The following is a 72089-nucleotide window of genomic DNA, read 5'->3' on the forward strand; positions in this document are numbered from 1 at the left end:
CAAGAGTTTAGAGGTTTGATGATTTTTTGTGATGTTTCTTTGCTAAAGATACGAATATTTGTTAGAATTCGATCGAATGACTGTATCCAAAAGGTTGAAGAGGCTTCAGTGCTGTTATATTTTATGGTCCTTTGGGACTATGGAATCCATTCAACATATGTGTAATAATGTTTCACTTAAGCCGGTGCTAAGGGGCTTGACAGGTGTTCATTACCTCTGATGAACAGACACAATCAAACCTAGTCTGTAATTATGCATTTTATATATATTTATAAAAGTACGGGAAAACTTTTTACAGCCGCCACACGGCACTTAAGATTAAAACCTAGACTAGTTTTGTATTGATCAAGACCTGTCGGCCAATTTGTAGTCAAAGGAGTACAATTGCAGAGCTACTAACGATCGTAGGTCTGTCTCCTCACATAATTCACACAGTTTTAAGGCACGACTTGCAGTATCAGTTCAATATTTGCTAAAATAAGACGATTTTAGGCACTAAGCGTATAATATTCATTGTATTTGTATTTTAATAAGAGGATTTTCTTTGCCAAGACATAGGGTATATATTTGATGAAACTTGTCCGAGTATCTAAATGTGCCCTTACAATTGAACATGTTCCCTATATCTCGGCGATATATGACCATTTTGCGTCGATTCGCCGTAAAACCCAACTCACTTAAATGTATACAGGCTTTCAGATAGAATCTACAAAAATAGTTTGTAGACTACGTCAATACATGAATGGCTATTATATAGTGACCGAATCGAAACGATATGTTCATGTGACGAAAGTACAAGTCATAATCTAAGATGTTTGAAAAAATGAGCATGTTTGTGATAGTAGTGTCTGCATGAAATGAAATGTTACCTTCCATGCAACTCGTGTAGAAAAGCATTCAATACATTTGTATCGACAGTTATATATTTAGCCGAAATTCATTAGAAATGCAAGTTTGTAAAAATTTTCATACCTCCATTTTTACAACTAAGATAGATAGATTGAAACTAGATGAATTCCGAAGCTTCACACATGTTCGAAACTTGCATTTTGCTTCAGCCGTTTGAAATATCCTATTATTATCAAATGTAAATGTGGACCTAGAACGATTTTTACTGAAATCAAAAGAAATGCTCAGCTTGAGCTGCTTACAAACCAGATATATTCCCTATACTGTTTCTGGTCTTTATGACGATATACATCTTACTGACTTTGTATAACAGTGTTTCAAGCAGATTAATTAACCTAGCCCGTCCGCTTAGCTCAATAGGGACAGGCCAGATCAACGGATCAAAGGGTCGTAAGTTCGTAAATACTCCGTGACGATTTGAGAAAAGACATTGTGTTTGCAATCTCTGATTCATGTGGGGAAGTTGAAAGTTCTTGCGGAGAACAAGTTTGTACTGGTACAGAATCCATGAACACTGTTTAGGTTCACTGCCCGCCATTTGTTTTGATGTACGTTAGTTCGTGTATTGCTGTAGTAATTCATAAATTCTAGGATATTAAGATGACGAAGTTGTATTCAGCGCTTCCTAGCGGAACGCCAAAACGAACATTAAGTATCAACGTTCTTTACGTCGCTTGGTGAAGAATGACGTTTTCTTGCCTACCTAGCAGGGAAAGTATATATTTATCCGAGCACGCGCCGGGGATAGATATTCCTGTCTTTCCATAGGAAAAAGTCTTGTCTAAAATAGCGCGCACTAAGGTGACGTCACATAGTACTGGTACCATTGTGACGTCATAAACTTTATAAATAATGTCCGGATGTGCCCAAACCTATTTCGTCTCCACGATCTATTTTGAACATGATAGGCAAGAAAAATGATCTAACATGTCTGCCTGTGTAAGACAGCTGTTTTCCCAACCCTCGGAACAGCATGGATAACGCTCGGTTTTCCATTCCACACTGTCCCTCGGGTAGGGAAAACCCCGTCTTACACAGGCAGGCATGTAAGATCCTTATATTCTTGCCTACCCAGCGGGGAAAGTATACATTTATCCGAGCACGCGCCGGGGACAAGGTATCCTGTCCTAGGGAAAAACCTTGTCTAAAATAGCGTGCACTAAGGTGACGTCACATAGTACTGGTACCATTGTGACGTCATAATAATGTCAGGAAATATCCAAACCTGTTTGTCTCCAAGATCTATTTTGAACATGATAGGCAAGAAAAATGATCTCACATGTCTGCCTGTGTAAGACAGCTGTTTTCCCTACCCTCGGGACAGCATGGATAAAAACCTCGCTAACGCTCGGTTTTCCATTCCACACTGTCCCCCGGGTAGGGAAAACCCCGTCTTACACAGACAGGCATGTAAGATCCTTATACTCACATACATTTCATTCATCGATTGCAAAAGTTAAGAAGAAGCAAATTGCTTAAAAAGTATGACAATATAATATCCAAAATAAAATAACTGACGGGTAAGCTCTTTTAACCAGAATTGTATTTTAACCTTCGAAATTAAAATCACAAACAAGAAAATCTAAGATTTCATTACGACCTCAACGCTGAAAAGAAAAATAACGATTTTAGGTTTGGCTAAAGACCTTTTTATATATACCAAACCTGAACCAAGATTTATGTTCCTTTAATTGGGATATGCCTAGAGTGGCACGATAGTAAAAGTGTTTAATTGTCACTATTTTACATTTCTTATAATTTTATGAGAAACAGTTTACAATAAGTATAAAAGAATATTTGAGTGCAAAAGAACATTTAATTTGTTTATAAAAGATACTTGTTAGGTATGGTGCCCCAAAAAGTCGCTCCGCCGAACATCTCTCCGACATACGTCACTCAGCAGAACGTCGCCCCAGCCAACGTTTCCCTGCCAAACAACGTTGTCCTGCCAAACGTCGCCCCGCCTTTTTGCAGCCCGCCTATTGTAGACCCACCGAATGTCACCCTGTGGAATTTTTCTCCGCCGAACGTCGCCTAGCCAGACGTCGCCCTGCAAGACGCCTCCCGTCTTTCTTTAGGGGTCCGGGTTTTTCATGGCACTACCCATTTATCAAACTAAAAATATTTTTTAAAAATCTTCCGAAATAAGCAGAGCCACGGGATACCTAAGATAAATTCAAATGTGAAGTCAATGAAATTCCTTCAGTAATGGATGGCTTAGTTCAAGATATATAGCTAAATTTCTAAAACGCCACAAATACAGAAAGTCGTTTCACATAGACTTAAAATTCGTCATCATACCATTCCGTATGAGGCATGATAGGACAGAATGGAGAATAGTTTAATTTATACCGTGGCAGTTCTCATAAAATGATAAAATGAGCGACCGTCATGTCAGAGGACGATATGTGACGGGGCAACGTCCGGCTGCGGCTACGTTTGACTGGTTACGTTCATCGAGCGACGTTATCGGGGCGAGGTTCGTTGGGGCGCCATTCGGCAGGGCGACGTTCGGCTGGATGCCATAACAACGTTTGTTGTTGTGTCACTGCGGCAGAACGAAATAACGAAATGGCAGAAATCTGTCACAATAAAAATGTCTGCTGATTTACTAATATATCACTTAATTCTTCAGATAAACAAAATAAATCAACCACTAGACCCAAATTTCGTGTCTGAAAATATGAACACTAACTATTTATAGTATTTTATAAATATAAAATTTGGAAGTTTATGTGTATGAACAATACTATGCAACAGGCTTAATAGAAGTATTGCTCAATATAGTATAAATATTTACTACCACAAGAAAAACTGGAAGATTTATGATAATAAAATACTTAGGACTGTTTGACATTTAATTATTAATGTACATATATGGCTCTACATACACAATAACTCTTTCAAACAGATACAAAAATTTACAAATTACACAATATATTTCTCTAAGATACCTGACTAGTGGACCTGTACGAAATTTTACAGCTGTAAAAGACCTGTATTTTTGTTCAAAATAACAGTCATGCTTATTCCAAATTTACACCTGTAGCTTTATATAACAATATTGATTTTACAGCTGTAGATTTCAATTTACAGCTGTCAAACGACTGTAAAACAGTTCGAAATATGCAAATGAGCTACACCTGTAAAAAAAGTTACAGCTGTAAAAATGAAAAAAAAAGTTACAGCTGTAAAAATGCCCAGAAGTTACAGCTGTAGAAATATTATGTAGGTATTGAAAAAGAGGGCATTATTTTAAGGGATGAAAGTAGAGGTGCAAAAAGTTTTAGGATGAATTGCAATTCTCTAGATAAGGTAGCAATTACTATGAAAATGGCAAAATAAATGATCTAGTACGTAAAGTATATGTGGTATGATTACAGTATAGCAACAGCAAAATTCAAGAGTAGGATACAAAGTAAAACATATGCAGATCTTGTTTATAAAACGTTCTTTGTCCGTCATGAAAACATATGACAATCTTGTAATTATTTCTTTTAAACTTATCGGCTTCCGGTATAGAGTAAATAGTTAATGTATGTACTTATACATACTTATACATGTCCTTTTACTACTATAATAGATAATTAAACATCTGTACTAACTCTATACCGCTTTAAATTCCAAAATTTACAAAATGTGATGTCTGTGTGAATTTCAGTTATATCCCGCCAAAATGCATTAAAGATGGCTGACAACACTCTTGTTTCCCTCCAAAAATGTTACAGCTGTAATTTTGAGACATGGCCATTTTACAGCTGTAACTTTCAAGAGTAAATTTTTTACAGCTGTAAATTGAGACCTTCATATTTTACACCTGAAAATTTTAACTGTATTTCTGATCAGTTTTCCACTTACAGGTCTTTTACAGTTATAATTTCAAAATACAGGTCTTTTACAGACGTTTTACAGCTGTAAAACAGGTCCTTTTTTCGTACAGGGAAGCCAAAATAGATCCAGACAGCTTCTATGAACTGGTTACTTCCAAAATGATGATATGCTTTGTCTTTATTTAGAGAAATGTAGACCTGGGTCTGAAACGCGTATAGGTTATTAGGTTATTATTAATGATATCAGATATATTTCATTCATAACCTCATTCTGCAGGCCAAAAAGAAAAGACTTTGATAAGACGTCTGTTATCAGAACAAGATCATAGACATATAAGATCAGTTCATATAAATTATCTATCAGAACGTAGTAGATTCAGTCTTGGGAGTTAGTACATTGTGTAGCTCTCCAGTCTGATAAATCAAGCATGAATGAAACATTGCGAACATTGATAGTGTCATGTCTTATTTATTCAGCTCTTGCGGATTATACTGAAACGGACAATGGTTTATCTTTGGGAAGCAGACTTTCCGCGGACGTAAAAGAATACATTTCAATGCTTATGTCAGATATCACTGAAAAACATAATCGTGACATTCAAGACCTTAAGTCGATAATTAATTCGCAGGGAAACAAAATGATACATCTGGAATCCGAGAATCACGAGTATGCTTCTGTCATACGAGAACTTCAAAAGAGAATAGAAAATATAGAAATGGAAACTCGTGAATCTAAAGATACCAGGAACCATGATACGATAACTGATGTGCCTACAGGAAACAAAACACAACCTGACAGCGACACCGACACCGACAAGACAAGAAGCAATAATGGTGCAGGGCAAAATCCTCCTTCTCCACTGAATTCGAGAATTGGTAATGAATAAAAATGTGCCTGAAATCAAACAATATGCAGGGAATTAATATTTAATTTAGAAATGTTCTTTCAAAAGCCGTTTTTGAATGCATTGGCTTGTTATAAAGCAGTCTTGATCTTTTTCTCTACTTATGTTATTGTAAAAGTCTTTAATTAACAGTCTACTTGTACATCAGTAGCAATAATCATTGATTATATAAGTTACATGTTATTCTTATTCAGATCGAAAAAGAGCAGTTAACGTGGAAAACGAAGTCGCTTTCTTTGCGGCAATGACATCGCTTGCAACGCACTTAGGAACGAACCAAGATATCGTCTTCGACAATGCAATCACAAATGTTGGAAATGCCTATAACGCAAATCATGGCACGTTTATAGCACCTACAGCGGGTACATACGTATTTGCTGTTACGTTATTTCATCATTCGAGCATGGGAACTCCTGGATCTTGGGGAAGTGTTATGGTCAGTGGTCAGAGAGTTGCGATATTACACGTGAATCTGGAGCAGTCGTCACAGACTATTGTCGTCAGACTGAAAGCGGGAGATGATGTTTCTGTTCAAAATACGCACACAGACAGGGGTTTCTTTGGAGACTACTACAGCACATTCAGTGGCTTTCTTCTCTATCAAGATTTTTCTTCCGGTGCAATCGTTGGGTAGTGTTTTTGGGTAGTGTTATGACACATTCGTATTAGATGATATTCAATGTATCAGCTAACTTTGTACTGTGTTTAAATTAACTTTAAAGGAAGATTCATTAATATTAAATGAAATAAATTCTTGCAATATTTATACAGAATTTATTAAATAGCACAGAAAGAAGTTGTGTCCAGTGAAACAGGCCATACAATCAATTACTTGACAAAATGACTTCAAAATACAGCTGCATTAATATTTTTATGATTTAATTATTCCAAAATAAAGTGTTCATCACTGTCATTTTCCAAGAGCGATAAGTTAACGATGAGCAAAACTAAATCATTCTGCAATTAATTATTCAAAAGATACAATATCAAGTCATTTATAATCTTAATTGTGAGACAGTGTTTGTGTATTTCTTATTTCCTTAAACAAAGCAAATATCCAACTTAACGTTCTTATTGCGAAGTGTCTATTTCTAAGTGTATAAAAATTCTAAAATAACTAAGCTATTGAAACTCCAACGGTGTGCTATTATACATTATTGTCAATTATCACTCGCATGTAATAAGCCGTCTTCTTTTTGGTAGAGAACCACTAGTTGATGCTACATACTAAATATCAAAGCGAAAGGCTCTGTGGTATTGAACAAGAAGATTTTCAAAGTTATTCCGTATTTAAGTCTATATAAACAACCTGGCCGCAAGGGCGGGGCTTTGTTTAAACGATATTTAATAATTTTAACAATCTTGGTATAGGACCTCCAGATAGTGCTACATACCAAATAACAAATCTCTAGGACCATTTTTCTTTCAGTTGCAATGGCAACCAGAATTCTGTATGGAATTCATTTCTTTGATTGTTTTAAAGAAGACCATCCAAGGAACATCCTTGCGATGTGTTCAAATTGGTTTGATGGTTTAGGAGATGTTATTTAAAAGAAAATGTGGACGGACGGACCCCGGACGGAAACCGGACGATGAGCGATCACAATTGCTCACCCTGAGCACCCTGTGCTGAGGAGGTGAGCTAAAATGACTTCTCTAGTATGACAGAGAATATGATATCTATCTAAAATTTGTTCAAGCATCCAGTATAGATCCCATTTCATGTCATCGAAGAAAAGTTACCATTTGTAAATAATGTGGGCTTGGATGTAGTCGAAGGCCTCGAAGGACTTTCAGGGAAAGGATATCTACTGTGATCTAACAAATAGAACTTAGCTCGGATCCCAAAGGTTTCTGAAAATTAATCTATTTTGTTTTGCTGAGGATGTTATATACCTTGTCACCAGTCAAAGTTTAACTTATATTTGCTTGTCTCTGTCCCTGCTAGTGATAATTTCGTACAGGTTTGAAGACAATACCACTAAAAAGATATTTTTTTTAAAATAAGAATGATCACAATTTTAGCTTCCCTCTGTTATTTGTCTTATTCGTTGAAGCATACATAGACGGTAATTGTTTAACGCCATAGCTTATACTGTTTCTCTGTCCAAGATGAACACTAGATACCGGAATTTCGTCTATTTACGTTAGTTAGACGATGTACTAGTATATGTTATCTTTAAAAATGCACTAACTTACTCTGTTCATATCTTTGCGAAGGTCAAATTCTACTGTATCTATGGCCTGATTTGATAATAAACTAAATTAATGCCACATCAAATTGATAGTGTTTAGCATACCTACACTAATTTCTTTTATGTTTTTTAATTAAGCGTACTCTGATTATATGTTTTTGATGGTTTTAACGTCTCCTCGACAAGATTAAAGTTCATACGGTGACTTTCCAGCTTTTGGTGGTGGAGGATTCGAATCCATAGTGTTAGAGACAGTGAACTCCGTGGTTATAGTTGTCACCTACTCTGAACAGTCCCAAGTTTATATATAAAGATATATATTTATATAAAATATATTGCAAATATCACAGAGAAACGAACAAGCGTTTTGTAAATAAACAATATCTTTACAAGATAACGGATTGAATTTGTAATTACATAAACAGTGTGTTTTTTTTTCTATAATTCTAAATATAGTATATACCATTTATTAGTGTTTTGCTCACTCGTGTATCTAAATGCATATGTTACTGCATATTTTAAAGAGTTTAGATAAAAAAAAGAGTTCCTTGAAGCAGTTACAACATCAAAACTCCGTAATCCAAACCATAAATTAAGTTAACATCAAATATGTCGCCGTCCTCGATTACAGTTCAGATAGTGGACATCTTACAACCTTAAATCATTCAACCTGTTAACAGAACATAGTTAAAACTAAAATTCAAATTCATTTACAAAACAAAATGAAAGCTGTTTTGATACTTAGTTTTACAGTTTGTTGTATTATATTTCGTGGTGTTACATGTTACCAACACGATATATATGACTCGCATGAAAAGGAGAAAGCACCTACTAGTGATATAAAGGAATATATTAATAAGATTGTTTCAGAACTTGTTGAACAACATAGTAATGATATGAAAGCGCTAAAACACAAAGTTGACTCACAAGAAAATAAAATAAAAAATCTTGAAAAGGACGCATTAGTCCATAAGTCTGTCATTTCAGAATTAGAAAATAGGATAGAAACTCTGGAGGCCACGCGTATGGGAAATAATGGAAAGGAAAATAAACAAAACACGTCTGAACAACATACAAATTTTACGTCGAAAACGTTCAACAGTAAGTTTGAACCCGCATCAACACAAAACGTAAAACCTGGTAAGTAACTTTCTATTTGAGTCTTTATTAGTATTAGATATCTATGATTTCTGTCTATTTATTGATATAATCTGCTGATACATAAGCCTATGGAATTGTGATAGTCAAATTAAAACAATAAGTTCATTTTAACAAAGTGTATAAGGAACTGGTAAAGTCAAATTAAAATTATACCTTCTCTTCAAAACTGCAGTTGGCTGTATCACTGATACAGTATATCTGATACAGTATCAAATACGTATCTGTATCAGATCCCCTTTCTAAATTCCAGTTTGTTTAGTTCTGCCCATTGTTTTCTCGTTTAGGGCATACTCATTATTTTTACTGGGGACCATACGCCGCTTTTCCTGGAATTACACGCTAGTGTATCTTTGAAGGTTCTATGTACACCACTGTATGTATACATCTGCGGATGTTTGTACGAGGGATGATCAATATATAACGGGAAAATGCTTATAAATTTGTTTGTACTTATCATTTTCCAGAGATATTTTATACTGGGGTAAATACATATATTAGAAAAAAAACAAACACACGAAATAGTGTGAAAATATATTGATAAATTAACAATTGACAACAATTTTGCCAACCTATGAAACCCATAGGCGGGGCAACGTCATTTACGCGCTAATTGACGTACAACTGAGTTCAACGTTTTTAACTTAACTTCACTGTAGTAAATGTCACACATTTTTAAAAGCTTCTCGAAATACTCTCCTTTTACATTAATACATTTTGCCAACGGGTTAATTACCCAGGGTAGAAGTGAATTACGATAATCATCTTTAGGAATTGCGTTCAGCACATTCAACACTTTCTTACGAAGTTCTGAAAATGACTAATTCATTTTTACACCCCGCAATTCACGTTTCAGTGTCGGAAACAGGTAAAAGTCATTTGGCGACAAATCCGGTGAATAAGGAGGATAATCTTGCAGATTAATTATTCTATGTGACTTGTGGTCGCTTTCGGTGTGGGGTGGCGCATTGTCATGATGCAGGATGAAATGGTCCAACATTTCCGGGCGTTTCCGAATCCAGCGTGTTGCAATTTTCTCATATTTAACTTTTTCTTCAAGATTGTATGGACAATTTCATATGACAAGTTCAGTTTATTACACAGTTCTCTGACAGTTAACCTCCTATCACTGTTTATGAGATCTTTCACCCTTGTAACGTTCTGACCGTGCGCCGACGTCATTTTCCGGCCACTCCTTGGTAAATCATACGCATTTTCCCAACCGTTGTTAAATCAGTCATACCATATATAAATTCTTGTTTTCGACATTGAACGATCACTAAAGGTACCCTGTATTTCTTGCACAACTTCATTTTTACTTTTACTCTTCAAAACTAAAAATGACGACTCGTGCGTGACGTCATCGTCCGACTGGATAGTCTTAAGTGACCATAACTGTTAATTTTCACCAATGTACCGTTGCTAGAATTAAAACTGTAACGGTTTGAACTTACGTGAAAATGGTGAAAAGTATTCAAAATGCCCCGCCTATGCACATTGAGCGTTACCTTAGCAACTGTAGATTTTAGCATTATATTAGTATAAACATGAATATTTAGCGATACATTGCTTATATATGTACCTACTTCTGGCTTAAGTGTGAGAAAGATCGATATGATTATAAAAAAGTTATGAGCATTTTCCCGTTATATGTTGATCATCCCTCGTACTTTTGGCATGTGTAAATGCTGAGTTCTGCTCAACCTGGTATTAGAGGGCATGTACGGTAGCATGCATTTCCACTACCGTCCATGAACAGGCTCAATCAAACCGAGCCTGCAACATGTTCGTGTTTGTCGTGTTGAGCGACCTGTGGAGTTTCCACTTTTTCTATTTTACAGTATTTTGCTATTAATATGAAATTTTTGTTCTTAAATTATATGTGTATTATTCTCAATCTACAGGAAAGAGGTTTTAAAACAAGCTTTTAGCTTACTCCTCAATTAATATATATTTGTATGGAATCATATTTGCAAATAAATATTGTTAAAACCAAACCAAACATTGGGTACGAGGTAGGAGATTGATAGTCTATTACAATACAATTGCGCGTTTGAATAACTAAAGTATGGTGACCTCGTTGTGCGCCCGCATGTTTTTAAAGTACGTAAATTATTGTCCCTCAGTGAAAACAAAATTACTTATATTTATCGATTAGGTATTTACGGCTTAGGTATTTACGGCTTGTGGTTTTAACAGTAACTCTGAATTGCTCTTTAGAAGAAGCTGTTTTCCTATCTCTGTAAGAGTGACAAATTCATACGCTTGAGATACTTCGAGAGTCATGTGATGGATAAAAAACGTTCAGAAGAAATTAAATTTCACATTTAAATTTCAGAAATCCGCCGTCGTGTACGTAGAGCTAACGTTGAATCTCCCACTGCATTCTCTGCAAGTATCACATCTGATCAAGAACACCTTGGTCAAGGGCAAGATATAACTTTCGATCACGTGATAACTAATGTTGGTGGTGCTTACAACAATCACCACGGTTCATTCATAGCTCCGGTCTCGGGAACCTATGTCTTTTATTTTTCACTACACAGTCCGGGTGCAAGGGCAGATTTAATGGTAAATGGTACAGCTATCGCCAATTTATACATTGGAAATGACCAGGCCTCCCAACAGGTGATTGTTACACTGAAAGCGGGGGATGATGTCTCCGTTCAAAACATTCAGTCGGATAAACTTTACTGGGGAAGCGGTTACAGCACATTTAGCGGCTTTCTGCTATATGAAGGGATGGACGTTAACCAGATTGTTGGATAACACATTTGCTGTAGCCAAGCATAAACGTTACAGTCAAAATACTTACGTAAAATTTATTTTTTTGATCTTTCTAATACGGAAATGTTACATTTCTAGAACTCACTTTTGGTGAACAATTTGTTATATAACCTTTAATGCCATATTGAACAAATTGAAAATGACAGGACATCAAAAATGTGTATTTCTAATCTTGCTACCCGGATTTCTGCTTAGAAGATTTTGGGAATTAATTAGTTTCATAGAGAATAATTTCATTAATATACTTAGGGAACCATTCGATCTTAAAAAAAGGTTAACTTTGTTTAAAATAGCAGCTAAACAGGATGTATCCTGAAATATGATTCAGCTAGTTAAAGAAGAGGTTCTTTTCATACTTTTTAACTTAGTTACACGTTAACGGATAATGCACGTATACCATGTGATCATATTCCATCACTGACATAAGAGGAAAATGAAAGTGTTTTAAGTAAAAACATCTCCAATTCGTTTCAGAATATTGAGAGAAAAATTATCGAACTTGCACGATCAAGTTTAAAGGATTCAGATACTTTACACTGCCGAAAGAAACTTTTGAATATGGTATCTAATTCTACAACGATTCCTCAACGAATTCACAAGAGTTAACTTTTCATGTAGACGGAGTAAACTCTTTGTTCAGCATATCTCTCAATAATAAATATGGTTCATCACGCTTCATTTGCTGGATCTTTAATTTCCTCTGCTTCTTTTCCCCATTTCATTTTATTCACAATTGGAATAATGAAGGCGAGAACACCAGCCAGATATGCAAGTCCGCCAAGAAGATGAAAAGTAGCAACATATGAACCAGTGACGTCACGCAGGAGACCTGGAAATATAAATCACCTATGATTAATGGCTGTCGTCTAATGGTTTGAAGCCAATCTGAGGAATTCAGAGATCGAGAGTCCAAACCTCCGCTTTTCAAACTGCAACTGCTATCATTCTTGCATATAAGACTTTATATATTGGTCCTGTGCTGGTGTGTTAAACATTGCACATTCAAGAACAATGAGAAGCCTGAACACTTTGAGCATTTCCTGTTTCTTTCATTATTAACAATGTTAAAGCTACTTTGATAATGTGTCTTCCGGTCTGTTTCGTCATGCCTTTAATAGTGTTGCCCTTATTGCTCTTGTTGCTCTGCTTTCTAAGTATTATTATTGTAAGTTTTTTCTTTTATGATTATCTACACGAGAATTAGTACGCATTACATATTGTGCATTTAACATTGTATGTGTTAGGGGTACATTAGCAGTGCCTAAATTTCATTAACAAAATTCTGTAGTTTTGGAACATAGTGGGAATAAAGAGTGAGGATTAGTTTAAAGACTGGGCATAAGTCTTTGTTTTGTCCTCTTAAATATATGTGCGTTTTATGTTGTCTATGTATTTTAGTGCAATTTATATATTTTTGTTCATTTACACAGTTATAGAGTAACAATTTGACTGGGCTGCGTTCTTGGCGTAATAGGAACTTTTGACTTAAAGTTCTCAGATTTCATTCAAAATTTGGCCTGATTGAAATTAAGAATTCTAATATGCTTTTCTCTGTTAAAACACTCTTACGCTAGAATGTCATCACGTTAACATGCGTTGACGTCAATGTTTTTGTTGCGACCAAGAAAGAGTGCTACTATATTTTATCTTCTGTTTTAGATTCAGGGCATATTAGAATTGAAATAATTCATAGCAAAAGAGTGTTTTAACACTATTTATACACTCGGGTGGCAATACATCATACAAATAATTTCACTCGGGCTGCGCCCTCGTGAAATTATTACGCCCGACGTATAACCGCCCATCGTGCATAAACTGTGTTAAAACACTCTTTTGCTATAAATTATTTCTTAACTGATTATTCGAACGGAACATTGTCTCATAACATTAAACTGTATCTATGAAGTCTTCTTTCGGCAGTCATAGTCAGTTTATACAAATGCACTTAAATACCTAAATACCACTTTCAAGATCCACAGTATAAAAAAAAAATCAGGTGCAAAATTAGGAACACGGGTGCACAAATAAAGCATTATCGTATGTTAACATTACTGGGGATAATCTGTTTCAAGAAATTTGAACATCACCAGATCATAGAAAGAATGTGTTATTTGACATGAAAATTAAGTAACATATACATGTAAATTAAGCAACGTGTATATAAAACATGTATATTATTCTACAGTTCTACAAAACAATTGTAAATTACTGATATATGTCATGTATTACGGAGAAGGACTGCCTGGAAAGTCCACATCCCGGACAGTTCAACGCCTTTAAAAACTCACCATTTTCAGAAGACTGTTACATATCGTCGTTTTGATGTTTCACATACTTAGGCTGATTTCAGCAATCTTGAATATTTTTATCGTTTCTTTTTGTTTAAAAATGCCAGTATAATTACGTTCATTTCTATTCAATAGTTGTTTCCCTTAGATTTATCAGTCAAAAATTGCAAAAGGCGGACTCGCAGATGAAATATTTAAATAAACGAAACACTTATTTTCCGATTAAGGACTCGGACATTACTGCAAATTCATAAAATTGTACATGTTTTGCAGTTAGTTCTAGTGCTACAGTATCTTATTAAAAATAAGCATGCATATAAATGCAGACGACATTACACTTCTGCTCGAAGCTCAATAGATACCTGCAACTGGGAAGAAGACTGCTATTGATGTCCCATGTACAAGAGTACCAAAGCCTAGGGAGCTCTTAAACTTCTCTGGTCCTATTACCTCCATCAGCAGTACCGCATACACGGACATATATTGTCCACAACATGCACCTGTATATGAATTATGAAAATACGAACTTGCATTTAGGCGTGTGAACATTTACTTTGTACAATATGTTAACTTTATGAAACAATACCACGAAGTTTCTTTATAAAATAATACTTAATGATTCGCTTTGTTTTATTTTTCTGTTGGGTTAAAGGTGATAGTTATAGGTCATACGGCGACCCTCCAGTTTTTCGTGGTGAAGGAAGACCCCACGTGCCCCTCCGGGAGTTATTTCATCACGAAGGGGGACCTTGGTAAAACAATCGACCTTCCGTAAGCCAGATATACGTAATAGAGTCACTGCAAGTATGTGACCTATAACATGTATGATAAAAATACCTTCGACACTGTATATTCAGAATCAACTAAAAACGAAATAAAAATGGTATCTATATGCAGGAAGTCGTCAGTGTGTTGGTTAAAATGCACTTCGAATGTTAAAATCGTAAATGAATGAAGTTGTCTTTATTTTAAAGACGGATGGTCTCCGTTCCAATGTGTTACTGAATATAGGCTTGGCTATTTGTACTTGAAAAAGAATTTTTAAGTTAATAATGGCACTGAGTTTAACATCTATTTGTACATACCTACCCGCTATTACCGTAAATATTATCATCGTTGGAAATGAATTTACAAAACGCATCAGGTGTGAAGCGGTTCCAAGAACGAATGTTGCGATGACTAATATTGTCGACCTTTTGATCCACTGTCTGTCTGCTACTACACCCATTGTAACCTTTGATACCAAATCAATGACAGCCATTAAGGAAATTAAAAGTCCAATCTTTTCATTACTGATTCCTATATCTTTTGCATGTGTTGGTATGTAGACTGGTACCAGCAATAAACCAGACATCATGAAAAAGGCCATTAATAGGTATGTAATAAAAACGGGATTTCGCAGTAATCCTAAATCAAAAACTGTGCATAACACTGAAAAAATGCACGATTTTATATTCGAACAACATTCTACCTCATTAACTTTGGTATCAATTGTATCTTTGTCACTTATCACAACATAATCCTTTGAACTCTCTTCCGTTGGTGGAATATTTAAATCAATAAATGAGCCACATATTCCTCCACTGTTTGTGTATAATGCTACTTGTGACCTAGATATAGCATCAATTACTCCTTTCAGAACATTTTTGATATGATTTATATTGCTTTGACTGTCATATTTCTCATATCTGTGTTTATCATCAGAGATAGTTCTCTTCAAATTGCCAAACGAGTGAGCCCGCACGCGAAAGAGCAAAGGTGACCCTTGAGATATTTGGTTAACCATACCCGGATCATATGATTGCATGCGGGTAAAGTTGGTTGTTTTCACATGAGAATGATTTAAAAGGTCCGATTGTGACTTGACGTCTGAATGGAAGACATCCGATTCAAGCTTAATTTCATCGAACGTTAACTTTGTAGAACCAATGTAATGTTTTTCAGTATTTTCTTTCAATAATAGCTTGCCATCTTCAGTAATGTTAGTGTCTTTGTCTTTTAAATGCGTTTTCTTCTTTGAATAACTTTCTATTGGTCTCATTAGTAAAGCAGAAACCCAAATATTCATAAGTAAACCAGATATAATTAATATCGCTCCTGTGTACTGGAATTCATCAAATAATTTAACAGTGACAGGAGCAAAGATGAGTCCGCCTACGGAGCCTCCTGCAGTGAAGATACTGTTTGCAAGACCTCTATGTTTATTAAAGTAAACGCCGATTATTGCAAGCATTGGTGGAACAATCATTGCCAGTCCGACACCTATAATGATAATAATTATTATATAATCGCAATAACAATAATAAAATAATTACAATAACAAAATTTATTGTAATAATAATTACAACAATAGTACTTTAAAGGCACTGGACTCCAGATCGTACCACAACAAAAAAAGAGAAAAAATTAGGTATCGGGAAATTAAAGCTATATTTCTTCAGAAAGCTTTGAAATTTAACTACCGAGAGACTGTTACGGAAACACGTGAGAATTAGCTTTTCTTCTATTTTTTACATTGAAAATCGAAAAGCGTTTGTAACGCTTCATTTGTGGTAAACGAAAAAAATGAGATGTAGTAGGACTCTCTCGGCGCCTGTATGGCGCCAGATAGTATGTTAAGGTGACGTCAGATTTCCGTGTTTTAACGGAAATTTGCACGGATTTTTCATAGTAATATATTATATGCATAGTAATATATTACCTGTCTTCTGCTTCTTCTGTTTTTAAACACTATGTCAGTAAAACAGTTATGGCGATATTTTTGCAAAATCATAAATATTGCTTTTATCGTTAGTTATCAAGGCATTGTCATTGTCAGTTATATTTGATATATATATACTATTACTTTTATACCACTGGCCGTTGTATGTATAATATGTTTACCTCCAAGTACGCCTTGAGCGAAATAAAACACTCTAATATCAGTAGCAAAGGCAGTTATAAGGTAGGCTGCAACCGTGAAGGTACCACCAGTGAACACAGAAACTCGACTGCTAAACTTCTTTAGACCAATGGTCATAACAAAGAGAGCTGCAAGATATGTACAGAATTAGTTCATTCTGTAAACGTGTAGAGTAACATACAGCCTTATAGATAGGAAAACAGATTTTGTTGTTCTAAAATTGAAACATATAATTATATATGATTCCAACCGACTGCAGTTTGCAGTTAAAATATATACAGGGAGATTAGAATTATTTTATTGCACTGCAACGCGCTCAGATTAAAGTTGATCACATTGACAATCCTTCTTTAGAACAAGTCTTCCATAATGTGTATATCTGACTTTTAGGAATAGAAAGAAATAACGACTTTTACCATATCTTCATAGGCATACCGGACTTTATATATTCATATTTACTGATAGAAATAAAAAAGTTATGCAGTGTTGATAAATACAGCCTATATTCTAAGCAATAATGCAGTAAATCATATACATATTATAAATCCTATGTATTGCTTGTGATAATTTGCACAAACACACTGAATAAGTAAAGTTGGTTCACATGAACTCTTTAAATTATACTCAAATTAGATAATTGTTGAAAGTCAAACCTGTAATGCTGAGCACGACATTTTGTATAAGACTCATCACTGCTGTCTCTGACGCATTTGATTTGAATCTCATCTGATATTGAAGGAAGAACACACCAAACGATCTTATCATACCACCATATACTATAATCTCTAACACACATGCTAAAATAGAAATCAAATAATATCACCAGACCACTATATTCTATAATCTCAAACAAACATGCTAAAATAGAAATCAAATAATCCAAACCAGACCATCAAATACTATAATCTCAAACACACATGCTGAAAAGAAATCAAATAATCTCATCATACCACCATATACTATAATCTCAAACACACATATACTATAATCTCAAACACACATGCTAAAAAGAAATCAAATAATCTCATCATACCACCATATACTATAATCTCAAACACACATACACTATAATCTCAAACACACATGCTAAAAAAGAAATAAGATAATCCCACCAGACCATCAAATACTATAATCTCAAACACACATGCTAAAAAGAAATCAAATAATCTCATCATACCACCATATACTATAATCTCAAACACACATATACTATAATCTCAAACACACATGCTAAAAAGAAATCAAATAATCTCATCATACCAACATATGATATAATCTCAAACACACATATACTATAATCTTAAACACACATGCTAAGAAAGAAATCAAATAATCTCACCAGACTACTATATTATACAACCCTCTCAAACACACGACATGACTAAAACACATCAACTGATCTAAATTGAACACCATGTATGTCCGACGCAAATCCCGACAAATATGACTATTTTAATGATTGCACAGTAAAAGAAAATGGTATATGCGTTACTCAACGAACAGTATAGGCGAAAAGGTACTAAATTCCTCCTCTACTATTTTCTATGTAAAAATAACAATAGATAATATGTTTTATCAGCATTCATAGTCTTTCATTTGTGAAACTACTCTTGTCTTGAAGGTTTGTCTTTAAGCAATACAAAAGAGAAAAAACACCAAAAAGATAATGTTTTGTTTTTGTTGGGTTTAACGTCACACCGACGCATATATTTGTTATTCGGCGGCTTTCCAACTTTGATGGTGGAGGAAGACCCCGGATACCCCTCCGTGCATTATTTCATCACGAGCGGGCACCTGGGTAGTGCCACTGACCTTAGGTAAGCCAGCTGAATGACTTCCTCACATGAAGGATCCAACGACCGAGTGAGGCTCGAACCTACATCAAAAGGGGCAAGTGATTCTTAGTCAGTGAACTTAACCACTCGACCATGGAGGCCCCCCGAAAACATAATGGGCTGAGATCATAATGCTATAAAACCATGGCTGGCCACATGACTGAGACAAGTGATGAAAACGCTATTATTGTTGTGGTAAGCATCAGGAAATACCTTCTACCAGCAGTTTCGACATAAACTTAAAAGCATATAACGTAGTTTAAAATCCTTCGCGGACATTCTTTTTTACAATCAAGCATCAATAAAGCTTATATCTGGCTTGAAAATGGCGTTTTGTAGGCGGGTAAATGACACTATGTATTGATATGGACTACTTTCGTGTGGACCACGGAGGCATATCTGGCAAATTTCTACCAGCGTATCTATATAAATATGTCAGAACACTTTTTCCAAAGTATTGATAAGCCTGCTTTATCTATTACTTTTATTTTATTCTTTTAGTGACCATATATCTTACCAGCGTTCCTGAATTCTGCACCATTACTTATCTTTTGTCTGCATAACCTCATGTAAAAAAGCAGACAGAGGAAGAATGACTTCATAGATGTTGCTATCTCTCAAATCGAACTTGTCCAGACATAGAGATCAACCCTGCCTACTAGAGTTAAACGATCGAGCTACTTGTGTACTGTCAGACCATTTTATGCTTTTTTATTAGCTCACCTGTCACATAGTGACCTTTTGTGATCGTGCGTGCGTCCGTCAACAATTTCTGGTCTGCATGATAGTGGTTTCATTTATGATTTTATTTTAACCAAACTTACACGCAACTTGTATCACCATAAGATCTCGGTTCCTTTTTTGAACTGGCCAGATCCCATTATGGGTTCCAGAGTTATGGCCCCTGAAAGGGCCAAAATTAGCTATTTCGACCTTGTCTACATAATAACAGCTTTATTTATGATTTGATTTTTACCAAACTTGCACACAACTTGTATCACCGTAAGATCTTGGTTCCTTTCTTGAACTGGCCAGATTCCATCATGGGTTCCAGAGTTATGGCCCCTGAAAGGGCCAGAATTAGCTATTTTGACCTTGTCTGCTCAATAGCAGCTTCATTTATGATTTGAATTTAGTCAAACTTGCATAAAACTTGTGTCACCATAAGATCTTGGTTCATTTCTTGAACTGGCCAAATCACATTATGGGTTCCAGAGTTATGGCCCCTGAAAGGGCCACAATTAGCTATTTTGACCTTGTCTGCATAATAGCAGCTTTATTTATAATTTGATTTTAACCAAACTTGCACACAACTTGTATCCCCACAAGATCTTTGTTCCTTTTTGAACTGGCCAGATTCCTTCTTGGGTTCCAGAGTTATAGACCCTTAAATGTCCAAAATTGGCTATTTTGGCTTTTGCAGCCATATAGAGACTTCATTTATGGTTTGGTTTGATACAAACTTTCAAAATATCTTCAACAACAATAAATCTTGGATTCCATGACGAACCTGTCAGATCCAATCGTAGGTTCCAGAGTTATTTTATATCTTATTACCTCCCCTGATTGTAATCAATATGGATTTATATCAGTAAGTACTTATAGGACTTATTTGAAATTTCATTATTGTCATTAGTTGGACTGAGACAATCAGGGTAGATAACTATGGACTGATGTTATGTCAAATTACCTCCCTTTATTTCAAATTAAAATGGGTATATCTCCGTAACTAATGAAGATACTGATCTGAAATTTCATTTATGTCAATAGATGGACTTGGACAATCAGTGAAGATACATATTGACTGAATTTATGACAGATTACCTCCTTTATTATTTATCTAAATGAATACACCTTAGCAGCTTCTAATGAGATTGGTTTGAAACAATCATATCATTTTGAGCAATAGTACTCAGGTGAGCGACACAGGACCATCATGGCCCTCTTGTTATTCAAATACCTTAGCACGCAGGGAAAATGGTAAACATATTCACAAATATTGATTTATGATGATTATACGATTGAACAAAGTACACCGCTAATCCAAAGTCTCATATATAATATTAGCTGAAGTTCTAATAAATACAATAAACTTGACCAAAGTTCTTTCTGTTACTAATACTATGGAGTTTTCAAAAAATGTTGTTATATTTACCACTATAAAATACAACAGTGTAAGGCGTGCATGAGATTTTGCGTCAGGTTTAACTTAAGTGTAGTATATTTTGTAGTTATTTATTATGCATCATCAACGTTTGCATGTCAACTAGTATAGGTATAGATATAGATCTTTACATAACGTTGTCATATATCAGTAGATTCATTAGAGACCGTTATAGATAGCGTTTATATACAGTCATAGTCAATGTTTCTTGCCAAACTGAACAGACACGGCTGAGATGAGTTAATGCCGAGTCCTATATAACATAATATTATGTTACACAAGTATCAATGTTCAGTCCGGTAAAAAGTGTGTATATAATTAAACTACTAACATCATAACATGATTATACGAGGAAAGTTCAACAACAAAAGTACGCAAACTAATTTAATAATAAAAAAAAACCTACAACATTTTCCGACGCAGAAGCAGAAGGGAAAAAAGGTTTTAAACAGATTAATTCAAAATAAAAACATGTCAACTACTTACGGATCATAATTCATACAGTTTGACTTTATAGTTTTAGACATTTTCATGTGACACCACAAAACAGTTATATTACCTGCAAGAACCACCCATGCCCATCCTCTGTCCACTGGTGCTCCATTTTGGGCGTCTTTGAATGCTCCGTCTATCTCCTCTTCTTCGATCCCAGAATCTCCATCAGCTGACGCCTGGTCGACTTCTTTTACCGTGTTAAAAGTTTCTCCATTAATTTCAGCCTTTGCGGTCGCCTTTAGTTCCGTCATTTTCTGTTATGACTTATGAAGTCAATTGTCAACATCTTTTTACAACAGAACGTTCATTTTTTTGTTTTAAACTCCCGTTTATATCGTATCCGTGAATGACGCAAGCTTGCGAAATTGAAATTATTGTTACAAGGTATGTCATCATAATTGCACTTGAATGTACATGTAATATATTTATAGTTTTCTAGCCACTTTAGATATTTTTGCAATAAATGAGAACTACATCTAATAAGGTCAAAATAGATAAGTCTACTGAGATAGACGTCAAACCTAGTTTATCTTGCAAAGACTGTGTTACAGTAGATTGAGGTAATGACCTCGGATTAAAACAAATACATTGTACAATGAAAACTCCTCGATATTATGATTTCGTAAACCAAAAATATCTGCAATTATCACAATGATGAAAAAAGGTCATACCGTATTTATACACTATCCTAACAAAAATGGTAAAATTATTTTAATATAAGCATACAGTAACTGTTCATAGGCTATAATATTGTGTGACAAAATCAAATTAAAGATTTCCCCTGTACTGAAAATAGTTGTTAACAAACCCAAACCTATTTACCTGTTTTAAATGTTAAACAAATTGTTTGTATCATACTAAAGTCAGGATTACAGCATGTAGTTAACGTTCTAAATAACTAAGTTGTCCCTTTCCCAATCATGTCCATAAGAGAGGTTTGGCAGTAACGATAGATAAAATATATCATTTGATTTAAACATATAGTAACGATTTAGATTTATCGGATATCACCTGCACACTAAATCACGTGATAATATTTGTTGTTACAATAGGTGACTTATAGGCCCATTGGGCCGGGTGTTAGAATATGTATTATGATATCAATGTATTTTGATTATGTAAAACACAATGTCACTTTAATAAACTACATTCTATTCTATTCTATTCTATTCTATAGTACGTTGAAAATGCTCATGTTCGATGCGACATGAGAATGCAGATATTTCGTGGCCCGTGCTGAAACAAACATAATGTCCCGTCAATATACGTCCGGAGGATATGGTACAGATATTTGATATATAGACGATTAAACTGGGTAACTGCTGCTGAGTAAACGATGACCTGCTATCACTGTGCTCTGTAATTATCAAGATTTTATTAAATCAGCACAGTAATCTTTTATTGTATCAGCACAGACCAGCGGACTCCTGTATATCATAGAATTGTACAATTTGTTTCTTTTCTGTGCTAAAATTGTAACTGGTATAAATGTTTGAAGTACTAGGCTGACTTTCCTGCCCTTGAATGTCTTTTAAAATCCAATCTGGAAATACGATACATAGATTGGGAGATACATATATAGAGTGACATATGAATAACTAGAAAAACCCGTAGTTGCTAATGCATGATACGCATATGTTAAGAACAATCTTTGAATATATTCCACATGCTCAACTGATATTCATTAAATGTTCTTACAGTGTTGCACTCGCCCAGGAAAAAAAAACCTCATCCTTGGAAATTCCTTTATGAACTATATGTTGAGAATACCTGTAATAGCGCTTCGATGAATTACATTTCCTCACAACATTGAGGTTGCATATGATTATATAAATGAAATACAATGAAATAAAGTATGAAATCGCAATTGTGCCTTATGTTTGTATACTCTGGAACCTGAAGTTTTGTTCGGCTAAGGTAATCCACTATGTACTAAAATTACTCTCTCACGTTGTGTGTCAGATTTGTTATATTGATTAAAGCGGTTACTGGTACTAAATATATCCGAAACATTGCGAGGTAACTTCACTTTGGTTTTACATTTTTCTCGGACTTTATCCCAGACTCCCTGTTAATAGTCTCGATCTTTAAATCATTTAAAAGAGCACAAGAGAGATTATAAAAGCTACGTTTGATTTCTGAATAACTGTGATTTTTCTTCTAAAAATGCACCAAAATAGTCATTACATATGGCCTCATCGATCCCAAATGAAAAATATCAGTTACTAACAAAGTCCGCTCTCTAAACTGGCCAGTTTCAGTTTCTGAGTTATTTTAAAAATAAAATTTGATCGTAGGATGATATTTGCGTAAAACTAGTGTTCAAAAACTTGTACACTTTTATTATGAATGAAGTCCGCGGTCTTCTTGAAAATATGTACTGTAGCGTATGCAAAGGGTAGTGCTAAAAGCTCTACATACGCACCTTAAATAATTTGATACGCGTTACATCTCCAAACAACAGGAAGTACTAACATATCAATTTATGACCAGGGCGCGGTGAACTAGTCTAAAGAAGGTTGTATTATTCCAGATGACAAACCAAATGTTTTTATTTCATATCGCATAAACATTCACAACGTTTCTCCCATGGTGCTAGAAATAAACTGTAACATAGTTGAAATATCGGTAATTGGTCAAGGTCGCACAGCTACAATATTTGTACAACTCGCACATTGTCAAAATAACTGTACTTTTACTCAGCTGGTCATTTAAACTTTTGGGGTTGAACTTATTCCAATATAAACTTTTGGTGTGGAATAAGTAGTATGTAAGGAAATGAAACAATAGTCAATAGTTTTAATATATGACCTCAACTACAACAATGGCAGCAGTTTTTGACCTTTTTTAATCTTGCAAAAAGATCAGTGACAACTTAATGACGTCAGTTCATGCTCCGGCAATCTTGCGTCTGACTGGTGGGTAACAATGCAAAAGTCTATCTGTTGTCATGGTACTGTCGTCCAACTGTTCAAAGAGTTTCCTTATTAGTATCTCAGCTGTATTACGAAAACTCGCAGATAGTATTTTTACTATAAATGCTTTGTCAAAAAGTACTAGCTTGTACAATTACATTTCTTGGATTGATTCCCAGGAGCACAGATAGAACACACAAATTGAATGTCAATTATTATTTTGTTTATTTGTAATAAAATAAAGTAAAATTGAAGTGTTCTTAAAAACACGTTCTATTAAATTTATTGGACTATTTATAACAATTATCGCATTTTTTTAAGTATATTTCCGCAAAGACGGACATTTAGAGAATATAGCGTTGTACTTCTTGAACGTTTTAACGGCTTCGTTAACAACGGTAGGATATTTTGCAGACGAAATATTATGCACTTGAACAATCCTGATGTGCAAGAATTATTTATGAATTAATACTTAATGTTGTATCAAAAAGAAATGAATATATTTAATGTAAAATTAGATAAACAATATCAACTATCATTATACGATTCCTATGAATTGCCGGTTCATAGTTTATGCTAGAGACCGCTCGATAGTTTAACACTAAAGTTTGCTTGGCTTAAAGTCAAAACTTAAAGAAACAAAAACAAAAATTTATTTTTGACATCATGTGATAAAACACTTTTTGAAGGTCAATATTCAGAAATACCTCAGGAAATTATTTTGACTGTTGACCGGTACGCTATCAATAATTTCACCTCAGGCAGTAGTTTTGACTTGTGGTCTTCAAGCCATTCAATAAAGTATTATGTACAATATACTATTTCAGACACACTGCATTTAGCAAAGTTGCTGTATGATGAGGTAACACGCGTTTTGACCAAAACTAGTAACGTGATGATTTTCATACATCTATATTCACAATTTGCACATAACAAAACATTTCAAATTACAAAAAAAACAAAAAAACAAAAACAAAAAAAAAAGAACAAACAAACAAAAAAACTGTCATGTTAGCCATAAACCTTACGATTTGAGAAAAGTGACGCTTTTGGGTAAATTTATCTTGAATATTGTAAATCAATCAACAAGCATAACCCACAAAATGATGTTCATTACCAACAATTTTAATATAAAGGCACATAAGTTCATCGTATGATGAAACTATGAAAATATGAATACAAAAATGAGCCGCGCCATGAGAAAACCAACATAGTGGCTTTGCGACCAGCATGGATCCAGACCAGCCTGCGCATCCGCGCCACTATGTTGGTTTTCTCATGGCATGGCTCAAATAAATTCCTGAACAATTTCAGATTGATTTGTTTGCAGAATTGTTGACACGGAACCTATTCACTGAAAAACAAATTCATTGAAATGAAAGAGTCAAAGTTAAATGGAAGGTTAAAAATTGTAATCAGTATAATGTAAACACAATGTAAATTGAAGTATTGAATATTCCAAAGCTAAAATACCAAAGAAAAGCAGGTATTAAAAAAGTTGCGCCATTACAGCAAAAAGTGACGTCAGATAAAAGCATATAGTCGGAACATTCAAGGCAATCTCGATGTCAGACAAAGATAGTATCAACTACATTTGTATGCTGTGTGGTATAATGGTTTAAAGAATCCATTATACCAAATAATTTTAGGCATTCCTTTCCGATAGCTCTTCGGTCAAGAATAAGGCACGTACTTTAAGAATATATTTCGCATTCCTTTGCACACTTAGCTTTCCAGTCTAGAAATTAGTCATGTGTAATAACTGACAGGTTACGTTCTTTCGCCAAGTTAATGCATTGTCCAGCAATGCATGTTTCAGAATTACTAATCGTTTTGACAACTTACTAACTGGATAAATGATAGGGTAATTATAAACACCCGGTCTTTTGATCACGCCGCATGACTCAAATCACGAATCATTTCTTTCATAAGCAGAAGTTTTGAGATAGAAGTTCAGTATCATTCTGGTACTCAGTTAGGTTAGATGCGTATGTTCGATACTCGCAAAATGAATTAGTTAGATTAGGACTGAGGCAATTAACGATGAAGTATTAATGTTAAAGTTTAGAGATTATTTGAAATAACAGAGTTTATATTAAAGAATTATGAAGAAAGACATTGATGTATATATTATCTTAGAACTTAGTACAACATTAAATAGTAGTTATAAAATAGTAGTTGTTGTTGCTGATATTTAGTAGCGTTAACCTTAGACCCTGTTACACCACAGCTGCAGCATTAAAGCAAAGTCCGACCTCGGGCAAAGCAGGCATCGAAAATGTTCAAGCATTAAAACAAATGTCGATGTCCGGCTAAGCAGGTATCAAAAATGGCGAATAAGTGTTTGAACGTTTATGGTACTGTCATTTAGCCTTTTTAACTGTATGGTGCCAAACTAGATCGAGATCCAACTGAAAAATACCAAATAATCTGCTTCAAGTTGAGCGAGTGTATTTGCTTTCTATGAATTTGCCTTTCCACCTTGTTCTATTCTTGACATTGCCTTTGAACTTCTTTTATAATATTCAGTTCAAGCATTTTGTAATGACGGTTTTGGTTGTAGAGTTTGTTCAATATTAGCATTTTGCCTTCGAGAAATCGAACGTTCTGCGATGGGAATATTGAATATATCAATGCGCCTCATTTCCACTGTGCTTTTCAAAAATCCGAAGCAAGGAAATTGTGACAGATATGTCAGACCCTGTAGACGACACTCCCTGAATTTCCAGACGTAAAGTAATGGATCTATAGCGCTGTTGATTATTATCAGGTAGCTTGTATATAAACGTTCATTGGGATTGAATTCGCATCTGCGGGTGATGGTTTCAATACCAATAGGTATATGCAACACGACAAAGAGTATGCAGAATACTGAAATAGTGCCTCTACTTCTGCTTAATTTTCTGATTGTATTTGAGACTCCTAGAGGAACTGGGCGGCTTTGCGAAAAACTGCGTTTAAAAATGAAGAGGGTTTTCAAACTACAGACAAGAGAGATGGTACTAAAAGTTGTGTGCAAAGATATTGCTCCCCAACATACGCGCATCGCTCGTTTTGGTTCCCGGTCGACAAATGATGTACAAATGAGTATTGTCGTATAACAAAATAATTCAACTGAAACAAATGCTTTGACATATGCTTTCTTGCAATATCTGCAATACTGAAATGGCGAGTCAATCGCCAGAAGTCTCTCAACGGAAAACCCCGTCACAGCAAACCACTGCCCCAAAACGCTGTACTGAGTTGCACGATAATAAAACCATCTAGGATAATCTAGCAAACTGTAGTGCGACGCATATGTAATAACGACACAAATGTCATAGAATATTATGTTGCTACACATATATCGAATATTTGATGCAATTCTCGGAGCTTTTATCATGATGCCAAATGAGATGACGCCGAAAGCGACAGTCATGCTGGAAATGATGATAAGAAGATAGGGGACGTCATCCCTCTCTTGCGATAGTGCTGCTGACGTCAGGGAAGTATTTGTTTTATTCATTCTTCAGAACCTGTTAGATTAATAACAAAATATTAGGTTTAGTCTTTGCCAAATACACACACAAGAGCACTGACTACCGGCGTCAACGCTCATCAGTAAGTGATTGACGTTAGGCAATATGCAAGGAAAGCGTTATGGTTCTTGGCCTTCACACTCAGCTACTGATGAAGAACAAATACAAGAAGGTTTAAAGCTATAACTGTTCAAGTTGTGAAGAAAAATGGACCCTAACAAAATATATCAATTTTTCATGTACCAAAACGCCATTGTTTGGATGAAATGTGCTTGTGAGAATTATTAGTATTTATATTCGTTTCAATACAACAACTTTCATAGTTAATTAGAAAAGTTGGACCTTAACAAAAATCTGAAAGAATGTAAACGTCGACACCGACACCGACACCGACACCGACGCCGACGGCAACATCAAGTGACGACAATACCTCTACGATTTTCTGAAGCATTCAAAACAAGAAATATCAGGTGTTTGGCGTACGTAAAATCAGAATTAAACAGAAAGTAAAACCACAGTATCTGTGAAATTAAGTTTACCTATAGACTGAAAAGATTTAGATTTACATCTATGGAGCAAAAGAATTAAAATTAACAGCACATTTAAATGAACAATAGGTATCATATCAGTGATAGTTGATAATTTTAGTTGATCCTGTTCCATTAACTATACTTGAGATTTGGTTACCACTTACTCATAAATACTCGATTGTCTCCGGCAAACGTAGGAACATTCCGTTTCTTGCAAACAAGTCGCGCGTCAGGACAATAATTTCGCTTACAACGATGAATTAAATAAAACTTTGAAATTAAAAAAAATAGTTTTTTTTTCAACACACACCCATTATTTGCCTCGATTGCTATACAACATAGGTCAAATGCCATGTTATACAGCTTACGCCGAAAAAGTTCAACATGTTGGTAGAAAGAAGAGTATACATTAAAGGGAATCGCAATGTTGTCCTAATATCAATTCCGTCTAACAGGATTTCTTAAGGAGGTAGGTTACCTTCATATTTGTATGTGCGCATGTCCAACCGGAAGCTAACGTGACGATTTACGACGACGTTTACGACAAATTAAATGTGTTTGTATCTTCATTCTCCTGAAAACAAATCATGAACCTGCCTCCGATCTGATACTTTATGGTTTAATTATGCAGAAATAATGAATCAATTGCCGCAGAAACGCTTCAAAGCAATGTTGCCTTAAAATGACGTCATTGACGTCATGACGTTACGTGTCAGTTACCGCGCAAAAGTAATAGCTTTTATCTTGAAAGTACGTAATTCTGTGCATTTTCTTTATTTTAACTATTTTCAAATAACCAATATTTGCTGAAATATTTGTTATGAATCTTTTGCTCTGAATAATCATCAATATTTTGCTTCTTTTATGTAGTTATATTGAAACGTTATGCGGATTGTAAGAATATGGATGATGGTAACCAATGTTATTTGGAATATAGTTGGATGAAAGGTTACTTGTAACGGCCATTATCAAATAAAAAATCTAGCAGTTTGATTTGTAATACCTATTTTTCAGGTTCCGTTGATAATTTGTTGCTGATATACTAAAACTAAGATATAAAATTGTTCAAATTTCAGTAGAAAAATGTGGTTTCTTGAATTTAATTGATGTTACCATGGAAACGAAGTCCGTGACCTATGTATCTAAATGTAAAATTCAAAAGCGTTGACACTGGTCTATTTAAGAAACACAGCTTCGGCTTTTTATTTTCATTTCAACAATATCCATGAGAATAATAGCAGCATGCTGAACGATTTTTCCATGAAAAATGCCAGACGAGGGGTACTGCCGTATGTATTCTAAGCTGTGAAATTTGTTTGAATCAATGCAAATAACAAGAAAATATAACTTACGTTAAAAATAATATGTTTTAAAGCTACATTAACTAGAAAGATAATCTTATTCAATATTTTTGTTAAGAAATTACGACAAAAAGCAAGATATAAGCTATTTTAAACATCTCTTTTGCCATGGTTACTGTAAACTTTAAGAAAAATAGGGTACCATGTAAAGTGCTTGGTATTTTGCTTATAATATTTCCCAAATATTCCATGTTGGTCATTAACAGAATGCCACTTAAGCCGTCGAAAACCCCTATTTTTATACATAGTTGTTTAAAAATGAGAGAAAATGCGTTACCATGGAAACACGAGCCCCGCGACATATACATTTAAAGCTTATATTAGAAAGCTAACGTGCATACTAGTAAAATTATCAATTATGCAGACTTCTATGTATATCAATGAAACTAAAATACACTGAAAAGTGTTAAATATCCGTATTTTCCTTCTTCTTTCAATATGAAATACCTTTAGAGGGTCATGTTCTTCAAACCTGGATAAAAATTGAATTTGAAGGGACAGAGACAAACAAAGTTAAAATTGTAGCAGGTAAAACTTCATATTACGCGAAATACAAACAAATGCTGTGGTTAAACTAACTTGAATTTACCCTTGTAACAAGGTAACCTACCTCCTTAAATCATTTAAAGAAATGGAAGAATTTTCAAGATCGGCTTAAAAAATAAGAAAGTTATGAGCATTTGAATATTTGATTTAAATGGCGGCCATTTTGTTTCCATGGCAACAGAAAACAAAATGGCGGGTTTATCAAATTTCTACGTACATATCTGAACTGTATTTACTTATTTATGTGAAATAATTTCTCTACATTATCCAGCTATAAGGAAAGAAATTACCATGTTTTACATCTTACACTCAAGAAACGTAAGAAAATAATCTATGTAAAAGGTCATTTGCTAAATAAAGAATTCAGCAGTGTGTAAATGACGTCATAAACTCACTAAAATGTCTGCCTCCATAGTCAGCCATTTTCTTAAATTTCAAACTGCCATATCTTTTTCAATAGTGGTCCGATTTTAAAAATTCTTTAAGTGTTATGAAAGGCATGAAGGTGGGTTTCATAAAAATAATTTATCTGCAGGCTTTCCTTGCCCTTTAACATATTTGTAAGCAAACATGTTTATCTATGTCTTTGTTTTATTAAGTGATAAAAACGTTAGAAAGTATTAATTACTAGCGTATTTACCTATGAAAGTGGTGCTGAACTCGTTTTCATCAAAGAACGAAAATCTAAGATTTAAACTTTATATTTCAGTTGATTGCAATTATTTCGATCGTTTAATATTTCATCAAAGCACTTTTCAAACTGAATACAGAAAAAAATTTGGTGTTCGCTGATTTTTTTAATCTGTGACGAAGTCAAAATAAAACTTAAAATATAAAGGTTTACCTTCTGGTTACTATCAGATCTCCAAAGGGTACACTAGAACGTTTTAGTGTTGTGACGAGTCATTTTTCTCCAGACAAAATGTAAACATTATTCATATTTCCAGACTTTTATATGACTCAGTTAATTACATGATACAACAGAAATACAATGATTTGTTTGAATTTTATATAAATGAAACAATGATGCGACAGAACTGGAGACGTTCGACAGGTTTGAACTATCTTTATCTTGACATGTTCATACGAAACATTAGAAACATCAGAAGGTGTTAATATATCTTGTTTCTAATTATTCAGATGATCCTCACAATCATGACCCCGTACTAAAGTCCAAATTAATTACACCTTTAGCTATCAGTATTTTAAGGTAATGGCATACAGACACTAAATAGGAAAATGGCGCAAAAAATGGCGGATTCAAATAGTCCTCACTTTTTTTGCTCTGTAGAGCTATTCACACCCTTATTTTCTTTACATTTTTTTTTTGCTGAAACCACATGACAGATCTATGCTTGACATGTAGGTAGCATTTTCATAATGAAATAACAACATGACAGAATTTTTCGTGGAAACCTAGATCATACACCACCACTACAATTTGGGGTCTCATTTTTAGCTGATTTTGCAGTTTTTGTGTTTGACTGAAAATATTTTTCTTGCATCAAACATGATCCCCCCCCCCCCCCCCCCCCCCCTTTTCTTTTGATTTTTATTCAGCACTGACACTATTCTTCAAGAAAATGCAAGTTGCAGAATTTTAAAATGGGTCCTGATGTGTTCTACGGCCGTTGAAAATATGTCAATTTTTATAGAATAAAGAAGAACAGCTATTTAGTGTGTTGTAACCTAGTTCTGCACGTTTGGTAAACCGGAAGTAATGGAGTAACGTCATTTATCCGTAAAACGTAGAATAAAGCCTGGATTCGGCGTACAGAATTGAATTACAACAGGTGAGTAAATTCATTATAAGTATATAACAGCAACGTTACTATCTTTCTAAAGTTGAAGTATGATATTAAAACATTCGACACATTAAATAATTCAAAGAAATGTCTTAAAATCAGCTCGAGATTCGCGCACATCTAGTAGAAAACAAGAACATAGACTCACCATGTCATAGTCCATATGTTTATTTACGACTGTGAGAAGCTTAATAAAAATCTACCCTGTAGAAAACAATCTATTCGCGAAAATGTTATCAAAACTGTGACTTTCCCATAGACTCCCAGTATGAAAACTTGTGTAAGGTCAAAATGGTTCAAATCAGTCTACTAGTAGCAAAAAAAAAAAAAAAAAGGAAAAAAGAAAAAACACTATTTTTTTAATTTGCCTATTCAGAAGTTTTGATAAACCAGGGTTTCATTAAATTCTGCATGGTAGGAAAAAACTTGATTCGAAAGTGCAGAATTTCCGTTTGCAGATTTGACATTGCGTTCGAAGTAACAAGAACTATCTATATTTTGGGTTATGAGTGATATAGTGTTACAATTAATTAATTTTCAGGGTGTTAAAAGTAATGAGAACTTACTTTTGCATCAAATTTGCAGAAATATCTGCCTAAAAAAAGCAAAGATAATTAATTTATAATTTCATCATCCGTTTTAAGAATGAGACTTGATTTATATAAATTTTATTAGTATATATGTTACTAGAAAATATATATTATATCGTTTTTACTCCATGGAATTGAACAATTGAATTTAGGTAGCCATGATCTGTGGAAAATTGTCTTTGAAAGTAGATGTTAATGAATTAAACACAGATATGATATCATCTTACTTGTAATAAGTTAGATAATAATTTAGACTACCCGTACATTTCTGAGCAACATTCAGTCTCCGTAATTATGGAATAGTTGCATAATCCTGAAGAAATTTCGTTTATACCACTAATAATGTGTGTAATCAAAATCCAAGTTAAAACACTTGTAAGTCAATTTTATAGCGATATTTATTTGTATAGCATTATTTTTGTTTAAATGATGTTTTTCGCTATGTTCTGAAGCTGGCATATTTTCATTATTAATCAAGGATTACCGGTGTTAGTTTGGATTAAAGTATTTCAAGGTTTGTTTATTAATATTGGTACATGTTTTCCTTAAATTTTCACTAAATATGTGTATTTAAGGTACAAATGTGAAAGTGAAAGTGAAAATGCTGAATGAAGTACTTGAATTACTGTTTCAAAGAGCGAGGTTTACTTAAGAAATCAAATTAAAGCGTTAACAGGTAATCTGTATGTTGACAAGGACACTTTCTATATGAATTTGCCTACTCCAAGAGTGAAAAATAAACCACTAAGAAATAAGTATTTTATTACATATACCATCAAAAAACATATTTGAGATTATTTCTTAAAGTCAAATTTTTCAATATTTGTTTCATAAAATGGTATTTTTTGCTCTAAATAGAATTACGTACCCTGTTATATCCATATAAAAGCTATTTTGCTTTAAAGAACATTGTTCTCCCCCCCCCCCCCCCCCCCCCCCCCCCGTGCATCAAAACCATATTTGGCTAGCATATGTAAATATTAATTATACACATTTTCTGTGACTATTGTGTAGATGCAAGGGGTGGAGCAGTACTTTTAAACAAAAAATATAACTACAGGGTGTTCCCAAATGTAAAGTAACCAATATTTTTTATATTCATTTTTAATAATTTGATAGTCACATATTTTTACATCTGTTTGTAACTAAAATACTATACAAATGTTTGAATGGACACATATAGGCATGTTATACATGTAGAGTAGTGAGAGAAGCAAATACTGTTAATTTTTTATTAGTCATTGGGTTAAATTTTCATTGGCTTATCCTGGTTGTTTGTTGTAGTAGATTGGCAAATGTGTGCTGTAAAATACTAGCAACACACCAGGTAATCTTCTGCATGCCCTCTTCGCAACGCGCACGCCACTAGCGAAGAGGATGTAATTTGTTTTCCATTTTGTTTTTATTATTTTTTGTATTTTTTATATATTTTTCATTTTGTTTATTTCTTCATCTTTTTCTGTGCATTTATATTTATTTCTTTTAGACACACACTACATGTGACTAACATTCATTACTTCATGTTTTTCCTTCAGTGAAAACAGAATTGAAGATTGTTCTTTGGGGCGGACTAGGCCTAAACACAACAAAAAAGGGGCAATATGTGCACAGCAGTTAATCTGATCATGACTTTAGTCTATCCAACAGAAATAAAGCTTGGCACTGTTATGCCTGTGCATATAGGTCAAGAACAGTAGCTTCTTGGCAGGTCATATCAGTAACGGTTTCACATTCAGTGTGATGCCACGAAAGTGATGTGTCAAGTCGCTTTCCATGCAGATGGCATATACAAATACGGCTAGACGCGAAAACGAACTAAACGGTCCAGCCGAGTTTCAGGTGGAATTTTTATGCAGCGGACTGCTTCTACTTTAGCCCTACAAATGACACATTTCGAATAAGTTTTGCGCACAACTTCAGCCCTGAATAGACAACATTATCTATAGATGAGTTGTTGTCAGACTTATCCCGATTTAACTTTTTCCGATCCAGCTTCCTTAGGTAAGCCTCAGAAAGAACTGTCATTTCGGATACATTTTTATTACATGTTTAAGCGAAATGAGCCGTGCTATGAGAAAACCAACATAATGACTTTGCGACTAGCATGGATCCAGACTAGCCTGATCATCTGCGCAGTCCATGCTCTTCGCTTTCAAAGCCTATTGGAATAAGACAACCCGTTAGCGTACAGCATGGATCCTGACTAGATTGCGCAGATGTGCGCAGGCTGGTCAGGATCCATGCTGGTGGCAATTGCACTATGTTGGTTTTCTCATGGCGTGGCTCAAATATTATGTGTGCCACTGGTACTTATCCCAAGCAAGAACCCACCCTATGGCCTTGATAAGATTACTTCCTTTTCTTAGTATTAATGTTATACATCGCACAAATATCTGACATCACTTATAACAGAGCTATACAGACATGTACATGTACTTAAATAACTACCTGAACCACTGTAATAAAACTGACCGGTCACTTATACATGTATACCTATTCATACATGTAATGCGTCAATAACTTTACATTACGAACAGTGTATAGATTAATCAAGTACAGGTTGTTAGCAAAAACATCGTTCTCTTTTTTATTTATTTATAGGATTTTAATCTTAAAATGTTATTTTTTCCTTAAATAAACAGATTTTGTCACTTTTTTCGACTGGAATTGAAATATTTAAAACTTCCGTAAAGTGATGACATTATATTTTTACGGAAATTAAACATTTTATTTTTTCAAGAAAATATACTCTGGCCCAGATAAAATAAGAAAAACATCTTGATAGGAACAGATACAAATCAGTTTCGGCTGTAATAAATTAACTAATACATTGGTTTATCATTGACTCGAAACGCTTTAAGTATTGTTTAAATGCTTAAGGAGAAATTTGCATTTAAAATGTAGGCTAGAAGCATATGATAGTGTCCGAAGTCCTTAGGCGTATTGTATTGGACTGTTTGCTACGCACACTGTCTTAAAGTATCTTTAAATATTTTTAACACTTGATAAACAAAAAGTTCAGTTTATGCTGCACATTATGAAGAAAGGTTTGTCGCATATTTGATTTAAGAAATAATATATCTCATTTTGTGATTTGTCGTTGAATAAAGTTGTTTGGAGTTCAGATGCGAAGGAATCATATGAGAGGGCGCATCCCGAGTTATATACTAGTACGCATCTGAACGACAAACAATGATTTTTGTAATTAACCAAACAAAAGTAGATCTAAATATTTCAATGTTATACACATCACTGCACGAAGTTTACGTGTTTAATATAAATACATAGTACCGAGGATATGTCTGATATCACACGAGAGAACTGTATCGTGAAATTAGCAAACTGATTCTATGCATAAGTTTTAAATGCATATGTAACACGGTAGTTAAGAATGTGGCAACGGATTAAAAGTTATACATAGGCAACACCGACTTGATAATATCATATTATAAATCACAACAAATTGTTCAAAGGAAAAAGCCGTGTTTGTTTTGATGAACGCCAATTTCCGTTCAAAACCTCCCAAGATAAATAAATGAAAGTAACCATGTTCTCGTAAGTTAATCAGTACTGAGTACATACGGGGTGTATCGGTTTGGAAGTCGTAAGACTTACGCCACCGGGATAAAACATGCAGAACTCATGGAACAAGTCAACAAACAAACAATAATACAAACCATAATAGTAATCAGTGATGAAGTATATGTAAAATATGAATGCTAAATGAAAGGTATTTATTTATCATAAATTACCTATAAACATGAGGCAAACATGAAAAATACTAAATATATAACGACCAAACAACAAGTATAATATCTAGATATCGGCAACAGCGATTCGTATCATATTTTCATGAAACCGTTATCTCCCCGTATAAACGACTGTACTCCCCCTCTTCCTGTTGCGACTGATCAAAACAAACAACTGGCAGGCCGAAGGTAAGAAATCGTCTTCAAATTAATTATTTTGATTTACACGGTGAGTTTATTTAAGTTTTACGATAAGTTGAACATAAATATATGTATGTGGTGATATAACAGATGAAACAGACAAGTAATGTTTACAAGATCTTGACAAAATGTTGACTGATCAGTCATTGCATGGAAATTCACTCGACCTAGTCACGAAACTGGTGAATATGATTTCCAATCCAATAATCTACGTTGTTTTCTGAAATAAGCTTGCATACTCCATAAATATATGTAAATAAGATGTTGCGTAGCTGTTGCGTTTTTGAACTCTTATTTGCGACTGACACTGTATTCCATTTGCGACTTAAGTATGCGATTTATGTCCTTTAAGGGCGTAAATGAAATAAAAATACATACCGAAGTTTCTCTATCGATCAGTCTTCATGTATATAATGCCATTTAATGTCGAACCCTTCGTGCTATACATGTACTAATCCATTGGGGGGGGGGGGGGGGGGGGGGGGGGGGAGGGTCTGTGACTCGCTATCCTACCTAATTATATAATGCAATTGAATGCTTCAGAATCGTTTACATGCAAATATTCCGTGTTGAATTTACAGACATATACTCTCATAAAATACAGATTTAGAAACCGAAAGTAAACACAGTCCCTAGTATGTCACGAAAGAAATTACATTCTGTCGATTCCCTATGGAAATCACGCGAAGAAATATTTCCTGACAACTTCAAAAAGTCGATGAGGGGAGACAAGAGACGGTCTCTAAATTATACCCCCGCTTCCGCCATCCTGGACCAATTCATAATGGCAACCATTCTTTTTAAATAAAAAGTACCAGTGGAGACAATGATTGCTATATACAATTGTATATTAGGATGCCTGAACAAGGTACGGGCACGAAAAATCGACACTTTATTTTTATTTTGTGATCTTGACCTTGTTTGAGGAAGGGACCAGATGGGGCCAGTCTTATTAAACATCTTATCGTATCGTACGACCAAAATTTTGTCTGAACACTCTTGCTGATACTAGTACCAAAACACGTTATCAATTTCATGTGTTCAAGATTTAATGTGCAGGCCTACGGGTGGTATAACGTGTCCATTATTCCAAGAAAACAGAGATCACGATCGATTTTAGTCGTACTATGTTTAATAAGGCGAGTCCCTGTGTCTTATGCGCTACACATCGACTCATGATGGTGAATATTTGTAACAAGTTATTTCAAAATCTCTTCATGCATAAAGACATTTTGGCCCGGACACGAAAAATGAACAGACCCTATTTTTGACATTGACCTCTAAGTGTGACCTTGACCTTGGAGCTAGGGAACTATGTCTTGTGCGCGACACATCGTCTCATGATGGTTAACATTTGTGCCAAGTTATTTCAGAATCTCTCGTAGTAATGCATAAAGAAGTTATGGCACCGACACGAAAATGGACCATCTTTTTACCTTTGACCTCTTAATGTGGCATTGACTTAAAAGAGAAAAGAAAAAGAAGAGGACGGGCATTAACTACATATTGCCTATGTGTGCCTGAAGTGTGAGAGAGGTAGGTGTAATAGTATTCAAGTAATTACTCCCCCTTTTCCTGATGCGACCGATCAAAACAGTAAGCTGGCCGCTAAAAGTTGGAAACAACTATTTTAAAGTGATTAAATGTGCTTTGTTGGTGTGTATATTTATATTTTATTGGAAGCTGTACATGATTTGTTTCTTTATATAATGTGTTAATCTGATTACAGGGACAATTATAGCAAAACAACTCTATTGATCACTGATTTTGTCCCGAAATTGCACATTGTCGGCGTCAAAAGTATATAGTTTCTTGCTTGAAGACTGATCTATATATAAATGCCACTGTTTCGTGATAAAGAAACAATACTTGTTTGGTAAAATTAAATACAACCATTGCTAAAACCTCCAGTTTGTTTGTAACCGTCAATGAAAGAGGATTTAGTGTGATGCCCTGACTTTATGCATGTTTGCTTGCAGTAATGTACAAACGTTTGCGACTTTCGTAAAAAAAGACTATATGCCTTTTAGCAACTGACTTATCCATTAAAGACTTCTTCATGATTATAACCCACAAAAGGGGGTACATATGAGTCACCTCCGGTCTGTTTGTATGTGTGTCCTCATAAATTTGGTCCTACAATTATAATAAGCAATTTATCTATCATTACAATGATTAGTAAGAAATTCATTATACTTACACTACCTTTTTCGCTCATTTTATCCTGACCTAATTTCAGTTATAAATAAATGAATATTCAAAGTACATTGTTGGAAAGAAGTGACTAAATGTATGTGAATGAGACTTTCTAGTCATAAAATACACGTAATACATTTCGTTATAGCAAACACTTCCTTTACTGAATTATGAATATGAATTATCATTACATTACAAAAAAAAAATCATTCAAATACCGAATAATACTTAATCGCAATATACAAAATATTAAAGGATATAAAATGATCGTAATTTTCTCAAAAAAAAAAAAAAAAATATTAAAGTATATAAAATGATAGCAATTTTCTCAAAAATATAACAAAATCCTACCTGCAGAATCCAAGGAACAAGTCAGTCATGTAACTGCATAAATGTGACTTGTCCTTCAGTCCTGGGATTCTGCTTATATAGGCAAGATGCAGACAGGCAGATTTTCTTGTTTTTAATAATGTATTCCTGGGTGGCAATAGAAATCTAGTCAGATAATGAAAGTTATCTCACCATTAGCACAATTTTGTGCAATAGTAACATTATTACTAACAGTTTGATGAATTCTAACGTCACTATTGCAACACCAGCTATATTGGTGTTCATTAGTGTCCACTAATCATCAACAAGAACTGTTACTACAGTAACGACATTGCCGTCAGATTTCGCACTGCAAAAATAAAGGATTTTTGTTTTTGTTGTGTTTAACGTCGCATCGACACAATTATAGGTCTGATGGCAACTTTCCAGCTTTAATGGTCACAGTGTACAGACTCTCTGTACGGCCAATCGGAAGTCGCCAAAAACTAGGCGTTCACTTTCATTTTTCATAATTTTTGAAGCTGTCGGAAGTAAATATGTTTCTGTTTTTCTCTGACTATTTGAAATAATATAATTATATTCTTATTGTATATATTTTTCAGTGTATGATAAATGTCTCTGCAACACTCAGTCGTTAGACAGACATGGACGCTTGAAATTAAAACGTGTTTTTACTAAAACACACAGTCAAACCAAAAGACAAAGCATTCAGGCAAAAAGTGACCGTTATTTTGGAATTGCGAAGGAAATTCATGTCAGACCCGCTTCTGAATATTTCATTATCAATCCATGCACATGAGTTAATGTGAACAAATATGCATTTACAATCCTGAATAGTTGAAATATTGTTTAAATCACCATGCATGAATTATGCACTGACCGCCTAGTCGCAAAACTTGATATAAAACTGTTCCACTATTCGCCAAAAAAAAAACTGTACGCCTAATCAATAAAGAAATGATGAAGTGTTTGGGCTTATAAGCTCCACACACTGTACTCTTCCAATTAATAAATATAGGTTTTGTATTGTATTTTACTTGCGACAGTGTTCAATGGTCTATTTCACCAACGATGTCCTTGTCTTCGACACGAAATAGAATCTATATGCGCGTTTCCGCTAACAGAAAAAAGAGAAACAAATATATTTATTCCACTCAGTTTGACAGGACACGTTGTTCTTCGTCTTTTCTTTGCATTTTTAGCTCCACTATTCGGAGAATAGAGGTGCAATTCTACTCACCCCGGGTTCAGCGTTGGCTTTCTTGGTTAAAGTTTTTCGGCTACCTTTGTTTTTGTTATTTCTTACTTTAACTTCACATAAACATTTGCAGCATACAAACAAAGTATATGCAGGGGCTGTGCCTATTATATCCAAGCTCAATGTCACCAATGTGTTATTTCCAGGTTAAAGGTTTAGGCAAGCTTCGTTTTCTGAAACTCATACATCTGTATCATCAACATCTGCATATGTGGAAACAATTCCCATTATTTTGATTTTTTGCCGTTTGTTTTTGACAGAATTATGCCTCTTCACAGCGATAAACTACGATCTGCTATGAGCTTTGTAAACTTGAGGAAAAGTTCTTACTGCACGGCGGATTGAAGAAAAAATGACGTCAGGAATGCATTTTACTATTCGCTATGTCAGATTTTTTATTTCCTCATCATATTGGTCGCTGTTGTAATCAACAACCAAACAGTCATTTGTCTGTGTACCAACATATGCCTCAAACATGTGCTTGTCTCCAAAATATCCACTCAGATCTGCTTCTTCATCATCGATATTGTCGATTACTGAAGACGCCTGTGTGTTGTCTGCTTTCACTGGAGTTGAAGATAGTCTGAGCACTTTCTTTTCGGGTGATGTAAAATGTCTACATCTTCTAAACATTTAGATATTTTTTTACTTTCCAAGCCCCTGATTCTTGAATTTAGGTTATAAATTTGTTTTGAGAAGAAATTTCTGCTGGAATAATTTGACTTTTTTGTGGACAGGGAAAATGTTTGTTTTTTTTTTTCATTTAAATAGACTTTCTGTTTTACTTTGTGTTTTGTTGAGGTGTGATTTATTACTTCAGGAAAAGTGGAATCTAAACTGCAGTAAAACATCTAAACTGGTCCATGACTGTTCTTTAAATGAAAGAAATATCACTATTATTTTTAACTGTTGGTTATCATAAAACAAAGTCAGAACATTGAAATACTAGAATGAAAAGAGGTTTTGAATAGGCGTACAGTTTTTCGATTAAGCGTTAAGTCCGGATTTTAAAAAAAATGCAATTAGTGGGTCAGTAACATATCGAATAGTGGGACAGTGTAATCGGCATACATGTCCCAGAAGGACACATTTTCCTGAAAACGTATTAATTATCATAGAGCCATGCTAATATTTATCGATGCGTAAGATACTTATCTACGAAGTAGCAAAGGTTTTAAACCTTTACAAAAGCTCAAGATACATGTATTTCAAAGAATTGATAGTTTCATTACGAAACCGAAAAAATATCAACACTTGATTTGACTTAAAATTAAGTATATAATAAGTTTTATTAGGCATGTTTGGTATCTGCGTAAATAGTGACTCTTGGACAATACGTAAATAAAAAAAAATACACTTAATTGTTGCGGTATTAACGAAATGAACAAACAAAAATACAAGCCATCCGCACAGAAAAAAGTGTTTTAATTTTTGAGCGCCTAGTTTTTGGCAACTTCCGTTTGGGCGTACAGAGAGCCTGTACAATGTGATGGTGGAGGAAGACTCCAGGTGCCCCTCCGTGCATTATCTCATCACGGGCACCAGGGTAGAATCATCGATGGCTTCCTCACATGAAAAATTCAACGTCCAGAGTGAGGCTCGAACCCTAATCGTTGATGGGCAAGTGATTCTAAGTCAGAGACCTTAACCACTCAACCACAGATGCCCCCATATAAGATAAAAGAAGCCAATTAGTTAGTGTGTTAGTGTGTGCGTGCGCGTGCGCGTGTGTGTGCGTGTGCGTGTGTGTGTACAGGGACGTGAAACAGACAGTAGACTGAAAAACACGATCTTGATATTAGGGGCTTAAAAGAGAAAACACCTGTAATTAGGATAAGACAACTAGAAGACGAAAACAGAAATTCTGTACATTTGCATAATTTATTATATTCATAGAACTGTAAACATTAATATGATTCAATGTACCCTTTATTTAGAAATAAACTATTTTGGCAGTATTAACAGACACTATTTCATGTACAATTTATTACCAGTTTCCTTTATGGATCCCGAGAGCGCCAAGATTTAAAGATTGTCAGATAATTTATCATTTCGAAAGGAAATTTATTCAAATAGACAGAAGCCGTTGTGTAATTTAATTCTAATATGACTGCATGACTCATTTTTAACGTAATCAGAAAACTTACATTTCATTTCAAAACTATTTATGTCAAGTTTTTTAAGCGAATGCTATTTAAACCAGATATCACACTTTATGCGACTGATCTTTAAATTTGTCTGCTTCTTTTCTCTTTTTCCATCTGTTCACAATTGGAATTATAAAAGCAAGTATTCCAGCAAGGTATGCAAGGCCTCCAAGGAGATGAAACGAAGCCACATATGATCCCGTAACGTCACGGAGGAGACCTGGAAAAATAAACAAACAATGTTTTCACAGGTACAAATAGTGGATCTGCTGACGAAGGCAGAGGTAGCAAAACTATGTCCAAGCCGCTGCAGCTTACAAAATTAATAAGAAATCCCTTGGAGGCATAGAATGCAACCAAGCAAAATAATGTTAGTGTCTGTTTGACTGATTTTATTCATGAGAGGTAATGGAAACTGCAACACCCTTCATGTCCCCCTAGCACCAGTTTAAGCGGAATTCTAAAACATGCATATTAGATGGACTCCATGATCCTATAGGACCAGAAAATATAACACACTGAATCTAAGTATGAGGATACACATGTACTTTTTAGAAGATCCTAAAAAACGTTTTTGCAGTCTTTAAGAACCCTGTGCGTTACAGAATCTAGAGAAGTTTCTGAAATTCTAGCATGATGTAAGTGTACACGTGTTTTATGTTTTAAATGATCTTCTTATAGGTTTAATTAACATTCACATAAGCAGTATTTCTGTGCCAGGAGTCGGATTCAGTGTTGTTATTGTATTGTCCTTTCAGATCATGGACTCTATTCAATGTTGTTTTTAATATAGTTAGTTTTCCTTACGTCGGTGCTAGCTTGGATCAGGTGGATGATGTTAAGGGAGGAACTGGGGTGGTAGGGATTGGTATTGTTGAACATTTAAGTACCCCTCATAAACAGACTTAAACAAACCAAGCCTGCGTTTATTTTGCTTCGTTGCAGTCTATGCTTCCAAATGATCTCTTTTCTATATTTCATTCTGCATCTTGTATTATCCTCCCGAGTTCTTATACAACTGGCATTCTGCTGGAGAAATTGCCCCTAAGGTTAGTCACCGGCAACTATTTTTTCCGTATTTTTATTCCATCACTTTTGTTTATTGATGATTCCAATTGAATATGAAAAATAAATATTTGGATTTGACAAATCGGCAAAATATCCTGAAATATGAGACATTGACCAAATCAGCCACTGAAAACGCTGGTCTGTATACGTATATGTACGAATTCACATGTAGAATTTCCATTAACAACTGGTAACATATTATCTACAGTATGTTCGAATTGCAATAATAGACATATTCCATGCATAATGACATGCAAAAATGAATACGAGATAAAACGAAGAAATGCATGAACAAATTATGTGTTTTCATTACAAAAGTCCTACAAATACCTGCGACCGGGAAGAAGATGGCAATAGACGCTCCATGTACAAGTGTACCAAACCCTATGGAGCTCTTGAACTTCTCAGGTCCTATCACCTCCATTAGCAACACCGCATACAGGGACATATATTGCCCACAACATATACCTGTATATAAATGATACAAATAAGAAACAAAATGTATCTTACAAGAAAAAGATTTTTTGCCTAAGGTTATCCGATTTCTTTAAAAAAAAAACAACAATTGCAGACAATATTCCAATAAGTAATGACGTCACTGCAAGTGCTTGCCCTTTAACAGGTCTTCCCTGTATATTAAGACGACAATAAGGAGAATAAAACAGTATACACTTACTGAATGGCTTTCGGGTCAAAAGTCAAAATGCCCAGGGATCGAACGACCCATGGTCAATATTATTGACTGGCAAGTTGTTCAAAGTAAATTAAATGTTAATATTTTGCCTTAAAGTTTTGACTTTCTCACAGCAGAATTTTGTATAGTATTATGGTCTTTTTTACAGATGGTCATAAGGTGCAGGTTAAAAAAGAAACATTTCAAAAGTTTGAATTTTAAACGAATATTGTGGTCTCAGTTTACAGCTGGTCTTTAACATTAACCAAATGATCTTTCTAAATAAATGCATAGCTTAGTATATATCTTAAATGTTGGGTAATTATACTACCTGCTACAACAACAAATATAATCATTGCTGGAAATGAGTCTACGAAACACAGTAGGTGTGATGCGGTTCCTAAAACGAACGTTACAATGACCAGTATTGTCGACGTTTTGATCCACTTTCTGTCTGCGAACACACCCATCGTGACTTTCGACACTAAATCAATAACAGCCATTAAAGAAAGCATAAGTCCAATCTTTTCATTACTAATTCCAATATCTTTTGCATGAGGTGGTATGTAGACTGGAACAAGCGCTACTCCAGACATGATAGAAAAGGCCATTAAAAGATAAGCAATGAAAACTGGATTGCGCAGTAAACCTAAGTCAAACACTGTGCACAGCACGGATAAGATACACGCTTTCATGTTTGAAAAGCATCCAACTTCATTACTATCGTTGATTTTATTTCCACTCGACGCATCATTGTCTCTAGAACGCTCTCGAGAAGAAGGAATACTTAAATCGACAACTGAACCACAAAATCCTTCTCCACTTGCATATAAAGCTAACTGAGATCTGGATATAGCATCAATTACTCCTTTCAGAACATTTTTGCTATGATGTATATTGCTATCACTGTCGTATCTCTGCTTATCTTCAGATATCGTTCTTTGTCGGATTCCAAACGAATGGGCCCGCACGCGCTGAAGCAAAGGTGATTCTTTAGGTCTTCCGTTAACTATAACAGGATCATATGACTGCATGCGAGTAAAATTAGTTCCTTTACCAGCAGGATATTTTCTAAGATTTTCATGTGCAATACTGTCTGAAAGGGAAGAATCTGATTCCAATTTAATTTCATCAAAAGTTAATTTTGTAGAATCAATGTTATTTTTGTCAATCTCGTTTTTCGATAGAAGCTTGTCATTTTCCGTGATTTCAGTGTCGTCCTTTCTGTATTTCAGCCTCTCTTTAGAGTAACTTTCTATCGGTCTCATAAGCAATGCAGAAACACAAATGTTCATGAGCAATCCAGCAAATATCAACATTGCTCCTGTAAACTGATACTCATCAAATAACTTAATGATAAGAGGAGCGAAGATGAGGCCGCCGACGGAGCCCCCTCCATTGAAGACACTATTTGCAAGGCCTCGATGTTTATGAAAATATACGCCGATAATTGCAAGCATTGGTGGGTGTATCATTGCCAATCCAACACCTGTATATATAATAAGTATACTCATAATGAGGCTGATGATGGCGGGGATGTACCTGACAATTTATAGATATACATCAACATCCGTCAAATAATTATCTGCATTTTTCTCTGCACAAACCCTAGAAATATGTTTCTTTTCGCAGTCGACTTTCCGACATTGGCTAATTTTTTTCTTTAACAAAACTTCAAACACAACAGATTTATCTGACATTTTCAATTTCTTATACAACTTGATTTATCCGGAGTATAGAATAAAAGAAGATAACATTTTACCTCCAAGCACACCTTGTGCGAAATAAAACACTCTTATGTCGGTTGCGAAAGCAGTAATGAGGTATGCAGCAACTGTGAAAACACCACCTGTGAACACAGCAACACGACTGCTGAAGTGTTTAAGTCCAATCGTCATAACAAAGAGAACTGGAAGATATGTATATTACTGTGTTTAAACATCATTTAAAAATTACTTACAGGTTGGAAAGAAGTTTTCGTCTTCTTTAATGTAAACAGACTAATACTATTCCAGCCCGCCAGCTTAGCTCAGTAGGTAGAGCCTTAGTCTACGGATCGCGGGATCGTGAGTTCGATTCTCGGGTGGGGCGTATGTTCTCCGTGACTATTTGATAAACGACATTGTGTCTGAAATCATTAGTCCTCCACCTCTGATTCATGTAGGGAAGTTGGCAGTTACTTGTGGAGAACAGTTTTGTACTGGTACAGAATCAAGGAACACTGGTTAGGTTAACTGCCCGCCGTTACCTGACTGAAATACTGTTGAAAAACGGCGTTAAATCCAAAACAAAAAATACTATTCCAAGCCTACACGAGATGCCAGATGAAATGAATTATACATTATGACAAATACCTTTAGTTGTCGTTTTGGCGCGCTTACCTGTCGTTCTAGCGTGCTGGTGCCCTTCAAGCGCGCAAAACATGCTAAAATGACAAATTAGCTCACTGATACGACAAATACATGTGTGACAACCATCACGACCCTAGCAACGGCTAAGGCGGAATTCTACTATAGTAAAATCTTAGGAACTCAGTGATTCCAAAGGACTATGAAATATGACTCTAAGATAAGAGAGGTAAACTTAGAAGCTTGCAGTTATACTGATAAAGAATAGAAGTGGCCAGTAGTTTCTTTTTTGGTGCATTTAGTGGGGTCTACATGAGGACTGATTAACCTGTGTAAAGTGATAATTCAGCATTGTACTTGCATATACCATTTTTCCCAAACCAAATTGTTAAAATGTACATTTTAAAAATTCATACCTGTAATGCTGAGCACAACATTTTGTATAAGACTCATGAAAGCTGTCTCGGAAGCATTGGAATTGAATCTCTTCTGATACTGAAGAAAAAACACACCAAATGATCTCAGGAGCCCGCCATATACAATGATCTCAAACACACATGCTAGAAAAGAAAACAACGATTGATCCTGTTTACCAACCAACTACTAATCTCAAACACACATACTAGAAAAGAAAACAACGATTGATCTCATTTACCATCCAACTTCTAATCTGAAACACACATACTAGAAAAGAAAACAACGATTGATCTCATTTACCATCCAACTACTAATCTGAAACACACATACTAGAAAAGAAAACAACGATTGATCTCATTTACCATCCAACTTCTAATCTGAAACACACATACTAGAAAAGAAAACAACGATTGATCTCATTTACCATCCAACTACTAATCTGAAACACACATACTAGAAAAGAAAACAACGATTGATCTCATTTACCATCCAACTTCTAATCTGAAACACACATACTAGAAAAGAAAACAACGATTGATCTCATTTACCATCCAACTACTAATCTGAAACACACATACTAGAAAAGAAAACAACGATTGATCTCATTTACCATCCAACTACTAATCTGAAACACACATACTAGAAAAGAAAACAACGATTGATCTCATTTACCATCCAACTACTAATCTCAAACACACATGCTAGAAAAAAAAAAACACCGATTGATCTCATTTACCATCCAACTACTAATCTGAAACACACATACTAGAAAAGAAAACAACGATTGATCTCATTACCATCCAACTTCTAATCTGAAACACACATACTAGAAAAGAAAACAACGATTGATCTCATTTACCATCCAACTTCTAATCTGAAAACACACATACTAGAAAAGAAAACAACGATTGATCTCATTTACCATCCAACTACTAATCTGAAACACACATACTAGAAAAGAAAACAACGATTGATCTCATTTACCATCCAACTACTAATCTGAAACACACATACTAGAAAAGAAAACAACGATTGATCTCATTTACCATCCAACTACTAATCTAAAACACACATACTAGAAAAGAAAACAACGATTGATCTCATTTACCATCCAACTACTAATCTGAAACACACATACTAGAAAAGAAAACAACGATTGATCTCATTTACCATCCAACTACTAATCTGAAACACACATCCTGGACAATGAACAAACCAAGCGATCTCATCAGACCATAATGATCTATCATTTCAATTACGAATACTGTTTAAAAACAACATAGAAACTGATCTCATCAGCTCGTCATAAGTTTTACTAGTTTCAAACATACATGCTGAAAATAACGAAAACATGAACTAGTCTCATCAGATCATCAAATATAGCAGTTTAAAACAAAACACTTAATAATCTCATTTTGGAGTGTTTTATTGCTAGTAGAAGTATATCATGGATAAACTACTATTTAAATTGCTTTCGACAATTTTTATATGACAATAAAAGACAGTATACTACCTGCTAGAACCACCCATGCCCATCCCCTGTCTATTGGAGCACCACCGTGATCGTCTTCAATCGCTCTTTCAGACTGCTTTTCTCCAATCCCGGTATCTTTATCAACTGAATTTTGCTTGAATTCTTTTTCTTTATATAACGATTCCCCATTAACATCAATATTTGTCTTCGGTTCGTGTTCCGTCATTTCAACTAATTCCTGTTTTCTTGTTAAAAGATTAAATCCAACACATTTTTATCATCATAAACTATACTAAAATCTCCGTTTTCCTTGTAAACCTTTCTCCTATATTTCATTCGTGAATGATATATCATTTAATGAGAAATTGAATTATTTGTTGCCTAGCATTTCATCACATTTACCTTTGAAAGTGAATGTAATACATTTTTAGTTTTTAACAATTTTTACTTACACAGCAATTAACGTCGACTATCAAACAAGGTAAAGAAAGATACAGAGATAGTCATCAATTCTTTGTTTGCTTAAATAATCTTCTATCTTCAGTTAATCTTATTATAATTACTTTAGATAATAATCTCCGTTTAAAACAAATAAGTAACTATGAACAAACAAAGTTACAGTATTTAAAGTTTTATAGTAAAAGCATTAACATGTACAAAATTTGTTATATATGCACCAAGAGCTAACATTACAGATGATTTCTTTGAAAATATAGACAGCAAAATAAAAAAAATAATTCACGCATTAAATATGAAGCTTACATACCTAGTATTGAACCAAAAGTGATATTATTTAATAACTGTCGAATACTTGCGTGACATTTCTAATTAAAGTATTAAAGTGTACGTACATGGCGCGTGCTATGTGCGTGTGTTTCGGTTTTAGTTTATAGTTTATACTAATTTATTTTAGGTTGATTGTGGAACAAGTTCTACAACTTATATTAATCACTCTCGACACCTCATTCCTGATGGAATCCATCGCTACAAGGGTATGAGAGAAGAGGCCGGTTTCCCTTTTTTTCAATGCTGAGCGCAAAGCCATTTTTTTTTGTCTTTGGTAGGACGCGATCGGGGATCGAGCTCTCGACCTCCCGAAGCGGACGCTCTACCACTAGGTTATCGAGGCGGTTTCGGTTTTAGATGCGGTTTCATATAGAGGCAACTTTTCTTAAACAGTATCAGTGACTTTAGCTTTCAAGATACGATAATGCTGTAGTTCAACACGATATTTTATTTTGAAATTGCATCCGAATGTTTGTAATTATTAGTAATTGGAGGACGAGGTATCAAACTCTTGACCCCTGGCTTTTTAGTCCGGCGTCTTTGCACTGGTTCCGTGCATCCGCTCAAAGTGTGATAATATGTAACTGTCTCTATGATTTATGCGTGTAAAAAGGTTTTCTTCAAGCTAATGAAAATAAACGTCCGTTGCTCAATTAACAACTACAAAACACAGAACGCAGACAAGTTAGTGACAGGTTGGGTGGGGGATAGGGGTGCAGAGGACACTAAGATGTGAAATTTGTGCGAGTAAAATCCTTTTTCTGAAAGTGTAATGTTGAGACATCTCAACAACGGGCACAGCGAATACAGCTTTTGATCGCCGGAAATAAAATGTCGGTTTCAGGACACTTAGGCTTAAGTAATAAAATCAAAATTGACTACTGAAACCTGTAATTGCATATCATGCAGATGTATACTTTTATAGCTTGATACCAGCCGTAAGCTTTAATAGTGAGGAAAATACCTAAACAATTTACTCATCCCGGAGAGATCAAGCCGCATGAATGGATGATCTCTCCCGTACCAACTGATGTTTTTAACCGCGGTGGTTCCCAGGGAGCTGGAAAATCGAATCAAACATTCATTAATTTTTTCTTAAAATTGCCAATTTATGGGAATTCTTAAAAATGTAATCATCATAAATAACCACTGTTCAGTGAACAACGTTATTACCTGATTGCTATGTAAATGGCAGACATCACGCAGTTTGACAATCAGTTACCATAATTAATCTACTAGTAGCTAGCAGATCAGCTGCCAGTCTCTGTTAGTAATAAGACCCTCCTCAAACCGGACTCGAACCATCGACCTCCCGATGGCGAGGCAGGCGTCTAATCCACTAGGCCTCCGCTTGACCGATTCCTCAGTTTTTTTCAATATGGAGTGAATATATTTGGTGTTTCATTAATTATCGATTACTTTTTCTCAGTTATTTATTTTTCATCAATCTTACAGAGATCTTTTTGTGTATATAGTTAGTGTCTTATCAATTATCCGTGTTCACACAGAAACATCTTTGAACCGATCTACCATATATCCTACGTCGGGTGATCATCTGTTTTAGCATTCATAGGTATCAGTTAGTAGTTTTCAACCTTGGCTCGGGCCAAAATCTTAAAATAAGGGTAATTCTTTAAACTGAGGCCCTGTTTTCATTAATATAACATTTCATGCGGATTTTGTGCGACGGTGACCTAGAGTAGACATTTCTGAAACTTCTGACACGTACTCAGCTAACATTGACATAAATAGTGATACTGTTCATTGGACCTACATCCCCAGCTTTTGATATATTTGCACTGGCATATCAAAGTAGATTGTCACCCTTGAAAGTAACCTGATAATCGATATTGATTTCCGATTGATAAAACTTTGAGGAAAAGATTATATAGGGAAACTATTTTCAATGGTTAATTTCAACTATTTCTTTAATTTTGTGAATGTTTAAATTGAATATGAAATTTTTCTTAATATGAAATATTACCCGTTCGCTTATTTCCAATTTTGTTTTAAAAGTATCATCATCACTTACATTGAGCATAAAGTGAAAATCACTAAAAGTTACAGTTTCTTTCACTTCAGAGGCAAATACATAATGTTTCCTCAAATAAGATAAGACAACTTATTAGCACATATGTAGCATGCCTATTTTAGCGAGGAAACCCCAAGTTTGAAAAAAATGTTTGAAATAGCATGCTCTCCATGAGTGTGTACAGCAGGATTATCTAGACCTTACTGCGGCCTTCACCGTTTTGTTCGTGAAAAGCATGGTAAATTTTAAATCATGATTGACAGATATATGAATCATTGTTTCTTTTTGGACCGTTTCCTTCAATTTGATTGGCTAACATGATTTATTTTACACGTGTGTAAAACAAATTTGTTCGGATAACTTTTGTGCTGCTCCCGATGTTGGACTACTTTTTTCACTTCTTATTTATACTGCAAGTACAGAGATTTGAAATAATTAGTAGATCTACATTTGTAATCTGCATGATTGACTTGAAGACAATGACTATAAAAAGAAACAAAAGTAATAAATGTCATATTTTTGTTTTACACACTTGTAAAACCTGAAACATCGTACACATATCTACGATAACGGCCTATGTGTACTTCAGTTTCGGGTTTTTGAAAGTGTGTAAAACAAAAGAATATGACATTCATTCCTTTATTGGTGGCACTTTCACTGCCTGTAAACACTGGCTCCATTTCTTTTTGGAGGTGAGTTGAAAAAAGAGCGATACTTCAGAGGCGGCGCTAATGACCGGAACTATACAAAAATGTAAACAAAGGGTGAGCTGGTAATTTACTTTCTGTAAAATAATTAAACCCTTATTTCATAAAACGGACAATGTACTTCCATTCATAAATAATTTTACTTTGTAAGTATGCAGGTCGATATGCAGAGCGAAGCATTTCTTGATGTGAGGACTTTTGAAAATTGGGAAATTGGACCGACTCAAACCGAAAGTGGACAACAGTCTATATACTTGACCCTAATTTACACAAATAAAGGATTTCAAACTTATCATACCGATCTTTTTGAAAAGAATGTATTACAACTGTTAAATATACGTGATTAATCGACAGGTTGCATCCAAATATGTGCATTTTAGACTAAGAGGATGAGCCAGCGCTGCAGAGGAGGCACTAAGAACCAGAGGCGGAGCAAATGCCCTTTTGATTTTTGAGTGTTTATGTATAACACAGTTATCCATTAAAATTTTTCTTTAAACTTTGTTGAGACATATAAGCCATTCTTTTTCTGTTTTTATAACATATTAATGGTGCTGAAACATAGGGTCATTAGTTGTATATGATATTCTTAATGTAAGGGAGATTTCCCATTTGAAAAGAAAATCATGGTCAATGAATTTTGGAATGAATTAAACTGAGAATTGTAATTTCTATGGCAATCGATATGATTACAAGTTTTATGTACACATCACATTTTCAATTTGATTGTTATCTTTAAAACGTGTGGATAATAACTTTTAGCCAAAGTAGAAGTAATTCCTTATTAAAACTAGGGTAATTACAAGTCCATCAATAAGACTTTTAGCAAATTTAGTTTAAAAACCTAACTATATAAACAACAAAATAAATATTGAATATAAAATAGTACTTTCAAGTTTGTTTTCATATTGATAGCCACATAGATTACATTAATCAGCTTAATTCCAAAATTCGTTGGCCTTGAAGACTCTTGTCAAATGAGCAGTTCTCCTCACATAAACAGCTTGAAATTAAATGTGCACCGTCTCCAATTTCAGTTCTTAGCGCCGCCTCTGCAGCAATGGCTCCTCTTCTTGGCCAAAAATAGACGAAACCTGTCGAAATCACATAGGTTTAACAGTAAGAAGACATTTTTCTTAACAGGATATTACGATGACTATGAAATCTCTAATATATGTAAATAAGGGCGAAATATATAGAGAGATGTCCACTTTCGGTTTTAACCGGTCCTATTTCCCAACTTCCAAGAGTCCTCGAATCAAGAAATGCTTTCGCACTGCAAATCGATCTGCATACATAAGAAGTATAACCATTCCTGAGTGGTACTACATTATCCGATTTTTAAAAGAAGGTCTTAAATTTGTTACAGAAAGTAAAAGATCAACTCACCCTCTTCTCTTTTCTTACATTACTCGTATAGTTCCGGTCTTTAGCGCCGCCTCGGAAGTGTCACTGGTTCTTTTTTCATCTCGTGTCCAACAAAGAGAGGGAGCCATTGTTTACAGGCTGTGACTTTAGATGACAGAATGAATCAGAACTGTTTTATAACTCAGTTACATTTTCTCAAGGTTAATGATACACATATACCTATAGATTCATTAATTAAAAAGTTTTCTTCTTCCTTCTATTTACCTTGCAGTTTACAGCTATCTGGCAATAGAAACAATCAAGTCCAGTTAAAATTGGTAATCAGTCAGATGTACGTGCGCGTTTTATTAAAATGCCTGTTTAATTAAGTTTGTTACTCTGCTCGTGTTTTATCAAGTTGGTATTTCAAATGTCTCTGCCAGGTACCGTATTGCTTAGTTAATTACCTTTTTTTAAGAGAAAACCTCTAGGCATGTAAAGTGACATAAAACTATTGTTACGAGGGTCCTGCAAAAAGTTCTGTCACTAATGGGCTTCCGTAGTTTTATCCCGGGTATTTTTTTAAAACGCTTCATTGCACTTGTATGGTGTATCCAATAGCTAACGATGTCCGTTTATTTCGTGAAATGACCGGGTTATTTCAAATTGACATACATGCCGTCATATACACTGACCAATTTACTTGTCACATTGTAAAAAGGACGAAAAGACTGAAATTCATAGCTATATCAAATGCCGCATTAGGCTTGCTATAGATTCAAAGCAGATATTTGATGAATTGTGTGGTGTATATATGGACCTCAGACCATTATTTTAGGTGGGTTAAAGCTTTAAAGCTGGGAAAACCTCTGTTATCAAGGCAAATACCGCTGCCGTAAAAGCTGTGGTCGAACAGGATGCGCGATTGTCAGTGAAAGATATAGTTGGTGAACACATATATGAGCCGTGCCATGGGAAAACCAACATAGTGGGTGTGCGACCAGCATGGATCCAGACCAGCCTGCGCATCCGCGCAGTCTGGTCAGGCTCCATGCTGTTCGCTTTTAAAGCCTATTGGATTGGAGAAACTGTTAGCGAACAGCATGGATCCTGACCAAACTGCGCGGATGCGCAGGCTGGTCTGGATCCATGCTGGTCGCACACCCACTATGTTGGTTTTCTCATGGCACGGCTCATATATAGAAGTCCACTTACATATTCACGTGCATCTAAACATATAAAAGCAACCGCATCTTGGGTATCATGTCACGTGCCTATAGCGTGGCATTTCAGTAAGGCAGCACTGAAAAGTTAGGCATTGTGTTTGCTGCTACAAGTAAAAACACCTTCGTTTAACGCACGCACGCACATACACGGTGTCCCAATGTATACAAATCTATAATGATGACGTTCTTTTTATATTACGTAAATGGTGGTTTCCTTTTATTGTACCATTTTAATCGCCTAAGAGTGTGGCTGCAGTGACATACGTTAGCTTTTATTCATTATACGACAATTATCAAGGACGAATCTTGTTAATCATAAAATCGTGTTGCAAATAACCTACCCTCACTTTATAAATGCAGATTCTATCAAGTAAAATCTGCATAATAGTGTAATTTTTATGCGACCAATCCAAAGGAGAAGCTGTTTTTCATTTAATTTTACAAAGCTAATATCATCAAGTAGAAAATGACAATGTCAAAACACAAATCACTGGGCATAAAACATGATTAGAGCTATCTTTAATGCAACACTTGCGGGTGCATGTTGGTGACTTTTTCGGCGTTAGCTAAATAACATGTATTTTGACCTAGATTCTGTAGTGATCGGGACAAGGAACAGGTGCGCACTGAGAAGATAAACCATTTATTAAGTCTTAAATGACATTTATTATCAGAAGGCACATATTAAATGAACCATATTTAGTAGTTTGTTACCCAAAACTAAAATGATATATTTTATCTTAAAGTTTTTAGTAATTATCACCGCTAGAGAAATCGAAAGTCAATTTCTTCCCCGTTGCGTACCTCGCTTATGAATGAATGAGTTGTGGCTGATTGTAACTGTAGAGTCAGTGTACCCGGTGTCGGACTGTACGCGGTTATGCACACACGGCAAATTCATGTTCTCCGTGAAATAAAGCAGAAAATATAACAATTCTTTGTTATTATTTCACGAAACTGACCTATTCCCTACATAATTTGACACCAGGGGTCTTTTCCCACTGGAACCTCGCTGTGGCAAGTGTAAAAAAAAAAACAAAAAAAACAATAACAACACCAATGGAGGCCAGTAGGTCAGCTGAAAATCTTTAAATTTCATGAAATTAATGACTATGCAAACAACAATAATGTGCAAATTAAATTTAAAAATCACTATTCCATCATATATTATGTAAGTATTTACCTATTACTTTACCCAAATAAAAAAGATTTCAACATTAATTGACGGTATCCCAATCTGCAAATATTTGATTTTTTGCTTTGAGTTGTTTTTTTTTTAACTGAGAACTTAATCAAGTAATTAGAGTTATGGGGTCACTATTAGTGATTTAAAAGCTAGGGTTTTATTTTCATGTCAACTTTTTTAGCCTTTTCCAGTCTAACTAATTGTACGCTGGTCGATATATTGTGCTAGTGAGTTACTTATTGGGGATTCTGACAAAACACGAAATTATTTCATAATCAGCCCAGGACGTCAAATCATTTTGACCTTCTATCACTGAAAGAATACCTATTGATCATTTAAATTTGCTGCTCAGTTGAAATATTTGCAAATGAATAATTTGTTCCTAAAATGCATATCCAAATATTTTCTGTCTGTACATTCTGTTTAATTCTGAATTTTTCATGCGCCAAACATTATTACCTCTACGCCGTTTGTCTTTTTACAGACATTTCTTGTTTCTTGTTTTATGAAGTTCAACAATATAGTAGTCATAACATCTTAAAGTTATGTACCAAGAATTACAATTTCATCGCGATTACTTGTTCTTGTAGACTCTTTCGTTATTTTCCGGCCGTTACTGTAGCTCTTGCGAGCCAATATTTTTGTAATTACCAATAAAAGAATTTCGGTAGCAGCATGTGACTTCCTTATACCATGTTCAAAACACTCCGCAAAAATGCCATGCTTCCACTGCCTGTGGAAATTAATCTGTGAAACGAGGAACGCTGGTATTTTTCCAGTTCCAGTTTTAATGCATCGCGGTTAGGGATTCAATGAAAAATTACGATTGTGCAAACGTAAAACCTAACAATGGCTCAAATTATAAGAGCTGAAATAAGACTTTCTCGAAACACATCGCAATTAGTCTTAATAGTCATAGATCGGTTGTTTATGATATAAAAGGGTGTTTTCAATGCAAAATAGTAGTGAAATTTGAAAAAAATTGAATTTTGACCATATTTTGAGTAGATGCGCCTATTCAGCAGCGATTTCTTGGATTAAAAAGCCAATATTTTGTCTCCAGAATGTCAGAAAATGCACAAAATGCATCCTTTTGGGTCTTATTCATGACGGTATGAATGATATTTCAGAATCCAAGTGAAAAATAATGCAAACGAGTGAAACTTTTACCAAAATATACAATAAAAGGGCCATAGGGCCAAAATTTAGCCCAGTAAATTGGTAGGGGGTGGCTTCTATTAAATGTCTATATTTCTCTAAAATCTCGAAATTTCACAATGAAACTTGGCAATATGTTTGGTATTACATCTTTCTTGAAAATAGAAATGAAAATTGTGTGATATTTGAAAAGAAACATTTCTTATAGGAATAAGGTCAGTAATTCGGTCGAAAATGTGCTTCCGTGATGTATCGAAAGAAGTCCATAATAAATAGATCCTAATTTTCCCATTTTTTGCGCAAATTCGTGTAGAACGAGTGCTTTAATCACCGTTTTTCACTACTAGAAGACATTCTGCATGAAATGAGACGGTTTTCATGTTCATACAACCCACATGGCAAGTTTTGCAGATCGAAACCGGAAGTAGGTGTTTATTGCGCGGACGAGAGTAAATATGCGCCATTTTTAGGGTAGCAGACCACAACTGACTGGCATTTCACTAGGAACTACATAACCCCCTATTTTCTTTTCATTTTTTCGTTAATTTGTGATAGAACTTTCATGAAAAATAGGTGTAGGAAAAAGTGATGTTCTCTAAAGATACGTAAAGACGACCTGAAGTTGTCGTTTTTTATATGAAACAAAGAAGGATTTGAATTACTGACCTTTAACCTATAGTTTTCCCAGACATGTCCGCATGTTATACATTAGATATTCGTTATACATCCAACTTAATTAAGCGAACTATGTTCGCTATATGAATACAGCGTATACCTCGGATATAACGGACACACGAGTTCTTTACTACCGCATTTTACTATAAGCATTTTAAGTATATTAATCTTCAAAACTGTTTTCTTATTTTAAATTAGAGGGCAGTACCATTCACCTTTTATTTCAGTGTCTGTTGAAATGTTTGAAATGTTAAATGTATTACAGTTTTATCAATTAGTACGATAAATTAGCGATCTTCTGTAAAAGTTTACATTGCATGCAATCCGTTTATGTTTCATTTTTATGCACGCTGATTTACATATTAACCGACTAACCAAGATACATTGTAGTTAGTATTTCACATTCATAGCAAAAGATGCATGTCGGACAATGGGATGTTATCATTCGTACTAATCAATGGCTTTTCTTTCATTGGCTTTGTTAATTAATGTCTCTGTGTACTTTTATTTGAGCCGCGCCATGAGAAAATCAACATAGTGGCTGCGCAGGCTGGTCTGGATCCATGCTGTTCGCTTTCAAAGCCTATTACAGTTAGAGAAACTGTTAGCGAACAGCATGTATCCTGACCAGACTGCGCGGATGCGCAGGCTGGTCTGGATCCATGCTGGTCGCAAAGCCACTATGTTGGTTTTCTCATGGCACGGCTCATTCGTCCTTTACAAATCAGCAAGCTGTTTCTGTTAAAACCTTGATTTTTCTTGCACTGTGGTTGTCTTTTCTATAACTTGACAGTAATGTCGCAGCATGACACTTACGTGTTTACTAAACAGAATAGGTAAGTTAGTGTATGAAGTATCAATTAGATAATATTATTCCATTATAAATATATTAAAGTCCGCGTAGCGTGGTGGTATCGAAAAGTGCCTGTCAATGAAATTCAACTTTCTGGATGTAGGTTCGAGATTGACATTTGTTATTTCTATTTTAATGTTTGCGCTTCAATTTTTACGTTTCTGTTTGATATGGTATAAAGCCGTTTTAAGTTTAGAAATTAAAGAAGTACAATCTATGTATGTCAGTGTGAATATACGCTGGGGGTTGTGAAACAACCCTGAATTGTTTACAAAAGGAAATAAGGGACAAAGAAAAAGAAAAATGCGCTATGCAAAATTTGGTCTGGAAGACTTTGACATAGACGTAGTTTAAAATACGAAATTTAAAAAAATCCCAAGTTTGAACGATAAAGAAAAAGTTACTACATTATATTCAAATAAAAAAACTGTCTCCAAAGGTCTTGATGATAACATATTACACCCAATTTACCTTTGGAAATTAGTCATATCTGAAGTTACCATAAACACAGTATCTAATCATTTATAGCAAAAACTTTCAAAGACAGTGATCCGTTATCGAATGTAAATGCTATGCCATTGTATTCAGTTAAATAAACTTAACTTAATCGTACATTAGGAAATACACTGTTCAACTGCTTTATCTGAACTGAGGAAAAGAGATCTATCAAAATTCAAAAAGTTTGCTAATCCATATATTAAAGTGGCATCATGCGCATCTTACTGCACATAATGTATTTTAGTAAAAATTTTATAAATGCAATTTTCGGATGCTGTGCATTCAGATGTGTTTAAACGATAATGCCGAATAAGTATTTGAAGTTGATGCTTTAGAAATAAAGAAATCAGACTAATAAAATAATGGTTCTTTTTTTCAATCTTCTACGCAGTGATCTCCCTTACCTATAGGTAGATATTTCTGAAGTTGAAAACAAGCAACTCTTGCGTGAAGTTTGACTTTTTTTAAAAAGACTGCCCAAGTCAAAATAAGAACAGTCATATTTGGAAATTTCTTATTTCGTACTGGTAACAGGAAGAGTTTGGTATATTGGGTTAAACGCTTTAATTTCCTCCACCCTTTTTACACAAACATCTATTTCAGCTGGATTTTAATTTGAACAAGAGATGTCTCTATAGGATGACACATGCCCCCGATGGCACTTTGAATGAATAGTTATGGCCGATGTTAGAGTTTAGGACCTTTGACCTACGGACCTGGGTCTTGCGCGCGACACGTCGTCTTACTGTGGTACACATTCATGCCCAATAATTTTAAAATCCATGCATGAAAGACAAAGATATGGACCGGAAACGCCCATCAATGCACTATCATGAAATATGATCTTTAACGTCTAAGTGTGACCTTGACCTTTCAGCTACGGACCTGGGTCTTGCGCGCGACACGTCGCCTTACTGTGGTACACATTCATGCCAAGTTATTATCCCCCGCCGATGAAATCGGGAGAGGGGTATTGAAATGGCGTTGTCCGTCCGTCAGTCCGTCAGTCCGCCAGTCCGTCCGTCCGCAGCCATTTCTCAGTAACTACTTGGTAGAATTTCATGAAACTTGAAATAAACATGAACCAACATACTGCGATGATGCCCGTCAAGTTTGTTTGTTTTTTGTTTTTTTTTGATTGGTCAATTTCCCTCAGAGTTATTGCCCTTGATTTAATAAAAAATGTCCGTCTGCAGCCATTGCTCAGTAACTAACAGGTAGAATTTCATCAAATTTGAAATAGACATGAACCAAGATACTGCGCTGATGCCCGTCGAGTTTTTTTTTTTTTTTTTTTTTTGATAGGTCAATTTCCCTCAGAGTTATTGCCCTTGATTTAATGAAAAATGTCCGTCTGCAGCCATTTCTCAGTAACTAGCAGGTAGAATTTCATCAAACTTGAAGTAGACATGAATCAAGACACTGCGACGATGCCCTTCAAGTTTGTTTTCGATTGGTCAATTTTCCATATAGTTATTGCCCTTTAATTGTTTAAAAATCCACAGATCTGTACATAACAAACCAACCAATTGGAAGAATTTCATTAAACTTCTTCCATTCTTTTCCATGAACATTTATTATAAACATGTGATGTTGTGTACCTACACCTGGTCACCACCTTACCTTGGTCACCCCTCCCCCTCACCGCCCCCCCCCCCCCCCCCCCCCCCCCCCCCCCCCCCCCCCCCCCCCCCCCCCCCCCCCCCCCCCCCCAGATTTCATTAAACCTCTTCCATCTTCCAGACTTATATAAACATGTGTTGTACCACACCGGTACCCCCTACCTTGCACCCCCCCCCCCTCCCCCCCCCCCCCCCCCCCCCCCCAATTTATAATCAACATGTAAACTGTTGTAATCTCCACCTGTCTTAAGAATAGTAACAGACTTTTTACCCAGGTAAAGCCTGAAACAATGCTCAAATTGTCATTTAGGGTCTTCATCCACCATCAAAACCTTAAAAAGTCACCACATGACATAAACTTATTGGTGTGACTATAAACTCAGTAAAACAAATCAAATATAGGTCAAGCAAACACTTTCGGTATTTTTTTAACGAACTTAACCAGTTTAGTATTTTGTACTGTCTGCGTCCCTAACTTTATACTATAGTTGTTGATTTTAGGACAAAATGCCTTTAATAGTGAAACATTTATGAATTAAATGATAGTAGTTTCTATAGGTGTACATATTTCAAACTTGATTAATGAAGATATAGAGGATATTTATTTGTTTCAGTGCAAGATCAAAATATCTTTCACGGAGAATACATTAGATACACCTTTTTCATTTCAAATATATGATACGGACAATGTTCTGGAGTGAAAGTTATTTTTCATGTAAAACAAACAAATTTTCTTTTGATTTCATACGAAACTTAACCCATTTTGTATTTTCTTGCACATGATATTTTTCACGCAGAAGAATATCAAATATATTTCACTCTAACAAAATATAATAAAGAATGATAGCCACTATTCGCGGTTTAAAACTTTCTCATTTTAGTAAGATGAGGAACCACCGTACAATAAAATGCGGTTAAAGTTTTGTCTTGGATATTATAACATTAAGCATATGGGTATTAGAATCAATTATTTGGCAGATGCAATTCACATGCTATTGAATACTACGTCAACAAAATATCAAAATTTGTAATAAACTTTGTGTAGATGCTACCTTTATGTTCTCGTATTTCACAGATATTTATCTGTTTCATCACAAAACGAGCCTTATTGTCCGTTTGTGATACCCTTATTGCGCATTTAGGTTAGATGACATGTACTGAAAATCTATCAATGACGTATTTTCGTGCTATTTTAGTAAAGTCACGTGCGCGTTCAAATATATTAACGTCCGAAGAATTACCGAACTGCAGACTGAAGATAGTACGTATCCATAGAGAAATTGCCCAGTGTATAGACTACCGTAAAAGATAGACAGATACCTAACTATGGCGTAGTAATATGCTATACTTACTGCTCCTCTAACTAATTTTGTAGCTTCGTTGTAACAATTATATTTATTTATTTTGTTTAGTTTAACGTCCCACCGACACAATTATAGGTCATATGGCGACTTTACAGTTTTGATGGTGGAGGAAGACCCCAAGTGCCCCTCCGTGCATTATTTCATCACGAGCAGGCACCTGGATAGAACCACCGACCTTCCGTAAGCCAGCTGGATGGCTTCCTCACATAAAGAATTTAACGTTACGAGTGAGGCACGTATTCACATCGATGAGGGGCAAGTGATTCAATGTCAGCGACCTTAACTATATTCTTAGTAGTCAATAAATTTCCCGTATAAGGTTTAACTTAGACTTTTCAGTTTTAAAGCTTGTCAGCGGTCTGTTAATTATGCTACTATTTAACCTAATAGAGACTGAAAGATCAAATTTCATAGAAAATGACACATTTAATTTAGATCTACATAATGTTCTTCCATAAGCGTTTTCCTTTAATGTCCACCGTGATTTAGGTTTAGATTTAATTTTCAATGACCTGTTACTAAATGATTCTCTTCCAAAAATAGTGTCAATAAACTTTAAAAAATACAGAATGGTTAAAAAGACGTTCATCGTATAGCATTAAAACTTTTTTTTACTTTTTATAATACTTCAGTATTGGTGGTGAGTGCTTGGAAAGGAACTAACACCGTTTTGTAGTATTCTCTTTACCAATACCTTTACTAAATAAAGTGTTCACATCTTAAAAGATAATAGGTAAGGGTAGATTTATCGGAAGCACAGAGCACCAAAAACAGCCTCAGAGCCACGTATTTGCAAAGTAGGCCCACCACAAAAAGAAGCCGTAATGGAAAAATATTACAGACGGGTTGCTTCAAAAATCTAACAAGTACATATAAAATTGTGCCAAATATAGATAGAGGGGGAAAACGTTGTAAGGGGTAAAAAGGCGTGGGGGTGGGGATTGGGGGAGGAAGTTGAAGGGGAAAGTAGAACAAGGACGAATATAAAGGGAATGCTACGTTCCTTAAGCACAGTTACACTACAACGTAAACCATAATAGCGCTGACATTCATGTACCAAAGATAAACACACAACCACACCCAACTAATTTACATAGAAAAACGGACAAGTAAGAAACAAGAACACAGTAGGGCACCGTTTTAGACTCACAAGCACACAAACGCAGAAAAAAAAAAAAAACAATCGTGTACCGCCTTAGGATTCCGGCAGCCAAAATAAACTGGAGCCACGAAAACTAACTCAAAGTAAAGGGGGAGGGGGATGCAAAAAGGAGCGCAAATGCAAGGGAAAGGGTGGGGCGATAGGAGGTAAAAACGCTTACAACAAACAAGACAACATACGCAACAGACAATACAAGGCTGACAGAAAACCAGTTGAAAATAGGGGCACCAGCTAAGAACGGTCAGTAACCTATTTAGAGGAAACTGGGGGGTTAAACGCGTTTAGGGCATGCCAACCTCGCACTTACCCAATTTTCAACAAGTTAAATAACACAATTTAAATAAAATCAGCGCTGAGAAAGGCTCTAACTTAGCGCAAAAATACCAGATTAATGAAGTAAATAATAAAATGAAGGAAAATCTAAGGTATAATTACACCAATGTACTCAGCAACTTGTCTGAAGTCAGAGCAACAAGAGCCTAACTTTTAAAGGCACGACTAAGAAAGCTGCAAGACAAAATTCAACTCCCTCCTTCCGTTGTATGTAGGATTTAGGAGAAAAGCATCATGGAGTCTTACATTTTATTAGTCATCGCACCATCAAATAGGAAAGCGTAGCGATTAGCTGTAGAAGGGTCAATCACTAAACCTGCACTGTGCTTCACGATTTTCGCATCGTATCCTCTTTTGATAAACTTTTTCATAAGTGTTCTCCTCTACCTCTTATGTTACTTTATGTTGTGATATAAGAAAATGAAGAAACAACTTTCAGTGTTATGGAGTGTAAAAGAGGACTGAAGAAATGATGTGTATTGGGGATGATACTAAGAATCGATTGAAGGAGTTTTGTAATGGGGAACGTTTGAGGATAAAGGAATTTTGAATGGGATAGTAACAACACTATGGTATGCCATCAACGAGTGTTGAAATATGGGAGGTTTTAGGGGTAATAAAACGTATGGGAATAGTACGATATGAAGTTACATTAAGAAAAGTTTTTTGCTCATTTTTCTACTTTGTTTGGGATGAGGTTTTAAGGATGAGACCGGAAGCGCATTGGAAACTTTGAAGTAGATAAGTAGATTTAAAATGGTGGAAAAATAGCTCTGTTGGTTTGCCATCAAGCCTTCCGGGGTTCGGAAGTATGGTGTTTACAGAAATAATAAAACCAATATGGAGGAACACAAAAACTTTTAAAGAGATGAGGCTCAATCGGGGTAGTGATATGTGAATGCAATTGGTGGCAAAGTAGAAAAGGGTGCAGGGAGTACACAGAAGCAACATTTTCTATGTTGGAATTGGAGCAGGGTGTAAAGAGAGAAAAATATGGATAAAAGGTATGTGCGTAATTGAAAACAATCTGGAGCAACATATGAAATAGACAGAAGATCGAATTTGCATAGTTATAATGGCGAGATTATAGAGAATGAGTCGTGTTTCTAAAGGTACAAGGAAACAACACCAAAAACAGAAGTTTTCCGGATAAGGACAGGGGTAGGGTTTTAAAGGAGAAGAAATATTGGACCAAGGGAGATGTGTACTGTCTTGAGCAATAAAAGGAAATTGAGAAAAATAATTCTTAGTGTTATTATGGCTGGACTGCAGAGATTGGGGTGTGTTTATAGAGATACTGGAAAACAATACCAAGATCGCGTTTGAGTATAAAATGGTTTTGTGTGCCCATTTTGAAAGCGAAGATGTAAAGATATATAAAACGGGAATGATCAAACAACAAGGATAGCAAATGCTATAGTTCCTGTGTCATACTAAAGTTTCATTTTATTATGATGTGTGGTTACTGAGATGTTTAACATCATATCAATAGCAAATAGAATTTTTAAGAAAAATCACTAAATAATTTTGACAAAATGAAAACACGAGTAAGGACATCTAAATTATATTTTCCTTTTGTTTACAGTATGGTGCTTTATATCCTTACTAATGGTCCGAGAGCTCACGGACTTTTATTGCAACAATTGAGGCCAAAAGAAGTTTATACATTTTTTGGAAACAATATTTCGTATCCTGCATGAAAACCTATTTCTTAAGTGTCAAAGCCGTGCCTATCTATATTTTGTTCACTTATGTTTGTGATAGGGGAGGTAAAATTCACTTGTAAATATATTAGGGGTTAGGGTGATGTTTACGTCTACCAGTTTTTTCACTGATTAATTATAGTAACTATCTGATTGTCAGTAAACGTATATATGTCCAACAATGACAGCAATAAGAAAATCATCAAAAAGGACAGAAGGGCAAACTGGATATTCAAGTTCAAAGGTCAGATTCATGTAAAAATCACAAAAATTGGCATATTTGAAATTAATTTTTATTCTTAAAAATAGTTTGTTATCATAAGTCACTCATCTTTATTTATGTAATGTGTATATATCAGCCAAAATCAAAAATGCAAATTTTATTGCAAAAAGTCAAGGTCAACCCTGATAATTGAGGGTCAAAGTTCATTTTTATGCTAAAATGTGAAAATTATTACCTTAACTTTTTCTAATCTGTTTAAAATGTTTTCACATTATTTGTCACTGAAGTTAATTCGTTTTATTGTTTGTATGTCAGGCAAAGTCAGCAGTGCAGATGTAACCCAAAAACTGCCAAGATTAAAGCTAATATCAAAGGTCAAAGGTCAAATTTATGTGAAAAAACGCATGAATAGCTTCCTGTTTGAAATATAACAGATATATTTTAATCATTATAAGTAATTGCTCTTGGTTTATTTCAATGTATATATGTCTCACAATGTCAGTAATAAAGATATCGTCTAAAATCAGACAAGTTGAAAGATAATATTAAGGGTCAAAAGTCATTTTCAAGTAAAAGAATGAAAAAATATCTCTTTAACTTTTCTCTTTATTAACAATATCTTGTCCATCTAGTCAATGATATCAGTTGTTTTTAATGAATAAATGTTAGGCCATGTCTGGTATGCACATAAAATTTCAAAACATTCAAGTTCAACCATGATATGAAAGGTCAAAGGTCAAAAAGTGAGTAAAATGTTGCAATAATATCACCTATTTGTAATAATTTTTATTGTTTAAAAGTATTTGTTTTATCAATTCAGATCGTTGTTCATTTTACTGTACAGTAAAACACCGCTCGCCCGAGGTCGCAAGGGGATGGAATGAACAAAATGCTCGAGTTATCCATGGTTTCGAGCGACCCGAACATTGACCAACATAGAAGAAAATTGAAGTTTGTTTTACCAATTGTCATCGGGACCATTTGCAGAGTAAACGGTGATGCGTAATAATAACATACTTGTGGCATTTTCGAAAAAACGTATTACAAACGTTATCTATGATAGACGTTTCAATACGTTATTTGTAAATGGCACATGTGAAGAAACAAGTAGGACTTTTTATTTATCAACAAGTGCATATCAAAATTATTGTCTCAATTTTCTGAAAAGGCTACATTATTTCCTTCATTTGCATACAAACAACGACTGATTAAAATACTAAGATCTCATAACAATCTTCTCGATCCCGCAGAAAAGAAGTTTTAAGTAATCAGTAATTGATCGATATTTGATCAATAAAACTTTTCTTCAACGTTTTAATAATAATTAATCTCATTATCAGATCAAATATACCGACAAACAAACATTTAAGATAGTCGTGGAATAGACCACGTAATTCTCACGGCGTGTGAAAATTTTTAATTAACCGATACATTCTGACCCCCAAAGGTGTGATAAGTTTTGACACCTCTGCTCGAGTTTGCCAGAAGCAATAAGAGTAAATTAATACACAGGGACCAAGTAGAACAGAACAGAACATCTCTTTTATTCACTCAAACATGTACAAAACATGCAATATGAGGTATTTACAACAATAATACATGTAAACGAGGCTGCAATACAAAATCACATTTATACATTTATATGTGGTTTTCATTTATTAAAAAATCGGACATTTTCAACATTTTAAGAAAATAATGTATCAAATAATAAAGAATACAGAAAAAATGAATATATTTAGCTACATTCTTATATTCCGCAATATTATTATGACAAACTTACACAATTTCTGAAATTCTGAGTTATTCTTGGTACAAATAAGTTTTTCCAATTTAAACATGTTTGGTCGTCTATAATAAATAGGTTTAATATATTGTCTTCTTTCATTTGTAAATTGATCACATTCGAAAAGGTAGTGAAATTCGTCCCCGATTTTGTTTCTACATGAATTACATAAACGTTCATTTAATGGTATTCTTGTCCAGTTTCCCGTTTCTATTGGTAACCTATGATTTCTTGTTCTAAATTTAATCATGTTATATAGTGAAGAGTTTTGTAAATTTGATAAGTACAGTTCGATTCCAAATGATCTTTTAAATACACGGTAAAACGTACTGTTACTAGAGTTATCTACTTGAGAATACCAGTTATTCAAAAATAAATCATTTAGTTTTTGTTTTACTGCTAACTTTAACCATTTTGAATTTGGAAAAGTATGTTCATTCCATATATTTATGAAACCACATTTTATCAAAATTGATTTAACATTATAAAGCCATGGGAATTTTACCATGAGGAGCCCATCAGGTATATTTTGGGAGTATTGAAAAATATTTTTATATACAAAATACGACAATTTCTTCGGTGTATCACCTTCTTCAATGGTACATATTTTTGACCAAAATGAGATCATTCTTTCTTCAATATCTAATGGTAATGGCTTACATCCTGTTTCACCATAAATAAAATAACTTGCGGTAGACCGTTTTAATTTCATTATATATTTTAAAAATTTTAGTTGGACCCTTTCTGTTCCCTTTGAATGATTCCAGTATCGAAAATCAAGTTAAACAACTTAACGTATATAGTTTTCATCAAAGGCAAAGATGCTTTTATTTGTTCATTTACTATTTTATCGTACCCACCGGCTTTGTTATTTTTTAACGATTTCACTGCCCATTCTATCTCATTTTCACTAATAGGATTGTTTATATCCGCGTTAATGTAATTATTATCATTATCATTATCATTATCATTATCATTATTATTATTACCATTATTATTATTATTATTATTAATGATATTATTATTATTAGTGTTATAATTATTATCCTCACTGTAATTTATTTCTTTGAAAAAATTGTAAAGATCCGTTAATTCAGCTTCAGTTTTATTCGTGTTTTTTCCGTTTAGGATTTTCCAATACTTTCTCGGGTCTTTACCTTTAACATCTCTTAATTTCTTAATGTTTGAGTGCTTATGTTTATTGTAAAACTGTTTCATTGTAATTTTATAAATAGATGCGTTTCGTTTAAGATTTTCTTTTGTTTCGTTACTTTTTCTTAATTTATAAAGATATTTTGCAGAATGGAAATTTTTCCTTGCCTTTTTACACTTAGGCCCGAACCAGGGGGCTGTTTTAATATTGTTGGTTTCCTTTTCACTGTTAATTTTAGTATAGCCAAAGGCTTCACTTGCGGTATTTATAAATAGGGACGATATATCGTTAACTACTGTATCTACGCTCTGTTGGTTAATATTAGTATCGTGTACAAAAATTTCGAGTGTATGCTGTAAATGTTGTATTTTACATCTATCAATCTTATTAATAAATTCATTTGCCTTGTTTCTATCCCATAATTTAACTGACGGCTGTTCATCAGATTGACCAGGAGTGGTATCAATTAAATTGAATCGTAGATTAAGTTCGACTGGGTTATGAACATCAGACAGTAAAGGACAAAATTCCAATACTTGAAGAGACAACACATTTTTAAAGAGACTTGATGTACAAACATAGTAATCAACAACACTCGTTCCTTTACACGTGACCTTTCCAGGAATGTCCCTAGTAGTTCTTCCATTTAAAATATACATGTAATTTAGTTTTAGGAAATCAACAAGTTGATTTCCATAATTGTTAGAAATTTTATCGCTATTTATACGTGTTCTATTTACGTTTAAACACCTATCGAACATACTCATCTCTAGATTATATTCAGAGCAGAGTTCATCTAAGTTTTGACTTTCAAAAAATTCAGTATCAAGTATTATGTAATCCTGTAAATTTTTGGATCTCGAATTAAAATCTCCAAATAAGCAAATGGTATCATATTTTCTTGAAAACATGTTCAATTCATTTTGAATTTCACAAAAAGGATCTTCTATAGAAAAATCAGAGTACTCTGGGGGAATATACACAATTCCACAGACTATATCGTTGTCAGTATTACATATGGATTTTGATATTATAAACCACAAGTCAATTTACTATCGGTTTCCTTGATAACTATATGCTTAGAAATATCATTTCGAACAAGTAGAGCGAGTCCCCCACTCTTGCGGCGACTCATTGTAGATTTCCGATTTTTCATAAAAATCTCGTAACCTGGTATATCAATAAAATCTAGATCATCACATTTCGTTTCCTGCAAACCTATAATACAATATTTGTTTATAAGTTCAATAAACTCGGGACATTTTAATTTAGATTTTAACCCGCATACATTTAATGATAGAATATTGAATAAATCGAATTCTGATTCATTTGAAACGTCATGACCGCTACGTACTGGCACTGAAAAAGAGTTTTGCTCATTAGAGTTATTTCCCGTATTTACTACGTGTAAGTCACTGTTCAGAAAAGTATAATATGCCGTAGGGTAATAAGTAGGACATTCACACTGTCTGGTCAAACAAAAGTTCCAGTATTGTAAATTACTGCAATAAAAGTGCAACAACGAAATCCCATAATAGCTAGAAAGCACGCATTGTGAAAAAACATCAGTATTTAGGCTATTAAACGAAGAAAAATCCATTACTATTTCTATACAGTTCAAGTATACAATTGTGATAATACGCCACAGCATTTAGACAATTTAGTAAAGTCCAATTATAGTTAATCCCGTTATATACATTGTACAATGCATAGAAATAATTTATGAATGAATTATATAGTAAGCAGTTGTACAGATTATAGTGATAATAAAAGTAATATCCATTCAATATAGATACACTAGTACAGTCATACGATAAAGTCACAGGTGGGTGCCCACTAGTCCGACTGTTTTGAATACACGATTGATCAACACTAGTTATTGGTGTCACTGGTCACATTTGAGGCCCCACTGGGGTCACTAAAATCTCACTTGGAATAGAGTGCTGACTATCAGCCCAACAGATATCAGTTTCATCTGGTTGAATTGCGTGTCCACGGTCATTTAAGACATCATGGTTTTCTGCCCAATGAGCGTTTGACTGGTTATCGTCGGTATTTTGTCTCTTAAATTCAGTGTCATTTTCAAGCGGGGAACGTTCTTTACGTTTATGTGACGTTCTGTCAACGTCTGTGTGCGCAAGTACGTCGAACCTGTTTGGCGTTTCAAAGTTTAGGGTTCTACCATTGTAAGGTATGTGGTCTCTCTGGGGGTATGAACGTCCGATGGGGTTTGATCTGTTCTGTGCACGTGGTGGCGGTGGATTATCGTTATACACTGGGGGGCCTGGATATGCTGGGGCACTGGGACGGACGCAACATTTACGGCCGTTTTTATCGGAGTATTCTCCCGTATTGATATTGTATTGTTTATTGTTAACAAACAGTCTGTCTCTGACAAGCGACACTTTCTCCCCTTGTCTAGACAATTGACGGACGATAGGATATAGTTTTTTCCTGCGCTCTTCGATTTCTCGTGGGAAATGCTCATATATTTTAACATCCTTTTTTAACGTGCTAAGTGTAATACCTGCTTTACGCACTGTATTTCTATCACTAGGTCTCTCAAATCGAGCTATAATAGGGCGTGGTCTGTTTGTCTCTCTCGCTCTTAGCGGATTTCCAACACGATAAACTCTTTCAAATTTGAGATTTTCCTGAGACAACGGAGTTTCATCCTGAATAGCCATGCAATCAATGAGTTTTTCAGTTAGAGTTTCTGTGAGAGTTTCTGCAACATCTTCTTTAAGGGGCTTACCTTTTTCATCAGTACGGGCCTCCTCGTTTACTCCAAATATAATGAGGTCATTCTCCATAGCCCGTGATTGTAGGTCTAAGCAACGTTGTTTCAGTTCAGAATTGAGTGTAAACAGTGTTTGGATTTGTGTATTCAGGCTAGAATTTTGTGTTTTTAAAATGTTAATATCCTGATCGGTTTGTTCCTTTGTACGGATAATTTGGTCATATTGAGCACTGTTGAACTGACAGGATTTTTCAATTTCATGCACTTTGTGAGTCAACATGGAGTTAGAGTCTTGAATATTTACCATCTGCGATTTAAGGTAAGCCATATCACGTTCCATTGGACCGATTTTAGAAACATTCGACTCAATTGATTTAAGTCTAGAGTTCATTTCCTGGAAAAGTCCCATCATGTTATTGTCTTGGCTCTGGGTTGGGTAACCGGAAAACGGTAACGGAGGACGGTATAACTCAGGCGATTGCTGTCCAGGTAATACAGGTATTCCAAAAGGTGGAAAGAAGCCAGTCGGGCCCGTATAGGGCGGAATGGTTGTTACCTGATTAGAGTCACATTGTTGTTCTTTTCTCCTAGCACCGCCATTATTTCCTTTGTTTTGGTTATCCTTTTCGTTTGCACTCATTTTATAAAGTATATCAGCTTAAACACATTTGTAACCTCAAAACGTATCTATATCCCAAACTTTTTAATTAAAATCCATCAAATTAATCCAGTTTAAACCACAAAAATTACTAAAATTTATTTATTTTATTTGGAAATTCAAAATTGTCAGCCATCTTGATTTAGCCTCGTTTAGTGTTATGCTCGAGCGATCGAGTTATCGATGCTCGACCCAGCCATGGTAATTTCGCATAGAAAATAGAAGGAAATCGGCCGGGACCACATGAATTGCTCGAGCGAGCCCGGGTACTCGAGTCATCGATGCT

At 34.8% G+C, this 72089-nt stretch overlaps 3 protein-coding genes across 3 annotated transcripts; 2 read left to right on the forward strand and 1 right to left on the reverse strand.

Moving 5' to 3' along the window:
* Positions 1-5087: 5087 nt before the first annotated feature.
* Positions 5088-6400, forward strand: LOC123554205 (caprin-2-like). Its single transcript, XM_045344184.2, has 2 exons — positions 5088-5615; positions 5839-6400. Exons 1-2 carry the CDS (start codon positions 5168-5170, stop codon positions 6276-6278), a joined length of 888 nt encoding a protein of 295 aa, XP_045200119.2. The 5' UTR covers positions 5088-5167; the 3' UTR covers positions 6279-6400.
* Positions 6401-8412: 2012 nt separating this feature from the next.
* On the forward strand, positions 8413-11849 carry LOC123554206 (uncharacterized). Its single transcript, XM_045344185.2, has 2 exons — positions 8413-8979; positions 11336-11849. Exons 1-2 carry the CDS (start codon positions 8562-8564, stop codon positions 11764-11766), a joined length of 849 nt encoding a protein of 282 aa, XP_045200120.2. The 5' UTR covers positions 8413-8561; the 3' UTR covers positions 11767-11849.
* A 598-nt stretch (positions 11850-12447) lies between these two features.
* Positions 12448-49066, reverse strand: LOC123554208 (uncharacterized). The gene is made up of 13 exons (XM_045344186.2): positions 48634-49066; positions 47120-47263; positions 46118-46264; positions 44687-45844; positions 44013-44150; positions 42680-42834; positions 40903-41061; positions 21533-21722; positions 17628-17771; positions 16956-17102; positions 15162-16334; positions 14435-14572; positions 12448-12613 (listed from the first exon to the last, which is right to left on the reverse strand). The coding sequence occupies exons 1-13, from the start codon at positions 48818-48820 to the stop codon at positions 12453-12455; spliced, it is 4041 nt and encodes a 1346-aa protein (XP_045200121.2). The 5' UTR covers positions 48821-49066; the 3' UTR covers positions 12448-12452.
* Positions 49067-72089: the final 23023 nt, after the last annotated feature.

The sequence above is a fragment of the Mercenaria mercenaria genome, chromosome 7 (assembly GCF_021730395.1).
Source record: "Mercenaria mercenaria strain notata chromosome 7, MADL_Memer_1, whole genome shotgun sequence".
In the NCBI taxonomy this organism is placed as follows: Eukaryota; Metazoa; Mollusca; class Bivalvia; order Venerida; family Veneridae; genus Mercenaria; species Mercenaria mercenaria.

Excerpts from the sequence above, each read along its gene's own strand:
- LOC123554208 (XM_045344186.2), bottom strand. The coding sequence starts at position 48,820 with ATGACGGAACACGAACCGAAGACAAATATTGATGTTAATGGGGAATCG. Across the intron at positions 46,265-47,119 it reads TGTTGTGCTCAGCATTACAG|TTCTCTTTGTTATGACGATT; the intron begins GTATGAATTTTT and ends CATATCTTCCAG. Across the intron at positions 45,845-46,117 it reads CGCACAAGGTGTGCTTGGAG|GTGTTGGATTGGCAATGATA; the intron begins GTAAAATGTTAT and ends TTATATATACAG.
- LOC123554205 (XM_045344184.2), top strand. The coding sequence starts at position 5,168 with ATGAATGAAACATTGCGAACATTGATAGTGTCATGTCTTATTTATTCA. Across the intron at positions 5,616-5,838 it reads TCCACTGAATTCGAGAATTG|ATCGAAAAAGAGCAGTTAAC; the intron begins GTAATGAATAAA and ends ATTCTTATTCAG.
- LOC123554206 (XM_045344185.2), top strand. The coding sequence starts at position 8,562 with ATGAAAGCTGTTTTGATACTTAGTTTTACAGTTTGTTGTATTATATTT. Across the intron at positions 8,980-11,335 it reads AACACAAAACGTAAAACCTG|AAATCCGCCGTCGTGTACGT; the intron begins GTAAGTAACTTT and ends TTTAAATTTCAG.